Genomic DNA, 72,089 nt, shown 5'->3' with positions numbered 1-72,089 from the left:
CAAATATGCAATGTTATTTTACATTTGATCAATTTCTGTACCTGAAAACTCTGAAAAGCACATTTTATTTTATTTATTTTATTTTATTAGTAGGCCTATCTTTGCTCTATAATATTTATTTGTGCTGCTGCTTGTATTTAAATTATTTGTTCTGATTATTTTCTTTATTTTTATTTGACAGTAGTCCTTTTTGCCCTGAACATAGCAAATACTGAACCGTACCAAAACCGTGAACCTAAAACCGTGATACAAAACGAACCGTGAGCAAACTGTACCGTTACACCCCTAGCGTAACGTATGCGAGGGGGTGCCACAAAATGGAGAACATTTTCAAAGGGTGCCATGACTGAAAAAAGGTTGGGAAACACTGCTCTAGATGGCGCAGGCTGATGGGTCCTTAATGTAAGCTGATGATAATTACAACGTTAACTACTCACAACTGATTGGTCCATGTTCCATCTGCAGCCAATGAGCTTGCTGCTCAACATTTATATGACAGGTTACCATTCTCTATTAGTCGGGGAGCCAAAGTCTCAAAAGCTCAATAAAATGGGTTGAACCTGACATGGTCTGCCATACTTTTTATTTGTGTTTTTTTTTCTGTTAACTTTGTCCCTAAGAACCAATAATTGGAGGGTCTGCTCTGCCGGAAATATCGCGGAAAATAATTGTGGCCATTTTCATATATGCACCCTTTATTTTTTATCAGAAAAATTTGAAAAGTATTTTTTTTCCCTCAAATCCTCAGTGGGTTGGGTAGGCTGTTAATAAATGTATTCCAGATACACAGAACACATGTGCTGACAACATCCACTGAAAAAATAACCCTTAAAACACATTTCTACATGATTTTGCATCAATTTAATGCAAAAAATAGGCGTTTTCTCACTTTTTTTCCAATATTTCAATCTTTACTTCATTGGCAATCAACTATTTCCCCAAGTTATGACATCAGTCAATATGCCATCCTTTTCACAAAATGGTATACTCATTCCACAGAAAAAAAATTATAAAAATCCAATCAAAATCAATGGATCTGTGATGATTTCACTACTAGTTGCCAATCAACAAGCTCAGAACCTCAATAGAATTTGAAGCTACTCTCAAAATTATGAAAAACATATTGGATATTTAGCATCATGGCACACTTATGATCTTAGTAATTTGAATGAGTTTGGAACAACCAACAAACGGTAACCAACGGTTACTAACAGACTTCGAAGCTGCTCATCATTGTCTGTGGTATGTGACAGGTCTGCCCCAGCATTTTGGGAAAAGAACGGTAGGCCTAATATGGATATTGTAATGGTAATTAAGTGAAAGGACCACGCCAGTCTTCAAACAAGTATCTTTCTGTTGATTCCTCATCCCAAACATATCCCTGTAGCAGCAGCAGAATTCATTCTCTTCTAGTTTACTTAGCTAGCTTTAGCCGTTTTAGCTAATTTCGGTGGTTTCTTTAAACAGCCATAACTTCTCAAAGGAATGTTTTTTTTTTTTTAAGTACGTCTACGACTGCTCCCTGCCGGTCAGCCGCTTCAGGGGGTCGGGAACGAGGCTCGGTTGACACCCGAGGCCAACCTCGAGAGCTGTTTCCCTTAGCAGATTATCTCGGTGCATGGTTATGCCTTACGAATATATCTGCTTGGGCCCTGCGACTGTAGAAAAGGGATACAGACTGCAGTTCGGTTACCCTCCCCTGAAGTTCAACAGGTTGGTCTGGACTGCAGTGGTCCCAGAGCAGGTTCGGGTAAGGGAACAGGAAGTTCACTCTCTGTTGGTAAAGGAGGCCATAGAACGTGTTCCTCCGCCAGACAGGGAGTCCGGGTTCTACAGCCGGTACTTCATAGTTCCCAAGAAGGATGGGGGGTTGCATCCAATTTTAGATCTGAGGTACTTGAATCGTTCTCTGAGGAGATTCAGATTCGAGATGCTCACAATTCCAATCATCGTGAGTCAGATCCAGTTTGAGGACTGGTTTGTCACGATACTTCCATGTATCCATCCTTCAGGAACTTCCTGAAGTTTGTTTTCAGGGACGTTTGGCCTGGCTTTTCCCCCTCGCATGTTCACCAAGTGTATGGATGCAGCTCTGGCTCCAACTGAGTCTCAGAGGCATCCGTGTACTTAACTACATCAACGACTGGCTCATATTGGCCCAGTCGCGAGTAGTGGCAGTTCGGCATTGAGATGCCGTCCTTGGCCTTCTTGGCACATAAATTGCCTTAAAATGCTGGCGGTCTACAAAGCTCTGAGGAGCTTTTTCCCGGACCTCCGCAGCCACCATGTCCTGATATGTCAGTAGTCTCGTATCTAATTCATCAAGGGGGTCTGAGGTCGCAGTGGTCAGCCCTCTATGCAGACTGGCACACCAAATCCACCTGTGGTCCCAAGGGAGACTGTCGAGCGATATATGTCCCCGGGGACCAAAATCAGGGAGCAGACGTCCTGTCAAGGCAAGGGCTGAGGCCTGGGGAGTAGCGACTTTACCCAGAGGTGGTGAAAGCCATGTGCGAGAGGTTCGGCCCAGTGGAAGTGGATCTGTTCGCGTCTCGAGAGACATCCCACTGCCCTCTGGGGTTTTCTCTCAAGTGCAGACGTGGCTGCTGCGTCTATGCATTTCCCCGGTTCACTCTGCTGGAGCGGGTCCGCCAAGAAGTGATCAGCCTACTTTTAATAGCACCCTGCTGGCCGACCCAGGTATGGTTCTCGAACATCGTAGCACTGGCCTCCCGTCTCAGGCAGGGGGCACAATATTTCACCCCCAGCCAGAGCTGTGGAACCTTTGGGTCTGGCCCCTGAGGGGGCCTGGTACCTAGAGGCGGGCCTATCGGCAGGTGTAGTTGAGACCTTACTCAGCTCCAGGGCTCCTTCCACGAGGAGATTGTACTGCATGAAGTGGAATGTGTTTTCCACTTGGTGTAGAGAGCGTTAGGTGGACCCAGTCAACTGCCCAGTGGCTTCAGTGCTGGAGTTCGTCCAAGATGGTTTCTCCGCCGGTCTTACCCCATCCACACTTAAGGTGTACGTGGCTTCCATTGCAGCTTTCCACTCGCCTGTAGGTGATGGGCCTCTGGGTAAGCACCATTTGGTTGTACGTTTCCTCCATGGAACTCGGAGGATGAGGACTGCGACTCGGTCCAGAGTCCCAACTTGGGATCTGGCAGTGGTTCTGGAAGGGTTGTCTGCGGCTCTCTTCGAACCGAGTCGGCTGAGGCAAAGAACCTGACCTTTAAGGTGGCCTTTCTTCTTGCTATCACTTACCGAGGAGGGTGGGGGACCGGGGTCGGTTACGCCAACTTGCCTGGAGTTTGCCCCTGGCGGAGTTAAGGCCATCTTACTTCCAAGGCCGGGTTATGTGCCCAAGGTGCCATCGAGTGTGGCACGGTCAGTGGTTCTTTAGGCCTTCCATCCTCCACCTCACGTGATGGCGGAAGAAAGGAAACTTCACCTGCTCTGCCCGGTCAGAGCAGAGTTCTAGAAAAAAGAGTTTGTCTGGAGAAGTCTTCACAGTGGAGGAAGTCAGACCAGTTGTTGGTGTGCTTTGGCTCACCCAAGAAAGGGCTGCCTGCGTCAAAACAGACAATCAGTAAGTGGATTGTCCAGGCTATAGCCACGATTTATCAGGTGTAGGGTTGGGAACCGAGAACCGGTTCTTATGCAGAACCGAAACTGATTTTTGAAAAATACCAGAACCGCGCGAAATTCCTAAGTTTCGGTTCCGAAAACGGTTCTGGTGCAATGTGTGTGCGAAGCGCTGGAAGCGTATCCTTTCATAGCGAGTGACAGCCAGTGTTGCCAAGTCCGTGGTTTTCCCGCTTTCCCGCTTTCTACTGTTGCCGCGGGCTGTGTTTCATGTCCGCGGGTTGAAGCGATTGTGCAATTGTGTTTTTTTTTTTGTAAAAACCTGGCAACCCTGACTCACCTCATCATGAATATTAATTACGTTGCCTGCCGCTTCCAGGAGTGTAACGCAGTTCAGCCTGAAAGCCCTCGCGCTACACATTTACGGTTTTGCGTCAGGTATTTTCTCGTTAACCACCAGCACGGCGAAGAGAAAGTCACAAGTATGGATTCATTTCCAAAGAATGAATGATAATGAAGCAAAATGTAACACATGTGAAAAGTTAATAACATGCAAAGGAGGCTGCACTAGCAATTTGACAAAACATTTGCTACAGCATAGAGTGCCTCAGGGCTTATACCAGATTTATAGTGAAAGGCCTCTATATATATATATATATATATATATATTTGTCAACCATTGAGTCACCATGGTTTAAGTAAGCGTTTAGGCACAATTACCTTTGTAATGCTGAATTGCAATGTATTATTTACAAGTTCACTGAATAACTGAATTACTATTAAATTAATATACAACTTAATTAATAAATATAACTAATAAATATAATTTATAACTCGGTTTTATTCAGAGACAGAGAGATAAAATGTAATAAGACAATTTCAGAGGTGTTCATTTGAAAAAAATGTGTTGCAAGAATGGCTTAATTAATACTGTAATAAATGTACAGTACAGGACTTTTTTGACATTGCCAACCTGTAAATTAATTTTAGAGCAAGTATAAACACAAAATGGATTGTTTGAGTTGCGTATTGTGCCTTTTTCCTTTACCACTATTTGTTTAATAATTTTAATGGAACCGGAATCGGAACCGGAATCGTTAGGCGGAACCGGAACCGGAACCGGAAAATTTCTCACGATTCCCAACCCTAATCAGGTGCGTAATTTTCCTTCACTTATAGCCGTGAGGGCTCATTCCAGAGACATGGCATCCTCTGTGGCCCTCCTTTCTGGAATCTCGCTTCAGGAGGATCTGCGAGGCACCCGGGTGGGCCACCCCGCACGCCTTCATAAGATTCTACAATCTGCAAATCCCTGCGACGCCTGGCGCAAGGGTGCTCGCGTCCTAAGTGTGCCTGGGTTCCAGCTTCACACTAGGGTGGGCGTGATTCCCGTGGGGCCTAGTGGGTATTCGTTCTCCAAAGTGTCGTTAGATGCAGTGCGAGTTCCCTCGAAAGGGAACGTCTCGGGTTACAACTGTAACCCTTGTTCCCTGAGAAGGGAACGAGACGGATGGAGTGTCTGCTTGATCGCTATGCTTAGGGAGCGTCCCCAAAGTGTCGTTAGATGCAGTGTCTCGTTCCCTTTTCAGGGAACAAGGGTTACAGTCGTAACCCGAGATTATTTCTTTCACCTGAATGCACAATATTTCCCATTTGCAGATTTGGTTCTGAAGCATGGAGGAGAGGAAGAGAGGGTAGAGGAGTGAACAGGAGAGAACAGGAGAGGAGTGATGTGAATTGGAGAAGAATGAAGGATGAAGCCTGAGTTCTCAACCAAACAGCTGAAGAGAAAGCTGCTCAGTCCCAACTATACTGCTTGCATAATATGTCAGAAAACAGACAGTGACGCTGATCCTCTTCAGAAACTGACAAATCAAGGCTACCCTTCCCTCCTATATGCTATAACCAACAGAAAGGATGATGTCTCATACAGACTTGACAACGGGCTGAAACCTCAATGTGACTTTCTGGGGAGGAATACTTTGTGGCACACACAATGTTGTGCGAAGTACACAGATCGTAAAACTGTTGACCAGAAGAGGAAATAAGTTGAAAAGCCAGAAGTCAAGCTCTTTCATCCAGCTCATTTCAATTATTCCATGGTGACAATGCGGGCAGATCAGTAGAGCATGCGCGAACAGGGGGAATAGATCCCTCATTTTGATCGCCACTTATGACAGACAGAATGCAGTTTGGGAAAAAGCAAACAAACTTGAAGATGAAGAGATACTACACAAGATTTGTGGTCCTGATGGAAACAAGTGTACTGATATGATTGCTGAGGTCTTCCGGTACCACAAGGAATACATGACCAACTACCTGACAAAGCATCTTTGTTCACAGGAAAGGACTAGTACTGCCACCACTCCAAGGACTAGTACTGCCAATGTGATGCTGCACTGAACAAACTCATATCTCGGATAGATGAGCCCTTTTTCAAAGAGCCATATTCTTAGTTACAGCTTTGAGGGATGAATTCTGTAAATACTTGGAAAGCCATGGAGTTCAGAATGTTAACTCATACAGATGTCAGACCTTGATTGCCCACCTTAGAAGGCACAATGAAGTAGGTGGCAATTGTAAAATAATGGTTGTTCCACAGAAAGTATGTTCCAGCCTGAATGTTCCAGCAGAAATGAATGTTGGCTGCATGCACTCAAATTTGAAGGAACTTTAAGGGTTACTTCAGTGATTTAGCATTAAGCTTTGTATCAGTAGAAACCCGGTAGTATATTCAAATGATGGTACTTTCCCCCCTCATATCCCCTGAGATGAGAGAATTATGCATTTTATTTCTGGAAAAAATCCTCAGATGATGCAAATATCTGAGTTGACACCAGATGACATCATAGTCTCTTCCTCTTCCCACACTTACTGCAAAGAGAATATGGAAGGACCTCCAGAACCAACGTAAGAAGATCCTGAAGGAAGCAAGAGAAGCCAGAACAGCTCAAGCCAGTGGAAGTCAGCAGATGCCTGGAAGTATGACTGTAGACCAAGTTCTCAACCTTGCCCAGGATGTCTGCCAAGCAGTTGCCAAGATCGCAACACTCTTCCATTGGGAGAACAGGGTTATGTTGAAATTAAAAAGATGCCTAGGCCATGATGTTTAATAATGTGGATATTAACAACCATGTTAAATATCCAGTATGTCTTTCGGAATTTTGAGAGTAGCCTAAAATGCCATTGAGGTTCTGAGCTTGTTGATCGCCAACTAGTATTGAAATCATCACAGATCCATTGATTTTGTTTGAATTTTTATAATTTTTTTCTGTGGAATGAGTATACTATTTGGTGAAAAGAATGGCATATTGACAGATGTCATAACTTGGGAATAGTTGATTGCCAATGAAGTACAGATGAAAATACTGGGAAAAAAGTGAGAAAACGCCTATTTTTTGCATTAAATTGATGCAAAATCATCTAGAAATGTGTTTTAAAAGTTATTTTTTCAGTGGATGTTGTCAGCACATGTGTTCTGTGTATCTGGAATACATTTATTAACAGCCTACCCAACCCACTGAGGATTTGAGGGGAAAAAAAATTCAAATTTTTCTGATAAAAAATAAAGGATGCATGCACTAAAATGGCCACAATTTTTTTTCGCCATATTTCCGGCAGAGCAGACCCTCCAATTATTGTTTTTTAGGGTCAACGTTAACAGAAAAAACACAAATAAAAAGTATGGCAGACCATGTCAGGTTCAACCCATTTTTGAGACTTTGGCTCCTCGACTATATAGTTTGCAGTGCTTTCAGAGTTTGTCTCAATCCCTAATGTAAGACCGCATGAATTCGCTCCAAGGATCGGTAGCGAACCGCGGTGAAGGCCGCACGCGTTCAGTGTTTCAGCTGGAAGAATGGATTTGATTATAATATTCTTTATCTGACTCCATTTATCATAGTTGTCTCATTTAGAAGAGAATCCCAACCGAATGTTTGGTCATCTATATTTGATAGTTAATCATACATTTAATCATTCCGTTTTAACCCTTTGTTGCAATTATACCGTTCCACATTGGAGATAGTTAATAATTACAGATTAATTCAGAAAAGATCAAAATGTAACAATTTATTAACAATCAAGTAAATGTAAAATGTCAATTACATAATAGACATAAATCTCTTCTAAAAGGAAACACAAATTCTGGTTATGGTTACACTTAAAATAGTTTCAAATAAATGTAAAACATAAACCCTTAATTATGCTCTGTAGGCCTCTGCCTAGAATGTTACCTGTGTGATAGAGAGAGAGAAAGAGAGAGAGAGAGAGAGAGAGAGAGAGAGAAAGAGAGAGAAAGAGGGAGAGAGCTAAAGAACAGCTCTCTCCAGAGGAAGCCAGAGAATCCAAAGAGGCCCTCCCAAGAGGAAGGCAGAGAATTAAAAGAGGGCGAGCTACAGTTGAAATTCTCTTTTATCCTCTTTCCTGATGTCACCAAATTCAAACCTGACTCTTGTAAAACTGACCAATCAGACCAAACCGTGAGACATTTGAAAATAACCAATCAGACAAAACTTCCCCCATTGTATCAAAGGTGCGAAAACCTCATTCCTTTGTCCTTCTAACTTCACCTGGCCCTTCTGATGGCGTTAAGGGGGAGGGGGTTGAGTCAATTTCAATATCTTGATCACGACGATGGCAGTTAACAGCAAAGCAGATGATTTTGTTCCATTTCAAATATCTTTGATTATTTTCCACCTTACACTAATAATCTAATAAAAATCAGCAGCAGCAGTGTAGCAGATCTATTCCGCCAAGACCAAATACATTAACATTGTCATATACATTACCATGCTAAAAATCTTCCAGAGAGTTGTCATGCTTGAATTACATTTATATTTTTCTCTCCGTTTTGGCCTTCCGTCCACACTGAGACGGCAGTTTAAGCCAACAAAAACTTAGCTTTTTGAAAACGCTCTCCATAGCGTAAAACGCAGTCTTCGCGTTGTAGTCTGGACTGTGAAAATGGAGGTATTTGAAAAAAATGATGCATGTTTAGTCATGTGATGTATATTGTGCCAATAGGTATTCGTGTTGATACCGCTAGTGTGCCTATTATGTGCTATGTATAAAATATGTTACTTCACGCACTCTTAATATCACAGTCCTGCAAAGTGAGGTACTTTGCTTAGTAAAATGATCCTGCCAGAAGAATTGTGTGATAACCTGATGCTGCGTTCACACCGAACGCGAATAGAGCGTCAGGAATGAGTGATTTCCAAGTTAAGTCAATGTAAACACGCATTGATGTGCGTCTGGAGGTCCTGCGGCATGACACATGATTTTGCCTCATTTGTGCGAAAGACACGATTCAGCGTCGTGCATGATACGCGCAAGTGATTTTACTTGGTGCTTTTTGTGCATTCACGCGTTTGAAGTGAATTTGCGTCTGACGCCCTAGTTGAAAAATTGGAACTTCGCGCCGCTTTAACCGATAAACGGCGACAGACCTGCCTACACGATCCTCACTCAGATGCGGGACACCAGGTCATGAAACTCGCCTAAATAGGTACGCATCCGGAGGGTCTGGTATACCCAAGTACTGCGACGTTGAGTTTACGCCACTGTTCTGCTCTCCAGAGCAAATACAGAGCGGTGACTCTCTCGATGAATGCTCAATCAACATCAGCCATCTTGCAAACAGACAGCCGCCTAGCACTTGCCCCTTTCGCCTCGAACACGCGTCTATTTACCTTCAAATGTTTAATTTATATGTGCAGTGCGTCCAATTTGCTGTGGACGCGCGAGTTGATTCAAATTGCTCAAGCGTCCAACTAGACGCAAATTTAACGCTCTATTTACATTCAGGGTGAACGCAATATGATGATTTCTTGTTCTGTCTGTCATCTTGGTGAGCTTTGATGAGGTTTAACGCACAGTAAGGTGACACTGACGTTTCAGTGTGGACAATAAACTTTTGGGAAACGCTTGATAACATTAGTGTGAACGGACAGCGTTTTCAAATTATTTAGTCTATTTGGACTATATGCCCTGTGTTTTTACCATTTGCCTTTGATTTATGGATTATGATTGTGGATTACTCTAATAAATCTGCGTTTGAATCCCGTGTCTCTTAGCATTTCGTGACACTAAACATGACGTGACAGTAATAATAAGATGTAAACAACAAAATAATAATAATAATATTTTTTCTCCCTCTCTCTTCTTCAGCTGAAAAGGAGCGTCAGAAAAGGAGTACAAACTGTTTAAGGATTGTACTTGTTGGGAAAACTGGAAGTGGGAAAAGTGCAACAGGAAACACTATTCTCAAAAAAGAAGTCTTTAAATCAGGTTGCAGTCTGAAATCAGTGACATCCTCGTGTCAGAAGGAAGAGGGGTTTGTTAATGGATCTCCAGTAACTGTTGTTGATACCCCAGGCCTGTTCGACAAACATGTCCCAAATGAAGTAGTGAAGGAAGAGATTCTGAAGTGCATCAGCCTCCTCTCTCCAGGACCTCATGTGTTCCTGCTGGTGATTCGAATCGGAAGATACACAGAGGAAGAAACAAAAACTCTAAATATGATAAAGGAAACCTTTGGAAAAAATGCTGGGATGTTCAGCATTATAATATTCACCAATGGTGATATGCTAAAAGATCTGACATTTGAAAGTTACCTGAAAGATGCTGATTCTGATATGAAGATGTTACTCAGAGATTGTGGAGAAAGATGTCATGTGATTGACAATACAAATCAAGGTGATTCTGAACAAGTCATTGACTTACTGGAAAAAATCAACAGAATGGTTGAAAAGAATGGAGGAGGATGTTACACAAATGATATGTTCAAAGAAGCAGAAGCTGCCATAAAACAGGAAACAGAAAGAATATTAAAAGACAAAGAGAAGGAAATGGAGAGAGAGAGAAAACTTTTGCATGAAAAGTACACACAGGAGATTGCTGAAATAGAGAGGAAAATGGACAAACAGAGAGAACTCATGGAGAGAGAGAGGAAGATAAGAGAGGAAGAACTCAGAATCAAGGAAGAGTTCTTGCAAAATGAACTTAAGAGAAGAGATGAACAAGAAGAGAAGGAGAAGAAAGAAAGACAAGAAGCTGAAAAGCAAAGAAGATTTGAGGAGAAGAGGAAACAGGAGCAATGGGAAAGAGATCAGCAAGAAATAGAAGCAAAACGGAAAAAGTTAGAGAGTGAGCAACAAAAGAGAGACCAGGAATATAGAGAGAAGTATGAGAAAGAGAGGAGTGAAATGGAGAAAATGCACAAAGAGAGACTGAAGAGAGAAAATGAGGAAGAATACCATAAAAGACTTAAAGAGGAGAGGAGTGAATGGGAGCTGAAAGAAAAGAAAATGATTGAAGAATTTGAAGATGAAAAAAGAAAAAGAGAAGAAAAGGAGAATGAGAGGGTTGAGAAGGAGCTTAAAGAAAGAGAGAAAATAGAGAAAGAGTATGAGAACAGCAAACTAGAGATGAAAAATCAAAAAGAAGAATGGGAAAAAACATGGAAGGAGGAGTGGGATAAAAGAGTGAAAGAGGAGAAGAAGAGAAGGGAAGAAGAGAGAGAGAAACTGAAAAAGCTTGAAGAGGCATTTGAACGAGAGCGTAAAGAGGAGGAGGAGAGGAGAAAGAGAGAAGATAAAGCCAAACGAGAACATGAGGAGAAAGAACGAAAAGAGATGGAGGAACAGTATGAACGGAAATTAAAAGAAATGAAAAGAAAGTACGAAGATGAGGCAAGAAAACAAGCAGAAGAATTCAATGAATTCAGAGACAAATATATGAAAGACTTTTTTGCTCTCCTTTCAAAGCATGATCTAGAGATGCAGGCGCTGAAGTCACGGCACGAAAAAGAGTACAGTTTACTAAGTGAACTCTCAAATCAAAAAGAGAAAAATCTGAAAGAAAACATTAAAGAATTGGAAGAGAAACACCAAAAAGAGATTGATGAGCTGAAAAAGAAGTATGAGGATAAATGTGTTTTAATGTAGGGCAGTGGCTCTCAACACGGGGGGAGATCTGAAGGGGGCGCACATTGCTTTCAAGAAAAGCAGGACAGGGCATCACTTTGGTACTCTGTGTATTTTATTGCTTTTCAAGTAGAATGTACGCCTACATTAATAAATTTAAAAAATGTTTAATTTGAAGAAACAGTAATATTGTATGTTGATCAGAGACACAATTGCTACTTCAGGTTTGACTTAATTTGGAAATGAGACAGAGCGTATTTAGGCCATGCCCACACGAGGGGGGGGGGGGGGGTTCCAACCTGTCTCCATTGACTTTGTATTGCGTGAAGCGCCTCCTTGTCATTTTTTACTTATAACAAAAAACAGAACAATGTCTAAAAGCTGATATGTGACAGGGTGTACAGCAAACAAGCTAAAAAACACAGAACTAACTTTTTATAGATCTCAGTGTCACGCTCAATTGCCTGTATCCACTTTTGTGTCCTTAAACACTAGTTTTTTTGGGTCAACAGCTTAGTCCAAAACTTAGTTCTGATTTTTTTAGCTGGTTCGCTGTACACTTTGTCACATTTCAGCTTTTAGACATTGTTCTGTTTTTTGTTATAAGTCAGAAATGACAAGGAGGCGCTTCACGCAATACAAAGTCAATGGAGATGGTTTGAAAGTGATGATTTGTGGGTCACATGCTCATGCTGCTTCTACTGATTAAGTGATTTTATTTTTTTTATTAAAAAGAGTAGTGAAAAAAATGTATTACATTTTAAGTTGCAGTTCATTTGTAAAGTTGTTTATTACATTTCTTTAATAAAATGACTAGATAGATCTCTAAATGACTAGAAGGTTTTATATAACATTTTATTTTCTTCTAAAGTAAAAATGATCTTTTATCTGTTATACAGAATTTGCAGTGTTTAACCGTAAACAGTCTGTTTAAGTTCAAGTTTACTCTAATGATTATCTGAATATTTTCACCGTGTCATGGTAATTATGTTGCTACAGGTATAACTATCTAAATAAATAAAATATTCCCTTTCCTTGGAATACTTTGTGTGCATGTGTTTTGTCCTGTCTAGTTTTCGTCCATTGCATAGACTGCCATGGTAAAAGTTGTTAATCTGTTTATGGCCGTTGATTCTGGACTCTTAACTAGAGGCCGTAAAAACAGCTACTGATCTTGCTTATTTCTCAACACTCTTGGAAGAAAACAAACACAACCCTAGGTATTTATTCGATACAGTGGCTAAATTAACCAAAAATAAAGCTTAAACTTCTGATGTTTGTAAACAGCACAGCAGTAATGACTTTATGAACTTCTTTACAGGTAAGATTGATAATATTAGGAAGAAAATTTTAACCATGCAGCCGTCTACCACAGTATCACAATTATATCTGTGAGGATTTCCGGTCAGGATTTAGACCGTATCATAGTACTGAGACTGCTCTCATCAGAGTTACAAATGATTTACTCTTATCATCCGATCGTGGCTGTATCTCTCTATTAGTGTTACTCGATCTTAGCGCTACATTATCGACCACAACATTCTTTTGAATAGACTCGAAAATTATGTAGGTATTAGTGGAATTGCCTTGTCATGGTTTAAATCATACCTATGTGACCGTTATCAGTTTGTAGCAGTAAATGAAGAGATGTCACACCGATCACAAGTTCAGTATGGAATACCACAGGGTTCAGTGCAAGGACCGCTACTCTTCACCCTGTACATGCTACCACTGGGAGATATTATTAGGAAGCATGGCGTTAGTTTTCATTGTAATGCTGACGATACTAAGCTCTATATTTCTTCACACCCAGATGAAACTTACCAAGATTAACGGAATGCATAGCTGATATAAAAAATTGAATGACTAGTAATTTCCTGCAACTTAATTCAGAAAAAAAACGAATTTTTAATTATTGGACAAAAAAGCTCCACAAGTAGTAACCTAGAATACTGTCTAACACTTGATGGCTGCTCTGTCAAGTCCTCGTCGTCAGTGAGGAACCTGGGTGTGCTCTTTGATACCAATCTTTTGATTGAAAGCCACGTTTCTAGCATCTGTAAAACTGCATTCTACCATCTTAAAAAAATATCTAAATTATGGCACATGCTCTCAATGCAAAATGCTGAACAGTTAGTTCATGCGTTCATGACCTCAAGGCTAGATTATTGTAATGCTCTACTGGGTGGTTGCCCTGCTCGCTTAATAAACAAACTCCAGCTGGTCCAAAACTCAGCAGCTCGAGTTCTTACTAGAACCAGGAAGTGTGACCATATTAGCCCAGTTCTGTCAACACTGCACTGCCTCCCTATTAAACATCGCATACATTTTAAAATCTTGCTTATTACTTACAAAGCGCTAAATGGTTTAGCTCCCCATCAGAAGAATGGCATCTACTCTGATGTTAGTCTCTCTGTTTATCCCGACGTTTCCTGCAGTCAGCCGGATCCGGGCCGTATCCAGATCAGATGGTGGACCTGCGCCCAAACATGACCAACGCATGACCCTGAAGTGTCTGCAGAGACCGTGTAAATTAGACTCCCCCTGAAATTGCCTCACAGACACGGCATCCTCAATAAACCCATCTCCGGCGTGATGACTCCGATCTTTTGAATATTTCAATCTAATATGACTGATGAATCTAATATGAATCGATCAATCGATCATCCGATCTAATATGACCTGACCTGTAAAGTTGCCAGAATAATAATCATACGCTGTTTGTTAATTGGCCAGAGGAGAACTGTCTTCCCGACTGAGCCTGGTTCCTCCCAAGGTTTATTTTTCTCCATTAGATCACCAAATGGGGTTTTGGTTTCCTTGCCACTGTCACCTTTGGCTTGGCGTGCTCAGTTGGGGACACTAAATTTTCAACTAAATATCCAAATAAACCTAATTAAATAAACTAAATTAACCATATAAACTAAATTACTGATCTGCCCACATTTTCACTGTATGATAATTGAAATGAGCTGATGACATCACCATTTTCTCTGGTGCCGCTGTACGGCCGAATAAAATTCTGTTGCATTATTTTCCTGTTTATCACTGTGAAGCTGCTTTGAAACAATCTGCATTGTAAAAAGCGCTTTATAAATAAAGTTGACTTGACTTAACTATACTTATCTTGCTAGATGTAAGTGCTGCCTTTGATAGTATTTCCCAGAGCCCGTTCCAGTCCTAGAGTCAACTCCTGCAATGTTGACCTTAACGGCTCCAGCCCCTGAGCAGACTCCAGCCCCTGAGCAGAGTCCAGTGACGACTCCAGCCCCTGACCAGAGTCCAGTGACGGCTTCAGCCCCTGAGCAGAGTCCAGTGACGACTCCAGCCCCTGACCAGAGTCCAGTGACGGCTTCAGCTCCTGAGCAGAGTCCAGTGACGACTCCAGCCCCTGACAATAGTCCAGTGAAGACTCCAGCCCCTGACCAGAGTCCAGTGACGACTCCAGCCCCTGAGCAGAGTCCAGTGACGACTCCAGCCCCTGAGCAGAGTCCAGCCCCTGAGCAGCGTCCAGTGATGATTCCAGCCCCTGAGCAGATTCCAGCCCCTGAGCAGAGTCCAGTGAAGACTCCAGCCCCTGACCAGAGTCCAGTGAAGACTCCAGCCCCTGAGCAGAGTTCAGTGACAGCTCCAGCCCCTGAGCAGAGTCCAGTGACGGCTCCAGCCCCTGAGCAGAGTCCAGTGACGGCTCCAGCCCCTGAGCAGAGTCCAGTGACGACTCCAGCCCCTGAGCAGACTCCAGCCCCTGAGCAGAGTCCAGTGACGACTCCAGCCCCTGACCAGAGTCCAGTGAAGACTCCAGCCCCTGACCAGAGTCCAGTGACAGCTCCAGCCCCTGAGCAGAGTCCAGTGAAGACTCCAGCCCCTGAGCAGAGTCCAGTGACGGCTCCAGCCCCTGACTAGAGTCCAGTGACGACTACAGCCCCTGACCAGAGTCCAGTGAAGACTCCAGCCCCTGACCAGAGTTCAGTGACGGCTCCAGCCCCTGAGCAGAGTCCTGTGACAGCTCCAGCCCCTGAGAAGAGTCCAGTGACGACTCCAGCCCCTGACCAGAGTCCAGTGAAAACTCCAGCCCCTGAGCAGAGTCCAGTGACGACTCCAGCCCCTGACCAACTCCTGCAATGTTGAACTTAACGGCTCCAGCCCCTGAGCAGAGTCCAGTGACGGCTCCAGCCCCTGAGCAGAGTTCAGTGACGACTCCAGCCCCTGAGCACACTCCAGCCCCTGAGCAGAGTCCAGTGACGACTCCAGCCGCTGACCAGAGTCCAGTGACACGCTCCAGCACCTGACCAGAGTCCAGTGATGGCTCCAGCCCCTGAGCAGAGTCCAGTGACGACTCCAGTCCCTGACCAGAGTCCAGTGACGGCTTCAACCCCTGAGCAGAGTCCAGTGACGACTCCAGCCCCTGACCAGAGTCCAGTGACGGCTTCAGCTCCTGAGCAGAGTCCAGTGATGACTCCAGCCCCTGACAATAGTCCAGTGAAGACTCCAGCCCCTGACCAGAGTCCAGTGACGACTCCAGCCCCTGAGCAGGGTCCAGTGACGACTCCAGCCCCTGAGCAGAGTCCAGTGATGATTCCAGCCCCTGAGCAGACTCCAGCCCCTGAGCAGAGTCCAGTGAAGACTCCAGCCCCTGACCAGAGTCCAGTGAAGACTCCAGCCCATGAGCAGAGTTCAGTGACAGCTCCAGCCCCTGACTAGAGTCCAGTGACGGCTCCAGCCCCTGAGCAGAGTCCAGTGACGACTCCAGCCCCTGACCAGAGTCCAGTGAAGACTCCAGCCCCAGACCAGAGTCCAGTGACAGCTCCAGCCCCTGAGCAAAGTCCAGTGACGACTCCAGCCCCTGAGCAGAGTCCAGTGAAGACTCCAGCCCCTGAGCAGAGTCCAGTGACGGCTCCAGCCCCTGACTAGAGTCCAGTGACGACTACAGCCCCTGACCAGAGTCCAGTGAAGACTCCAGCCCCTGACCAGAGTTCAGTGATGGCTCCAGCCCCTGAGCAGAGTCCAGTGACAGCTCCAGCCCCTGAGAAGAGTCCAGTGACGACTCCAGCCCCTGACCAGAGTCCAGTGAAGACTCCAGCCCCTGAGCAGAGTCCAGTGATGACTCCAGCCCCTGACTAGAGTCCAGTGACACGCTCCAGCTCCTAGGCAGAGTCCAGTGACGGCTCCAGCCCCTGAGCAGAGTCCAGGGACAGCTTCAGCCCCTGAGCAGAGTCCAATGACGGCTCCAGCCCCTGACCAGAGTCCAATGACGGCTCCAGCCCCTGACCAGAGTCGTGACGACTCCAGCCCCTGACCAGAGTCCAGTGAAGACTCCAGCCCCTGACCAGAGTCCAGTGACGGCTCCAGCCCCTGAGTAGAGTCCAGTGATGACTCCAGCCCCTGACCAGAGTCCAGTGAAGACTCCAGCCCCTGAGCAGAGTCCAGTGATGACTCCAGCCCCTGACCAGAGTCCAGTGACAGCTTCAGCCCCTGAGCAGAGTCCAGTGACGGCTCCAGCCCCTGACCAGAGTCCAGTGACGACTCCAGCGCCTGACCAGAGTTCAGTGACAGCTCCAGCCCCTGAGCAGAGTTCAGTGACGACTCCAGCCCCTGAGCACACTCCAGCCCCTGAGCAGAGTCCAGTGACGACTCCAGCCGCTGACCAGAGTCCAGTGACACGCTCCAGCACCTGACCAGAGTCCAGTGATGGCTCCAGCCCCTGAGCAGAGTCCAGTGACGACTCCAGTCCCTGACCAGAGTCCAGTGACGGCTTCAACCCCTGAGCAGAGTCCAGTGACGACTCCAGCCCCTGACCAGAGTCCAGTGACGGCTTCAGCTCCTGAGCAGAGTCCAGTGATGACTCCAGCCCCTGACAATAGTCCAGTGAAGACTCCAGCCCCTGACCAGAGTCCAGTGACGACTCCAGCCCCTGAGCAGGGTCCAGTGACGACTCCAGCCCCTGAGCAGAGTCCAGTGATGATTCCAGCCCCTGAGCAGACTCCAGCCCCTGAGCAGAGTCCAGTGAAGACTCCAGCCCCTGACCAGAGTCCAGTGAAGACTCCAGCCCATGAGCAGAGTTCAGTGACAGCTCCAGCCCCTGACTAGAGTCCAGTGACGGCTCCAGCCCCTGAGCAGAGTCCAGTGACGACTCCAGCCCCTGAGCAGACTCCAGCCCCTGAGCAGAGTCCAGTGACGACTCCAGCCCCTGACCAGAGTCCAGTGAAGACTCCAGCCCCAGACCAGAGTCCAGTGACAGCTCCAGCCCCTGAGCAAAGTCCAGTGACGACTCCAGCCCCTGAGCAGAGTCCAGTGAAGACTCCAGCCCCTGAGCAGAGTCCAGTGACGGCTCCAGCCCCTGACTAGAGTCCAGTGACGACTACAGCCCCTGACCAGAGTCCAGTGAAGACTCCAGCCCCTGACCAGAGTTCAGTGATGGCTCCAGCCCCTGAGCAGAGTCCAGTGACAGCTCCAGCCCCTGAGAAGAGTCCAGTGACGACTCCAGCCCCTGACCAGAGTCCAGTGAAGACTCCAGCCCCTGAGCAGAGTCCAGTGATGACTCCAGCCCCTGACTAGAGTCCAGTGACGGCTCCAGCCCCTGAGCAGAGTCCAGTGACAGCTTCAGCCCCTGAGCAGAGTCCAATGACGGCTCCAGCCCCTGACCAGAGTCCAATGACGGCTCCAGCCCCTGACCAGAGTCGTGACGACTCCAGCCCCTGACCAGAGTCCAGTGAAGACTCCAGCCCCTGACCAGAGTCCAGTGACGGCTCCAGCCCCTGAGTAGAGTCCAGTGACGACTCCAGCCCCTGACCAGAGTCCAGTGAAGACTCCAGCCCCTGAGCAGAGTCCAGTGATGACTCCAGCCCCTGACCAGAGTCCAGTGACAGCTTCAGCCCCTGAGCAGAGTCCAGTGACGGCTCCAGCCCCTGACCAGAGTCCAGTGACGACTCCAGCGCCTGACCAGAGTTCAGTGACAGCTCCAGCCCCTGAGAAGAGTCCAGTGATGACTCCAGCCCCTAGGCAGAGTCCAAAAGTGGACCAAAGTTATGTTCTCTGATGAAAGTAAATTTTGCATTTCCTTTGTAAATCAGGGTCCCAGAGTCTGGAGGAAGAGAGGAGAGGCACACAATCCACGTTGCTTGAGGTCCAGTGTAAAGTTTCCACAGTCAGTGATGGTTTGGGGTGCCATGTCATCTGCTGGTGTTGGTCCACTGTGTTTTCTGAGGTCCAAGGTCAACACAGCCGTATACCAGGAAGTTTTATAGCACTTCATGCTTTCTGCTGCTGACCAACTTTATGGAGATGCAGATTCCATTTTCCAACAGGACTTGGCACCTGCACACAGTGCCAAAGCAACCAGTACCTGGTTTAAGGACCATGGTATCCCTGTTCTTAATTGGCCAGCAAACTCGCCTGACCTTAACTCCATAGAAAATCTATGGGGTATTGTGAAGAGGAAGATGCGATATGCCAGACCCAACAATGCAGAAGAGCTGAAGGCCACTATCAGAGCAACCTGGGCTCTCATAACACCTGAGCAGTGCCACAGACTGATCGACTCGATGCCACGCCGTATTGCTGCAGTAATTCAGGCAAAAGGAGCCCCAATTAAGTATTGAGTGCCGTACATGCTCATACTTTTCATGTTCATACTTTTCAGTTGGCCAAGATTTCTAAAAATCCTTTCTTTGTATTGGTCTTAAGTAATATTCTAATTTTCTGAGATCCTGAATTTGGGATTTTCTTTAGTTGTCAGTTATAATCATCAAAATTAAATTAAAAGAAATAAACATTTGAAATATATCAGTCTGTGTGTAATGAATGAATATAATATACAAGTTTCACTTTTTGAATGGAATTAGTGAAATGAATCAACTTTTTGATGATATTCTAATTATATGACCAGCACCTGTATATTCAGGCATGTGAACGTTGACAGTTCCACTCTGCCCCCTAGAGGTGAAACAGAAAATGTATCCAGCCTGCAATTCATTTTTTCATTTCTACATGATGTATTTTATATGACAATGTAATTGGCAATGGCCGGGTTTAATGCTTTTCATTAGCTACACAGTGTACATTTTAAGAGTAACATTAAAGGTCCCGTTCTTCGTGTTTTTTTGAAGCTTTGATTGTGTTTACAGTGTGCAATATAACATGTGTTCATGTTTCGCGTGTAAAAAAACAGAGTATTTTTCACACAATGTACTTATCTGTGTACCGCTGTTTTCACTGTCCTAAAAACGGCTGGTGATTTCCTCTTTCTATGAAGTCCCTCCTTCAGAAACACGTAACGAGTTCTGATTGTGCCAGCGCTTACCGTGTTGTAATTCGACCGCAGCTTTAGCGCACGTGCCAGCAGTTCCTGTGTTGTGATTCGACAGCAGCTTAGCGCATGTTGGAAAGGTCACGCCTCTTAACGGAGAGATGTATGCGTTCAATAATCTCTACAGCGTCCCTGGGAAAGCCAAACAAAGGTGATTTGACTCCTGGATGAAAATAACAGCGTCTCGATGACATGGCGATAAACACACTCAACGCAACAGTTCCTTTTCTCCACGCGACACGTCCGCTTCTCCACGTGGGACAGCAACAAGACTGCGCCCCCTTTTTCGCGTTTCTTTGTGGGCGGAGGTTAGTCTGTTCTACTGCTCTACTGACGTAATTAAAGAAGGAAGTACCAGGATGTAGTCCAAGCCAGCCGTTCGCTGTAGGCTTTGAAAGGGAACTTCTGTTAAATAAAATATCTCGCTTGGCATTGAACTTTGAGCTTTATAATTTTACAGGTATTATTTATGCTCTAACAGCAACATTACACACTAACTAAAGTTTGAACAATGGGATCATGCGGAATGGGACCTTTAATTGAATACGTTTTTAGGTTTTATATTATATTTTTATATGCGTATAATATATAAATATATATTCTGTAACGCTGTTGTTGTTGTTGTTGTTGTTGTTGTTGTTGTTGTTGTTGTTATGATCAGGTGTAATTGTGTGATGTCTTAAACCTGCGAAATGCAACCTTTAAATATTCATGCAATTATAAGTATTATTATTAATAAACAAAGCATTGCTATACAGTACATTTTAAAAATGTTAATCCAGTCTTAACCTGCCTACACATTCCAGTAGTAGTTTAAAGGTGCATGTTCTTTACAATGTTTTAAAATGTTCTATAAAGTAATACCAATGTTTTATGTTTAATAAACATATAATAATATTAATAATAATAATTGCATGAATATTTCAATGTTGCATTTCACAGGTAGACTAATTTAGATTAATAAAAAATATACTGTAACAGAATACTAATAATTTTTATGTTTTAAAAGCTATTACAATAATGAAAATATGACATGTTTTTGGTGAGTTTACAATATAATAATTTTACTCATAATGTAAAAATTGTTATTACAATATGAGCTCAAGATTTAATTACATTTGGGGGGGGGGGGGGGGGGGACATTGCATTATGAACATTTTATTATAAAAACAATGTAGTAGTTATTACATTATTCAGCTGCTAGTGTGTCCTTCACCAGGTGGCGCTGTAACACTGACAGCAGAAAACGCCACACACACACAACAGCCCGAGATCGTGTGTGTGTGTGTGTGTGTGTGTGTGTGTGTGTGTGTGTGTGTGTGTGTGTGTGTGTGTGTGTGTGTGTGTGTGTGTGTGTGTGTGTGTGTGTGCGTGTGTGTGTGCGTGTGTGTGTGTGTGTGTGTGTGTGTGTGTGTTCTGAGCAGGTTTACACCGGCCGCGTTCTCCGTGGCTTAACGGTTTCAAGCTTGAATGTGTATATTAGGTGGTGGCATAAAAATCGATACCTGTTATAATATTGTTCTATGGCATTATTATATACGCACATATTAAACTCCCCTGCTTGTTCGGTTACTGCATCTTTAAAAACAGGCGGTGTCAGGACCAAAATAACTTTAACTTTTATAGGCAAACCTGGAGCTATGAAATGGCGGCTCAACATTGTGAGTATGATCCAACATGTTTTAAATAGGCATTTAAGACAATTTTACTACATTGTAACTTGTAACTTTATTGCATGTCTGTTATTGCATGCATGTCTTTATTTACATGTAGACAAGGCTCACATTTGGTCCCCCCCCTCCCACGTCTCCTATAAACATTTGTTTTGTGGTTCCAGTGTATGCATTTTTTGTTATTTAGCCATTAGAAAGGAAATTAAATTTTACAAATCGAGGCATAGCCTATTATAACATGACCATAGCAGCTTTAAAATAATTTTATTAGATTTATAAATATAATTAGGTTTATTTTTTCGACTTAAAAAGAAAAACAAGGAGCAAATCCCTAAATGTCACCAGTTTTTATTTTATTTTCATATTTAGTTGATTTCTCTAAACATTTAAATTAGTTAACATGAGCAACACCTCTGTTCAGCATTAGTTAACGTTAGTTAATATAAATCCAGCTGTTCATGGTTTGTTCATGTTAGTGCATTAATGTTAACGAGATTTTAATGATGCTTTAGTAAATGTTGAAATTAACACAAATATAAATAAATGCGTTATAAGTGCAGTTCATTATTAGGTCATGTTAACTAATGTAGTTAACTAATGTTAACTAATGAACCTTATTGTTCAGTGTTACCAAAAATATATTTAAAACACAGTATCCTGAAAAACGAACTGAGTTTATGGACTCATGCACAATAATACATATATAGCCGAACTAAACACTCAACGTGACAAATTGATGAGCAGGTAAGAACATGCACACTTCTTCTGTCTGGAAATATGTGGATCTGCATGGAACAGTATTTTATGTTCAGTGAGGACATGACTCTCCTGAACTAAGTTTGCCAGTTAATCTCAGAGCAAAATTTGACGTTTGCTATGGTTAAGTTATCTTCCAATGTTGTTTTTATTTTGGAATTAGAAATGGCAATGTGTAAAAATAAAATAAAAAAAATCATAGCCTATAGGACCAGATTTACTAGCACGAGAGCGCAATCCCATAAAAGTGCTGATGGGAGTGGAAAGTTCAGCATGTGATCCACTGACGACGCGCTAATTAAAGAACACAGATGCAAACTTTCTGGATCATTTCCAAGTTAGCGTCTGGTTTAAGACTTGCTTTTTTGGACGTTAAATAATGGCGCAAATACCAGTAAATTGACGAGCAAGTAAATCCCTGAGTTTTGCATCTGAAAGGGAAACTCCTACAATAAGATCAGCCGCAAAAATAACCCTAGCACTCATGTATCACTGCGTGTCTTTAGTAAATCCTGACAGTAGAACAAAAGAGGGTTTGCACTGGCGCAAGCTGTTAGTAAATCTGGCCCATATCATGTGGAAACCTTCATATCGTGTGCTACAATATTAATAAAAAAAAACTTCAGCAAGTTATCAAATAAACTTATTTCAACAGGGTCTTTCAACTCAGTCCTGGAGCCTCACCAGTGCTGCACATATTGGGTGTTTCGCTTATTGGACAAATCAGGTCATGGTGTGCTCTACCAATCAGCTGATGAGTTAATTCATCTCACATCCAAAATGTGCAATTCTGGGAAGGTTCAAAACGTTGATATTTTTTAAGTCCATAAAATGCCTTCTTATAAAACCTTCTTACCATTATGTCTGTTGTTTTGACTCTCTGTCATGATCAGTGTTGGGGGTAACGCATTACAAGTAACTAAATTACGTAATCAGATTACTTTTTCAAGTAACACAGTACTTTTACATTTACAACAAAATATCTGAGTTACTAAATAAGTAATAAGTAATGCAAGTTACTTTGTTTTCTCATGTATTGACTAATGCTACATTCCCACCGAATGTGAATTGAGCGTCAAATTCACGTCTAGTTGGACGCTTGAGCATTTTGAATCCATAGCGGATTGGACGTGCGTATAAATCGAGCGCTTGAAGCGAAATAGTGGCGTTCGAGGCGAAAGGGGCAAGTGGGAGGGGCAAGTGCTAGGCTGTTGTCTGTTTGCAAGATGGCTGATGTTGATGGAGCATTCATCGAGAGAGTCGCCGCTCTGTATTTGCTCTGGACAGTGGCGTAGGGGTCAGTGTCGCCGTACTTGGGTCCAGACCCTCCGGAGGCGAACCCAGTTTGGCGAGTTTCACCAGTTGCTCCAGGAGCTACGCCTGATGATGGCCACTTTCAGCGTTACTTCCACCTGTCCCACACCCAGTTTGATGACCTGTGTCCCACGTCGGTGCGAGTATTGAGCAGACAGACGCGAACAGATGCCAAAGTTCAGATTTTACAACTCGGACGTCAGACGCAAATTCGCTTCAAACGCATGAATGCATACAAAGCACCAAATAAAATCACTTGCGCGTAACGCGCAAGACACTCAATTCACTTCTTTCGCGCAAAATTGGCTTGACGTGTCTATCGCACCGCAGGACCTCCAGACACGCGTCAACGCGTCTTTACATTGACAACATGGAAATCACGCGCTCCAGACGCTCTATTCGCGTTCGGTGTGAACTAGTGATGGGAAGTTCGGTTCTTTTCCGCGAACCGGTTCTTTCGCACAGTTCGTTTCAATGAACCGGATCAAAAAAACGGTTCACCGTAATGACGTCATTTCGCGATGACGTAATTACGTCGTCTATTGCGGGCTGGATAAACACACTTTACACATTAAAATATATAAAGTCAGTAATCATAAGTCAGATAAAATATCATCATAATCTGATAGTTTATTACAAAATTTTACATCTAAAGCATCCAAACACATGCAGTGATGCAAACGATCTTTACAGTTATAAATCAATAAATCAGTCTTCATCAGTGCAGAAACCATGATCCACTTACTATGTTTTTATAATTAAATAAATACGGTTCGCCAGATTTTCCCCTCATTCATGTCAGAGTCGTTTCACAGACACGCTCATATCAGCTGTTGTTCATTCGGTTCAGAGAGACTCGCCGTGCAGTCAGTCAGTCGCTCGACGCATGCTCAGTATCATCAGCTCATCGGTTCTCAATCGGACATGTCCGAAATAAACAGTTCTCGGTTCAGTGTACTGCTGATCCGAAAACCGCTGCAACCGATTCTTGACTCGAGAACGAGAACAGCATCAGGCTTATTCGTTTCACTTTTGGTGTGAAAGGGCCTTTACATTTGCCAAAAATAAATCTTTTTTTTGCTGTTATTAAAAAACAAACAAGCCCAGCCCAAGTGAGGAAAAGTAACGCAAAAGTAACGTACCGCATTGCTTTCCATAAAAAGGAACCAAGTAATGCAATTAGTTAATGCATTACTTTTAACCCTCAGGTCTTTAGTGACCCGAGACAACCCCCCTATTTTGGACTATGCTAATGTCCTGGGGGCTCGCGAGGCAGGGTATGGGACGATGCCTCGGGTGGAGGACGCTTTAGCGAGCTATCTTTCACTCGAGGCCGCATCGTCCCTCAAAGCCCCGGTATTGCCCACCAAGCCCTGTAGGGACACCTCATCCTTGGTGGGCAAGGCCTATATGGCGGCTGGTCGGGCTGGTAGTACCCTGCACACTCTCTCTATCCTGCAGGCCTACCAGGCCGATCTCCTTAAGGAGCTCGACGAGGGCGAGGGACCCTCTCCGGAGGATATTTTAGAACTCCGGAAGGCTGCGGATTTGTCTCTCCGCGTCACCAAGGAGACAGCTTGGGCTGTCGGCCGGTCAATGGCCTCCTTGGTGACTGTGGAGAGGCACCTTTGGCTGAACTTGTCGGGGATGAAGGAGAAGGACAAGTCCTTTCTCTTGGACTCCCTGATTTCGCCTTCCGGATTGTTTGGGGACGTGGTTGAGGCCGTGGTCGCCAAGCACCGGGAGGCGAAAAGTCAGTCAGCGGCCTTCCGACAGTTCGTCCCTTGTCGCTCGGAGCCGGGGAGGGCGGCCCATAGCGGGCAGCCCCAGCCGTTAACCAGCTCCTCGCACCGTCAGCTGCAGAGGGAGAGCGTCGCCTCTAGAGCCCCTCCACCTGGAGCCTGGCAACAGAGGCGGCGCTCGCTCCAGCAGACTCACCAGCAGCCTTCCGCTCCCAGAGGCGATTTAAGAAACGTACTCAGGGCACGGAAGGCTGCTGGGAAGAAGCCCTAGCTGCGGCAGGGCTTCTAAGAGCGGTCCCCCCCGCAGAAGGGCAATCGAGGTTGCTTCTTCTGGGGCGCTCTGGGGAAATCGATGTGGAACTACTTCCTGCCGGTCATCCGCTTCAGGGGGTTGGGAACGAGGCTCGTGTAACACCCGACGCCAGCCTCGAGAGGCTGTTTCCCTTAGTAGATTATCTCGGCGCATGGAAATGCCTTCCGAATATTTCTACATGGGTCCTGCGTACTGGATTCAGTCTGAGGACTGGATCGTCGCGTCCCCACGCACGTTCACGAAGTGCATGGATGCAGCTCTGGCTCCATTAAGACTCCGGGGCATCCGTGTACTGAATTATATCGACGATTGGCTCATTTTGGCTCAGTCGTACGATAGGGCAGTTCGGCATCGAGGTGTCGTTTTGGCCCATATAAAATGCGTGGGGTTGAGACTCAACGCAGCAAAAGATGTGTTGACGCCGTCCGATGGACTACGTTCCTAGGGATTGTATGGGATTCGACAACGATGCGGGCACAACTGTCTCCCGCGCGAGTCGACACCATACTGGCGATGGTCTCGGGAATAAAGCAGCATCACTATAGCCGCGTTTCCACCGCAGGAACTTTACCCCGGAACCAGGAACTTTGGGGGGGAACTCGGTGTGTTTCGACCGCAGGAACCAGGGTCTAAATGAAGTTCCGGGTAAATATTTCCCCCTCCAAACAGCCCTGCTTGCGAGGTGGGACTTTCAAAAGTTTGTGAACTTTCGGGGGTGGGACTTGGGCGCTGAACATGCTGATTGGTTGAGCTCTCGCAGCTATTTTTTTTTCCACCGCCATATTTACAAGTCTTTTGAGAGGTGGGTTCCGTGGGTTTTGCGTTCAGTAAATATTTTTTTTGCAACAATGGAGTTCAACAAAAAATTTGACCGATGGACCGACGACGAGGTTCAGGCTTTATTGAGCATATATGCGGAGGAGGACATCCAGCGGGAACTGGAAACTGTGACCCGTAATGAAAAGGTATACCTGAAGATATCGACTCGGTTCCAGTCACACTGGAAAACAGTGCAGAGAGAAGTTGAAGAAATTAAGACAAGATTACAAGAAATGAAAGGATCATAACAACCGGAGCGGTTCCGACCGGCGTATCAACAAGTGATATGACCGCCTGGACGCGTTGTTGGAACACAGACCGTTCTTTTCTGGTGCAGCGGTAACGAAAGACTCGGCTAGTGCGTTGTTGGAAACCATCCAGGAATCCGAGTGGGTTGAAGGTAAATATCTCATCTTGGTATCATCTATTAAACTCGTTGCAGTGTTTAAACACGTTGCAGTAACTTTTCAACGTGCTTTTCCAGATGTAACGAGTGGCCCTGATGAATCGCAGGCAACGGAGACCAGCGTGTTTTCCCCCGCGGTCACCAGTACGTTATAAAGCTGACAAAAATGTGTATATATTTAAAAACTGATGTGTAATCCTTAATGGTTTTGTTGTTTTTAATTGTAAACTTAAATTGCCCATGATAAAAATTGCACACTGGGCATTGTTCAAGCTGGCCAAACAATTGTTCATTATTTGTAGTGAAAACACTTTAAATAATTAATTGATGGTTTCTATTGTTTCATGGTTGCCTTGTGTATTAATTTCCATGTGTTTCTGTGCAAGTTTTCTACTCAGAGAAAAGGAAAAGGGACTGTGACTTTTTTGATGCACTGAGGGACATGGAGGATGCTAACCGGGCCGTCCTGCAGCATGGACAAGAACTGACCAATATATGCAGCTGTTACTGGAGAGCCAGGCCGAGGAGAGATGAGGAGGCAAGAGCTGGCATTCCACCAGTCAGAAGCGGAAGAAAGCTGACGGCAGCAGAGGGACTTTCAGACCGGGTTTCTGTCTGTTCTTGGACAGTTTGTCCAGTCGTTCAAGAAGTAGCCACAATGAACAGCCGCTTGAATGAAGCATTTGCTCTACTACATTTGTACTTTATATATTGTACGTGTTGGCACAGCTCTTGGAAAGGTTACTGAAAAATACACTTTTTTTTATATTGTTGTTTTCACATTTTATATTTTCATTTGATTGTTCTAGTAATTTATTTGTCTTTGCACACTTTTATTTTAATTTTGTAAGAACTAATCTGTCTAAAATAAAGTAAAATGTGTAAAATGTCACTGTGTCTTTAATTTCCACATTCTAACTATATAACCACATTCTAATTGTATTCATATAGTGTAGGAAGCAAATAAAAGGGCTGCTGCTCGCAAGTCTTTCTGAATATGCACATAAACATATCTAGAAAACCCAAATATTATATTTTTAAATGTATAACTATGTGAATGTAGTATAATAACTTATAACCACAACTTAAGTGAAGCCATAAGTGTGGTCCTGCTTCATTTCAAATTTGAGGAAGAAGTCTCTAAAATTATGCATTTAATGAAGCATATTGTCATACTAGTCATGTGAATTTTTTTTTTTGTGAATGTTAAGAGATGTTATTGTGATAAAAAATAAAATACTTGCAGTCTAGTACCTAATCTTTCAACTGCTTAATTCAGTCTATTGTTTTCATTCAATTAACTTTTCACACAACTGTCATGACTGAAACCTCATTATCCTTTTATAGAAAATGTTTTGTTTTGGAATTGAGCTATTACAACACATTCAGATTTTGGATTGCCCATCATCCCATTTTGCATTAAAATGGTCAAACCAGGTGAAAGTGCACGTTTAAATAAGCAGTGTTGGTAATGTGTGTACATAATCAGCAAAAGCAGCGCTGATTGCATCACCTACACTTGTTATTGTTGCAGACAGTATCGCGCAAAAGTGATTACTGTCCGTCGGTAACTGGGAGAAGCAGTCGCGCGCATTCCCACGTCACCGGACTAATTTGCCTAATCTCCCCGGTACTTTAGACCGCGGTGGAAACGCAGATTGTAGCAGGTCTGGGGGAGAAAAAGTTCCTGGGAAAAAAGTTCCTGGTACAAATAGTTCCGGGTAATTTCAGTGGAAACGCGGCTTATGAAGCACTTTCAGAGAGTGCTGGGGCACATGGCAGCAGCGTCCAACGTGATACTTTTTGGCCTGCTGCACATGAGACCCCTACAGTGGTGACGGGGAACCAAGGGGTTTTTTTTCCCCAGAGGGAATCCTTTCCGTATGATTAGGGTAACGCGCAGATGCTTTCGTTCCCTAGTCGTATGGAAGAAACCTTGGTTTCTGTCCCAGGGGCCAGTGTTGGGAGCGTCCTGTTGCCGGGAAACCGTTTCAACAGACGTCTCTCTCATTGGCTGGGGCGCGGAAACCGCTAGGGTTCTCCAGTCCTAGTTGTGCCCGGTCTCCGGCTTCACACTAGGGCAGGCACTACCCTCGGTAAAGGTCCCAAGGGCCAGTGTTGGGAGCGTCCTGTTGCCGGGAAACCGTTTCAACAGATGTCTCTCTCATTGGCTGGGGCGCGGAAACCGCTGGGGTTCTCTAGTCCTAGTTGTGCCCGGTCTCCGGCTTCACACTAGGGCAGGTACTACCCTCGGTAAAGTCCCAAGGGCCAGTGTTGGGAGCGTCCTGTTGCCGGGAAACCGTTTCAACAGACGCCTCTCTCACTGGTTGGGGCGCGGTCATGGACGGCCGCTTTTTGGCGACGCCAGCCTCGAGAGGCTGGTTCCCTCAGTAGATTATTTCGGCGCATGAAATGCCTTCCGAATATTTCTACATGGGTCCTGCGTACTGTAGAGAAGAGTGCTGGGGCACATAGTAGCAGCGTCCAACGTGATACCTTTTGGCCTGCTGCACATGAGACCCCTATAGGGGAGCAGACATCCTGTCGAGGCAGGGGCTGAGGCCCGAGGAGTGGCGTCTCCACCCAGAGGTGGTGGAGGCCATGTGTGAGAGGTTCGGCCCAGTGGAAGTGGACTTATTCGCGTCTCGAGAGACGTCCCACTGTCCACTGTGGTGTTCCCTCACGCATCCAGCCCCGCTGGGGTTGGATGCCATGGTTCAGACGTGGCCGAGGCTGCGTCTGTACGCATTTCCCCCGATTGCTCTGCTCCCGGGAGTCCTGGAAAGAGTACGCCAACAGGGGGTCAGCCTACTTTTTGTAGCACCCCGTTGGCCGACGCGAGTTTGGTTCTCGGATATCATAGCTTTGCTGACAGGTCCTCCATGGCAGATCCCTCTGAGGAGGGATCTCCTATCTCAGGCAAGGGGCACTATATTTCACCCCCGGCCGGAGGTTTGGAACCTTTGGGTCAGGCCCTTGAGGGGGTCAGACACCTAGGGAGAGGCTGGCCTGTCGGCAAGAGTGATAGAGACCTTACTCAGTTCCAGGGCTCCATCTTTGAGGAGACTGTACAGCCCCAAGTGGTGAGCCACTCGGTGCAGGGAGTGTGAGGTGGTCCCAGTTAACTGGCCAGTGGCTTCAGTGCTGGAGTTCCTCCGAGATCACTTCTCTGCGGGTCTAACCCCGTCCACACTCAGGGTGTCCGTGGCTGCCATAAGGCTTTCCACACTCCTTTGGGTGATGGTCTTGGGTAGACACCAGCTGGTTGTACAGTTCCCCTGTGGGGCTCGGTGGATGCGGCCTGTGGCTCGTTCTCCCAACTCCCAACCTGGGATCTGGCAGTGGTTTTCGAAGGCTGGCTGAGGCCCCCTTCGGACCATTGGAGTCGGATGGACCAAGGGACTTAGGATTGGTCAGTTCCTTGGTTCTTCAGGCATTACATCCCCCGCCTCACGTGACGGCGGAGTAAGAAACCTCCACTGTGAAGCACTTTTGAGTGCTGGGGCTCAGTGCAGCAGCGTCCAAGGCGAGACCTTTTGACCTACTGTACATGAGACCTTTGACAGTGGGGGTTGGAAACCAAGGGGTTTCCCCCAGAGGGAATCTCTTTCGTATGATCAGGGTAACGCGCAGATGCCTTCGTTCCCTAGTTATATGGAAGAAACCTTGGTTTCTGTCCCGGGGGTCAGTGTTGTGAGCGTCCTGTTGCCGGGAAACCGCTTCAACGGACGTCTCCCTCATTGGCTGGGGCGTAGAAGGCGCTTGGGTTTCCCTAGTCCTAGTTGTGCCCGGCCTCCGGCTTCACACTAGGGCAGGCACTACCCTCGGTTGGGCCCCAAGGGTCAGTGTTGGGAGCGTCTTGTTGCCGGGAAACCGTTTCAACAGACGCTTCCCTCATTGGCTGGGGCGCCGAAGGCGCTTGGGTTTCCCTAGTCCTAGTTGTGCCCGGTCTCCGGTTTCACACTAGGGCAGGCACTACCCTCGGTAAAGGTCCCAAGGGCCAGTGTTGGGAGCATCCTGTTGCCGGGAAACCGTCTCAACAGATGTCTCTCTCATTGGCTGGGGCGCGGAAACCGCTAGGGTTCTCCAGTCCTAGTTGTGCCCGGTCTCCGGCTTCACACTAGGGCAGGCACTACCCTCGGTAAGGTCCCAAGGGCCAGTGTTGGGAGCGTCTTGTTGCCGGGAAACCGTTTCAACAGACGCCTCCCTTCATCGGCTGGGGCACGGAAGGAAAGGAGTGGAGAAGTTCTCCCTACGGTGCTGGCGCTAGGGTACTCAAGTCCTAGTTGTGCCCGGTGTCCGGTTTCACACTAGGGCAGGCGCTACCCTCGGTGTGGGCTAGTGGGTACTCGTTCCCCAAAGTGTCGTTCCGACGCAGTGAGAGTTCCCTCAAAAGGGAACGGCTCGGGTTACGTCTGTAACCCTTGTTCCCTGAGAAGGGAACGAGCACTGCGTCGCGTCACCACACCTCGGCATGCCTGGAGCGCATGCTTCAGAGCAATAGCTGCCGTTTCAATGCGCCGGCTCGCCCTTTATACTTCCGGGTACGCCGTCACGATGACGTCATCACGCACGACCAATCAGATTGGGCTAGTTTCTATACGGACTTCAGATTCGCTAGTGCTTAGGGAGTATCCCCAAAGTGTCGTTCCGACGCAGTGCTCGTTCCCTTCTCAGGGAACAAGGGTTACAGACGTAACCCGAGCCGTTCTCTCAGTAGTGATGGGAAGTTCGGTTCTTTTCCGCGAACCGGTTCTTTCGGGCGGTTCGTTTCAATGATTAAAAACCGTTTCACCAGTTCTTTTACGTCATCACGTAATGACGTCACATTCATATAAAGTAATTTGTAATCATAACTTAGTATAATAATAATAATATTAAAATCATCGTCATCATCATCTTGGATAAGTACATTTACGTTTTGCAAAAGCACTCAATACAGCCACTGTGGTGCAAACGTGGATGTTTACAGGGATTAAATAAACTTACATTGACATAACATAAACTTACATAAAAGTCCTCGGTTCACCCGTGCTCATATTATCAGCACAGCATCAGCTGTCCGAGAGAAACAGTTCAGTTCAGACGGTGCTGTCACGCATGCCCACTTTGCTCAGTCTCTCAGCTCATCGGTTTCTTTCGGACACGTTCGATAAGAACCGATGAGCTGAGCATGCGTGTACAACCGGATCATCAGTACAGAATCGAGAACCGTTTCTTTCGGACATGTTCGATGAGATGAGCTGATAATGCGTGTCATTTGTTCAGAGGAATGAAATGCAGGTTTCAAGTGTATAAAATTAATAATGTGTGAAACATGTTCATCACATAATTGTTGTCTTATCATTATTTTAAAGTTTGGAAAAACAATGCATTGTAAAATGGTCAAACTAAACATGTATTTGTTTTATCAATAATGATATTTTCAGGAACAGCTTATTTGATTTCTAAATAAGTTGATATAAATCTTAAAATGTATTAATCAAAACAGTAGTTTTGATATTGACTATTCAGCAGCAGTTCTCAGCTTAGCACACTTATACACTGATAAAGCAGTTCTCGAGTCAGGATCAGGAACGGGTTTCAGCGGTTCTCGGATCATCAGGACAGAATCGAGAACCGTTTCTTTCGGACATGTTCGGTACTGAGAACGGTTCGTTCAGATTTGAGAACTGTTAACTGGAGAACCGCTGTACGTGCGGTAGTACACGCGCATGCTCAGTATCAGCTGCTCGTGAGTTCACATCAGTTCTCTCAGCACAACATGTCTCAGTTCAGTGAACTGTTGGAGTTACTAGAGTAACAAATACTACAGGATATTAGTTTATTTCTAGTCGGAGGAACTGTCACTCATGTCAGAAAGTTAGTAACTTATGGATCAGCGCTGACTAGAGACGCGAACCATTTAGAACGATTCAGTCCGATGTGGTGAACTGGTTCGACCGGTTCACTAAAAAGATCCGGTTCAAAAGAACGATTCATTCGCAAACCAGACATCACTATCTCTCAGGAGTTTTATATATTATCGCGACAGTTAGAGATCTATCCATGTTAGATATAGATCCGGGTCGCTAAGGACCCGAATATGTATGAATGTTTGGCAAAACAGTCGTGCATTTAAGGGTTAAAAATAACTTATTTCGGCAACCCTGAACACTGATATTAACATATCAATACTTCTGTCAGTTTGGATGGTTTGGTTTTGGGCAAGAACTGTCTTCCCATTCATGCAACTTAGCATGGATAAAAGCTGTGAGCGCAGTGTTAACAGAACAGAACCGATATAAATGTATTGCGGGTATCATCAATGTTCTTAATGACAACAATTTAATGTAACAACATAATTCAAGATACTGTAAATGAGTCTGAATTGAGGAGGAATATCAGAAAGCCAAGTCCCAACTGTGGATGAGAGGAGGAGCTGGGGATGGAGGAGGGGAATTAGCTCCTGAGCAATGCAATAAAGCAGATGAATAATACTAAATGCACCATATGGATGCTGCGATAGGCATGGATCAGCTGATCTGAGCTTGACTGACATGACCTGCCAGAACTAACACTTTGCTTGATTTCTTTATTTCTAGTGTCTGAACTAAGAATTTGGATTTTGGGAGAGAACTGGGCAGAAAAAAGCTCAATTGGAAATTTTCTGTTGGAAAGAACAGCATTTGACAGCGAAGTTCCTCCTTGCCTTCAGCAGTGTCCTGAGAGAGCCAGAGGATGCTTTGAGACTCAACGCATATCAGTCATCATCACACCAAATCTCTTTGACAGACAGGCTCCTGAACCCCAGGCACTGAAATGTTGTGAGGAAATGTCCGCTCCAGGTCCAAATGTGCTTCTGCCGATTCTGCATCCAGATCACACTGAGAAGAACAGAGATATCATGAAGTTTATGAAAAACTTGTCAGACGATACTATGAAACATACCATAGTAGTGTTGATGAGTCAGATGAAATACAGTGCTAAGGAGGATGAAGCTGTTCAGAGCTTACTCAAAGGATGGAAGTACTACACATTTAAACATGGGTGTTCTCGTTTCGAGTTATTTGAGAAAATCAAGTCCTTGAATACAAAGAATGAGGGAAGGCATTTCACCCCGGAAATTTACGAGTCACCACCAGATATGCCATCAATATCATTTGAACAGCCACATGAGAGTAAAAAGATGGAAACAGTGGAACAAAGAGGAAAAAGTCATATGTCAAGTTCCTCAAATAAGTTAAATGTGATCGGTAGGTGTTGTGGCAATGTATTAAATAAAGCTTCATGTTAAATATACATATAAAGGCAATATAAACAAAGCTCAAATTCTTGATTTTGATATCATAAACATTCTCCTCCAGATAAGCTCAAACAAAAAGTCATTGAGTCATTAACATTGAGGAAACCCGCACATCAGAGCGCAACTGAAGACTGTAAGTAATCACTGTCATGCTACCAATCCTTGAATCTCAACACAATATTCATACTATACTAGAGGACTTTGTATTAAACAATTGTTTTGTCTTCACAGCAAAAACCCCAGTGTTAAATGAACTCTCCTCAGAGTTTATTTGACTCCACGCTCAAGAGTGTTAACAAAGTTAATGAGATAAATAAAAGTTTAATTAATTAATGAGTGAGCATTAGTGAAGACACCTGATGATAATGAGCAGAATCATTGAAGGAAATAGTTTGTTTGCTTTATTTGGGCTCTTGACCCTTGACTTTTTAACATTTTTTTTTCTTTTCTGGCTGCTTTAACTGTGTGTTTAGAAAACACATTTCTTTGTGGCAAAGAAAGCACAGAGTCTGTTCAGGAGTTGATTAAGTTTTGATTAACATTAACATAATCATCATTTAGTGACCTGATAAACTAAAATAACAGTTTGAGCTTTCCTGTAGATGTAAGTCGCTTTTGATAAAATGTCTGCCAAATGCATAAATATCATTCTGAGACTAATCTCTAATTATATGGGTGATGTGTTGATTTTACATTGATTACAACAGCTCTGTGATGTTACAGCATGAGATTCTGAAAAAACAAGTTTGCAACTACATTATTATCACACACACACACACACACACACACACACACACACACACACACACACACACACACACACTCACAGAATGCATGGCAAAAAGCTTTTTGATGGTCACCATTGTTGAGATTCATACACTAATTATTGATGTCTCTGTGTGTCAAACCTCTTTTGAACAGAATATCTTTTAAATCTCCCTCTGATTATACTGAAACACCAGATCTGATGCTGTAGAATCACAGGGCTCCTGTAACCTATAAAGTAAACCTAACTCAAATATTAGGCTCTAAATGACATCAGTGATTCAGCTCATGATGATTATGCCCAAACACAACCAACAACACCTGATCACATTTTCTCTGGACTTGTCTGTGTGCTATTAATCAGTTACAGTAGACCGACAAAAACCAATGTTATAAAGTCAAGAGCCCAACTAAATCAAACACTGATCACCATAATGGTAACTGTATGACTCTGTCCTTCAGTGATTCTGCTTGTTATCATCAGGTGTCTTCACCAATGGTCAATCATCACTTAATTATCTCATTATCTTTACTCTGAGGAGTGTTCATTTAACACTGGAGTTTTGCTGTGTTTCTGCTACACAGGATTTATTCAGTTAATACATGAGATGAAAAGTGTTTAATTTGGATTATGATTTATCTTATAAAATATAATGCTAGAAATGTTTGTTCTACAAATACTGCAATTTGTAACAAAAACAAAAACAAAGTAAGCCCAATAAACAATAAAACAATATCATAAAACAACAATGTAAAAAATGACTGTGATTTTAACGGTTAAAGGCTGTAAAAATGCGACGGTAAAAACACGTCAATTTGTTTCCGTTCTACAGTGATTAGCTGTAATAAATCCAACCTGACATTTAGTGTAAATTTACAAAAAAATACCATTACATTTTTTGTTTTTTTTTAAAGTGAAAAAGAACAAGTCACTGCATAATTTACAGCAGGGGTCTCCAATCTCAGTCCTGGAGGGCCAATGTCCTGCAGAGTTTAGCTCCAACCCCATTTAAACACACCTGAACCAGCTAATCAGTGTCTCACAATGCCCTAGTAAGACCCTGACTAGCTCTGATTAGCGGGTTCAGGTGTGTTTCATTGGGGTTGGAGCTAAACTCTGCAGGACAGTGGCCCTCCAGGACCGAGATTGGAGACCCCTGATTTACAGTGGGAAAAAAACTTAAAAAGTAGGAAAGAAATGGGGGGTTGAAACTAAAGAAATCTGAATTGATAAAATACCTATTGTTTTTCAACTATAGCAACACAAGTTTTACTTGTTTGTTTCAGTGCAAAGCAAATTTTTTCAAAATCTCAATCTGGTGATGTTTGGAAGGAGCAGCGCTGAAAAGACTTTTACAGCAAATACAATACTGACAGGAGTGAATACATCTGAAACCATCCGTGAATGTGTGAAGAGACAGGGTGTATGCTTCACACCTTCATCTGAATATCAGGTCACCCTGGTTGAAATGCCGGAGCTGTACAATACATCTCTGTCTCAGAAGGATGTGCTGCGTGTGGCACACTGTGCTCTGTTTCTCTGTTCATTTAACATAGACACATTTCTCCTGGTCCTTCCTGTCAGTCCTCTCACCGATGATGATAAAGGAGAAATTGATGTAGTCAGTGGCATATTTGACACAGCTGATGGGAAGTTCTGGGATCATCTAATGATCTTGTTCATATGGGAGGGTAACAGAGAGGACAAAATCGTTACTGATTTTATACATGGAAACAGAGATATTCAACAAATTGTTCAAAGATGCGGGAACAAATACTACACACTTAGTGCACACACTGAGCAAAGACTTGAACATGAGCAGCTCTCAGAACTGCTCAATGTGATTACTAGCAGGAATACTCGCTACTCATCTGCTACATATCGTGAAGCACAGTTGAAGACGAGGATTCGACTGGAGGAAGAAAACATTGAGTTAAAAATGATCAAACAAACAGGTAAGACAAACTTTAATATGTAAATTGTTTATTATTATTAAACATACTATATTTTCTATTTAGTATTTCTATCAATACTCACAAATGATCTTACATCATGTTGTTTTGTGGTGCTGTAAGTTATTTCATGTCTGGTTCACAGACTGATTTATAAAGACTTGATTTTCTCTCTATATTTCTCTAACCAACATATTTTCAAAATGTTATATTTAAATGAATGTTAACTATGTTTATGTACTTTTTTAAGGGTTAGTTATAGAAAGTTAGAAAATGTTAAACATTTTATGACACATTTTATGGAAATGCCTAGTTCTGGCATGAAACTCTAGATGGTGCCGGCTGATGGGTCTGAAATGTAAGCTGATGATAATTACAATGTTAACTCTTCATCACAACCGATTGGTCCATGTTCCATCTGCAGCCAATGAGCTTGCTGCACAACATTTGTATGGCAGGTTACCATTCTCTATAGTTTGTAGTGCTTTCAGAGTTTGTCTCAATCCCTAATAATCTAATAATAATCAGCAGCAGTGTAGCAGATCTATTCCGCCAAGACCAAATACATTAACATTGTCATATACATTACCATGCTAAAAATCTTCCAGAGAGTTATCATGCTTGAATTACATTTATATTTTTCTCTCCGTTTTGGCCTTCCGTCCACACTGAGACGGCAGTTTAAGCCAACAAAAACGTCGCTTTTTGAAAACGCTCTCCATAGTGGAAAACGCCGTCTTCATGTTGTAGTGTGGACTGTGAAAATAGAGGAATTTTAAAACAATGACGCATGTTTAGTCATGTGATGCATATTGTGCCAATAGGTATTCATGTTGATACCACTAGTGTGCCTGTTATGTGCTGTACAAAATATGTTACTTCACGCACTCTTTATATCACAGTCCTGCAAAGTGAGATATTTTGCTTAGTAAAATGATCCTGCCAGAAGAATTGTGTGATAACCTGATGCTGCGTTCACACCGAACGTGAATAGAGCATCAGGAATGAGTGATTTCCAAGTTAAGTCAATGTAAACACCCGGGACAACTGGTCATGAAACTCGCCTAACTAGGTACGCCTCCGGAGGGTCTGGTGTACCCAAGTACTGTGGCGCTGCCCCCTCGGGGGAGACCAGGCAGCACCTGCTGACCACAGCAGGCTCTCAGGGAGGCCAAACAGGGCCTATCCCCTGAGCGAAGGTAACCCAAACCGGGAGCCTATCCCTGCAGGACCTACCCCCAAATAGGAGGTCTGCAGATTCAAAGGACCCTGCCGTGACTTTAAGAAGGCTGGCTGCTGCGCCTGGGCTGACGGCAGCTGTCTACTGCTGACGAAGGCCTGGAAATCCAGTTAGCACCTGGGGACTCGTCCCCAGGGCCAAATGACGAGGTCACTGCTGACGTCGACACCAGTGGAGAAGATCCTCCGAGGCACACTCGTGGGCCATGGTGTCGGGACTTTCCTGCAAGGAGGCCGGTTAACGCCTACTACCTGTCTCGAAGTCCTGCTGCCCAGACCGCCCAAGCTGGCTACTAACAACCAGCTGGCTCCTACGCCCGCACCTGGGGCTGGCTCCATCCCAGAGGCAGCTAGGGACAACTTCTTCACCGTGTCCTAGGGCCCCCAGGACGGCGCAGTCTCTCGGGCAGTGCCTACAAACATGAACCTAATCACATTGCCAATAGCAGTGTACTCAGCGGAAGTGCTAAACAAAGACCCTCTAAAGTGAGGGGAGTACAACTTACGTCACCTGCATCGGGGCGGCTGTCTAACTTTCCATGCAGCGGCCAACCGTAAGTGCGAGGGCATCAGCCATTGGCAATGCTCGGGCCTCAGGGGAGCATCCGACCAGAACCGCATTAACAGAAGGTTTATCCGATGTTCAGCTCGACCCGGGCCCTAAAGAAGGTGAAGCAGAGACATAAAGCAAGGGAAAATATCACATTAATATGAAATCCACCGGCCGTACCGTCCTCCAGGAAGGGGCCGGGGGCCGCCAACAGATGGCGGCCACCAAGCTCCGAAAGGCGGACACAGCAGATAAAGTCGGTAACACTTTATTTTAGGGTTCAGTTATTAACTATTAACTAGTTGCTTATTAGCATGCATATAACTAGGATATTGGCAATTTATTAGTACTTATAAAGCACATATTATTGCCTTATTCTTCATGACCTTATTCTACATCCCTTAATCCTACCCAATACCTAAACTTAAATGCTACAAAAACTACCTTACTAACTATTAATAAGCAGTAAATTAGGAGTTTATTGAGGCAAAAGTCGTAGTTAATAGTGAATATGTGTTCCCCATACTAAAGTGTTACCATAAAGTCTAATCGCAAACCGGCGAAAGACGCTTAATTCCACCCCACAACCACTGGCAAAGTCGCTGTCTCCTGCAACACCTCGTCTGCATTACTTGTGACCCCAGAACACAGAGAAGGGGGCGGGCCTTGGCCGGACGACTCTGTAACAAGAAGAGGCTGAAACAAGGATGCATAAACAAAGCCCTGTTCTTATTTTTTATCAGAAGACAGACCAGGGGCGAACGTCCTTCATTAAAAGGGAATGCCCCCATCCTTGACAAAGCCTAGGCCAAATGGTGCGACATAAGTCCGCACTAGATCTACTCAGGGCCCGGGAAAGAAATATGATCACCTCTAATATTACACAATGAGGCCCCGAAAACCCTTTTCCCAAAGCCCCGCAGAGCTGGGCGCAGATCTCACTACAGCTTTTGCATTAGCGCGTACCCGGTCTTCAGCTACTTCCCATTTTTACGCTAGGAAAAACACAGCTCGCCCCCTACACTACAAGCCCTCGGGCAAGAGCGCGCTTCAGTTACCCACATAGTGGGGAAAAACATAACACGGAGAGGCAGCAAACTCTATTAGCAAAAAGTGAGGCATTCACACACAACCACATAATGTTGCAAAGAAGATCGTTCTTAGCTTACTCACGGGGAGCTGCAGGCCCTGCGAAATCCAGCGACGATCCAAATTTCCCCAGGAAACCTCTCAGGTGAGCGAAGGTATGGAAGTCCTGAAAAACATAGTTTTGAAAATGTTTCACCCTCGCAGAGGGGGACTCACCAATCGCTCCTCGCGGTGCTTCAAGTCAGCCGTAGGGCTAGTATCCGCCCTCCATCCTGAGGGGGGCGCTATCACAAACAAGCCAGGCGGGCCGCCAGAACCTTACATTTTCTGCTCATCATGGGCCCACCGGCCTGATGTAAAGCGCCCGGGGAAAACCAGAGGAAGGGAAAAGAGGCAGCGTTCACCTGCGTCCCCTCGGGGACGGAGTCCGCTGCCTACGCTGGTCCCGGTTGCCAGCCCCGGCTTCCTTCCTCCTCCTGAAGCGGGTGTCCCGCCTCTTCTGCGCCCGGTCCTCCGCGGCGGGGGTGCTCGAGTGGCGACGCTGGCTCTCTGTCCCCGTCTCCAGCCCTCACACTGGGACGGGCCGGGGACACCCGACTGCCTGGGCGCGGTCCCGGACCTCAGCGGGATGCATGTCTTAAATGCCGCCGAGCGCGCCCTCACCTCTCTGAACTTACCCACCACTGCCTCTACGGAGGTGCCGAAAAGTTCAGAGGGCGAGACCGGGGTATCGAGGAGAAAGGATCTCTCTTTCCCCGCGATGTCCGCCAGGTTCAACCACAGATGCCTCTCCGTGGCCACCATCGCCGCCATCGAGCGACCGATGGCGAAGGCAGTTTGCTTGGTGGCCCGGAGAGACAGATCTGTGGTGCGGCGCAGCTCCGCCACCGTATCAGGGGTTAGTCCCTCCCCCTGATCGAGGTCCCTCAGCAGGTCTGCCTGGTAGGCTTGTAACACTCCCATCGTGTGTAAAGCCGCCCCGGCATGACCCGCAGACATGTATGCCCTGCCGTTCAGACACGATGTCGTCCTAAGAGGTTCTGTCGGCAGGGTGGGACCCCTCAGTGTCGATGGCCGCCCGGAAGCGAGGTAGTTCGCAAACGTCTCGTCTACGGGCGGCAGTGACACATATCCAGCCTCAGGCAATCCCTCGACGTCAGCGAAATTAGCCCGCTGACGTCGATGGATCCGGGCTGAATAGTGCTTCTTCCATCCTCTCAAGATCTCTTGGTGAAGATCTGGAAAAAATGGAAGACTCCCGGGAGCTGGTTGGTCATGAGCGGAGAGATAGCGGTCATCCAACCTCCCCGGACGAACGTCATCTCTCCTAGCGCGCTGCCAGGGCAGCTGCAGTCTACCTGCAGCACGCTCCATGACCTCCAGCAGCTCCCCATACATGGGACAGGGTGGTTGAGAAGTCTCAGCATCAAGCGCTTCACTCGGCTCCTCAACCATCCTTTGCTCAAACGGAAGAGCAGCAGACGAGGTGGAGGAGCTCAGATCCTGCTCCTCCCCCGAGGTCTGCCCCTCGCGATCTGGCTCGTTGTCTGCGAGCACCACCCTGGTCTCCAGACGACGAGCCAGATCCAGCTGGGAGCCCCAGGACTGTAGACACAGCTCGGCCTCAGCGCGAGTGGGGCCGCTCCCAGCTGCTGAACTCTCTCCCCTCGAGAAGAGAGCCAAACGAGAGCGGAGCGTTCTTATGGGAAAACGCTCGCAGTTCGCACAGGAGGCTCCCTCGAGAACCTCCCGCGCGTGCTCTTCCCCCAGACAGTACACGCAGAGTGTGTGTGTGTCATCAGGTGTAAGGTACCTGGTACACGGCTCTGCGCACCTGCGGAAGTGGCGCAGCTTCTTCGCACACTTCATGTTGACACAGGTTATGTTGACGCTTCGGCGATAACAGCCAAAACAGTCACTGAAGACAAAGAGATGCTGTCATGTTGGCAAGGCGCCCTTTTATACTTCCTGGTTGCACCTTGATGACGTCAGAGGCTGTCGCCGGTCAATAGGATTGACGCTTTTTGATTGTGATTTCAGGCACCTGTCACGCCGGAGGCGTTCCCCATAGCGTCGAGCTGACGCAGCGCAAGTTCCCTTTCGAAAGGGAACTAATGTTATAAAGTCAAGAGCCCAACTAAATCAAACACTGATCACCATAATGGTAACTGTATGACTCTGTCCTTCAGTGATTCTGCTTGTTATCATCAGGTGTCTTCACCAATGGTCAATCATCACTTAATTATCTCATTATCTTTACTCTGAGGAGTGTTCATTTAACACTGGAGTTTTGCTGTGTTTCTGCTACACAGGATTTATTCAGTTAATACATGAGATGAAAAGTGTTTAATTTGGATTATGATTTATCTTATAAAATATAATGCTAGAAATGTTTGTTCTACAAATATTGCAATTTGTAACAAAAACAAAAACAAAGTAAGCCCAATAAACAATAAAACAATATCATAAAACAACTATGTAAAAAATGACTGTGATTTTAATGGTTAAAGGCTGTAAAAATGCTACGGTAAAACGTCAATTTATTTCCTTTCTACATGTATTAGCTGTAATAAATCCAACCTGACATTTTACAAAATTAGTGTAATTTTACAAAAAAAATACCATTACATTTTTTTTTTTTTGAAAGTGAAAAAGAACAAGTCACTGTATAATTTACAGCAGGGGTCTCCAATCTCAGTCCTGGAGGGCCAATGTCCTGCAGAGTTTAGCTCCAACCCCATTTAAACACACCTGAACCAGCTAATCAGTGTCTCACAAGGCCCTAGTAAGACCCTGACTAGCTCTGATTAGCGGGTTCAGGTGTGTTTCATTGGGGTTGGAGCTAAACTCTGCAGGACAGTGGCCCTCCAGGACCGAGATTGGAGACCCCTGATTTACAGTGGGAAAAAAACTTAAAAAGTAGGAAAGAAATAGGGGGTTCAAACTAAAGAAATCTGAATTGATAAAATACTTATTGTTTTTCAACTATAGCAACACACGTTTTACTTGTTTGTTTCAGTGCAAAGCAAATTTTTTCAAAATCTCAATCTGGTGATGTTTGGAAGGAGCAGCGCTGAAAAGACTTTTACAGCAAATACAATACTGCCAGGAGTGAATACATCTGAAACCATCCGTGAATGCATGAAGAGAGAGGGTGTATGCTTCACACCTTCATATGGATATCAGGTCACCCTGGTTGAAATGCCGGAGCTGTACAAAACATCTCTGTCTCAGAAGGATGTGCTGCGTGTGGCACACTGTGCTCTGTCTCTATGTTCATTTAACATAGACACATTTCTCCTGGTCCTTCCTGTCAGTCCTCTCACTGATGATGATAAAGGAGAAATTGATGTAGTCAGTGGCATTTTTGACACAGCTGATGGGAAGTTCTGGGATCATCTAATGATCTTGTTCATATGGGAGGGTAACAGAGAGGACAAAATCGTTACTGATTTTGTACATGGAAACAGAGCTATTCAACAAATTGTTCAAATATGCGGGAACAAATACTACACACTTAGTGCACACACTGAGCAAAGACTTGAAAGTGAGCAGCTCTCAGAACTGCTCAATGTGATTACTAGCAGGAATACTCGCTACTCATCTGCTACATATCACGAAGCACAGATGGAGAAGAGGATTCAACTGGAGGAAGAAAACATTGAGTTAAAAAAGATCAAACAAACAGGTAAGACAAACTTTAATATGTAAATATCTAAACATATATTATTAATTGTTTATTATTATTAAACATACTATATTTTCTATTTAGTATTTCTATCAATACTCACAAATGATCTTACATCATGTTGTTTTGTGGTGCTGTAAGTTTTTTCATGTCTGGTTCACAGACTGATTTATAAAGACTTGATTTTCTCTCCATATTTCTCTATAACCAACATATTTTCAAAATGTTATATTTAAATGAATGTTAACTATGTTTATGTACTTTTTTAAGGGTTAGTTATAGAAAGTTAGAAAATGTTAAACATTTTATGACACATTTTATTGAAATGCCTAGTTCTGTCATGAAACTCTAGATGGTGCCAGCTGATGGGTCTGAAACGGAGGGGTTTGTTGAAGTATATGGAAATTAACTTAGAGGGGTGCGAAATCCATCTCTTGGATCTCCGCCACTTGTGTTCCTACGAACACCTTGAACCGACACAAGCTGGATGTAAGCCATGTAAGCACAGTGGTGGAGTCTGACCAGAGCGTGGTGGAGTGGATAGGAATTGTAAGCTCAGTAGTCAGGAGCTGGGAGAGCTGTGCTCCACAGAGAGCGGCACACAGCTCTAAGCGGGGTATAGACTGTTGCTTGCGGGGAGCAACGCGGGATCTGGCAGCCACAAAGGTGACTTCTACTTGACCTTCTTTGTCTTCTGTCCGCAGATAGGCCACTGACCCGTACGCCTGCTCTGATGCGTCACAGAAGACGTGGATTTCATATCGACAGGACGGGTGATCCATCTGGGAGCTGGTGTAGCACCGGGGTATAGATATCTTCTCCAATACACTCAACTCCTTCTCCCACTCGGACCACAAAGTAAGGAGTTCCTCAGGCAACTGTGGATCATCCCAGTCGTGCTTCTTGTCCCACAATCGCTGTACCAATATCTTTGCCCTGGTGGTGTAAGGGATGATATACCCAAGGGGGTCATATTGGCTGGCCAATACACGGTAGATATTGCACATTGTCACAGTGGAGCAGCGGCTAGCTCCGTGCTTGTTGCGTAGGGTGTCAGACTGACAGTGCCAGTGAAGTCCGAGCGTAGGCTCAGAGGGTAGGTGAGCAATCACTGACGGACAATTGCTGGCCCATTGTCGAAGCTCAAAGCCTCCAGAGGCTAGGACTGAACAGAGTTGATCAACTAAGTCTCGGGCGTCTTGGGGGGAGTGAAGACTATGCAGACAATTATCCACATAGAAGGATCTTTCAATGACCTCTGTGACTAGGTCTCCAGGCTGGCTGTGATCTATGACGTGCCTCTGCAAGGCGTATGTGGCACAGCAGGGACTGCACGTGGTGCCAAAGGGGAGCACCTGCCATTGGTACACGTCGGGGGGTCGCTCAGGCTTCAGGTCTCGCCATAGGAATCGGAGCAATAGCATGTCATCAGGTAGCAGCCTCACCTGGTGAAACATACCTCGAATATCACTGCTAATGGCAACCAGGTGCTCTCGGAAGCGGAGCAGAACTGCTAGCAGTGATGGGCCTAGCGTGGGTCCTGGTAGAAGGAACTCATTCAGGCTGTGGCCTTCATATTGAAAGGAGCAATTAAAAACGACCCAATTCTTCTGGTTATTTTGCACCATATGGTGTGGAATGTACCATGATGTGGAGCTCTCGACCTCGCTTGGCTCCAGCTTGGTGACATAACCTGTTTCCTTCAGTCTGGTGATCTCGGCCTGGTAAGCAGAAGCCTGATCAAGGTTCTTAAGTAGTCTCCTCTCAACACTCCTAAGCTGAGGGAGAACAGCTCCTTTGGGCATATCCAGCTGTGGCATGCTCTGCATCCCAAGTAGCGGAGTAGCATACCTCATTGTGCCTTCTAACTCCAATCGCTCAGTTTTCTCCTGCAGGGGCCTGATGGCTTCTTGGTCTAGCTTGGATCTCGTAACTACCTTGTCGCTGTGGTAGGGAATCACATCCATCTGCCATAATCTCTCAACATGAGCAAACAGGTCTGCATTGGGGAGGATAGATGTGAAGAAACACTGATGTGTGTTGATCCCGCAACAAATCTCATGTGTGGGACCTTGAAGGGTCCATCCTAGACGGGTCTTGACCGCTGCAGGTCCACCTGGGGGGCCTAACCGGACGGGTTCAACGGGCGTGATGAGGTGTGGGCAATCAGACCCGATCAGCAACATCGGCTGCACCTTATCCATCTGCTGCAACGGGATGCCCGTTAGGTGTTTGTAACTCTTCTTCAAGGAAGCCACCGGGTAGGTGTGTTCAGCAAGGCCTAGTCTCTCAGCCGTGAATGCATGTTGGATAAGGTAATTCTTGTGAGGATGAGACACAGACGATACTGTGAAGGAGACGGCTGCGCCATGGAGCACCTGCTGATCCTGTCTCACTATTCTCAGTATCAGATCCTCTGGTCGTCCTCTGAGGTTCAGCTGCTGCGCGGCTGCTTGGAGGAGAATAGTCTTCTCAGACCCGTCATCGAGCACTGCATACGTCTCTAACGATGCATCTCTGTTTGTGATGATCACCTTACTCAATTTAAGCAGGACTCTACGGCTACTGGCAGAACGGTCAACGTATATAGTAGCAGATTCCTACTGTAATTCTGTGCGGCCCTATACAGACTATGCAGGCTCTTATGAAGATGTATGGTCAACCCCACAAGCTTGTTCTGCGGAATATCTCTGAAGTACTAGAAGGCCCCAACCTCAAGTCAGGTGACGTTAGAGCTTTCAAGTTCTTCGCCCTTCGCGTACGCTCATTAGTGAGTATGTTGGAGCAGTTGGGGCAGGAAGGAGCAGCTGAATTAGAATGTGGTTCACATGTGTCCAGACTCCAAGGCAAGCTTCCCCACGAGCTTCAGATCAGCTTTAAGAGATATGTTCACCCATCTAGGATCACAGTCCCCACCCTTCTCGATTTTGCAGACTGGCTAGAGTACGAGCTCCAGGTCCAAGATGACACCGCCAAGTCCGTGTCGTATGCTCCACCCGTACCTACTAAGAAGAGAGATGGTCGTTATGTCCCCAAGCCACCAGAGAGATCGACGAGCATCCTGCTGGGCGCAGAGAAGCCTGCTGCAGATATCGAACAGAGAGTGTCAGTTCCAGAGTCCAGGCCCAGTTCTACTAGGTACAGAGATAAGTCGCACGCCTACTGTCCTTATTGCGACAATGCGAGTCAATTCCTTAATGGATGCCTCAACTTCAAAGAGCTGACTAAAGAACAGAAAGAAGCCTGGATTCATAAGAATAACCGATGCTGGAGATCCGGCCGCAATCATCATGCTTCCAGATGTACCCTGAAAGCCTTGTGCAAGACCTGCAATAGGAAACCTCTCCTTATATTGCATGATCTGAACGAGAGAACGGGGAATGCCAGTACAGCACCCAAGCCCCCTGAGAACTCCTGCCTTATTAGTACCACAAAAAACCTCCTATAGTAGGGCCTCTTCTAGCTCTAGATGATCAGTCAAGATCTGATATTTGAAGCGCTTGCTCGCATCTGCTGGCAGAAGGTTCTCTAGCGCCATCCGTAGACTCGAAAACTGTCTGGGGTCAGCTGCTGTCAGGTTGGGTATGGTAGGCTTGGGGCCTCTGTATATCTGCTCTTGGGTATACAGCATCTCCGCTCTAGGCACCATTTCTGGTCGTGGGGGCAGACAGAAGTCTCTTTCGCTTTGGAAACGACTGTGTCTGGGACTAAGTGTCTCATCATTGTACTGTCCAGCTGCTACAGTATGGGCTGAATAATTGTAGGACCTCGGAGGGGGAGCGTGGCGTTTCTCATCAACATCTGGGTGCTCTGACCTGAATGAAAACTTGAAGTCTCCCATCTGCTTCGTCAGCTGCTCATACTGGACGGATCGATCTGGAGGAACTGCATCAGCATACACTGCAGAATCTCTGTGGCTACGGACAGGCGGTGGTACATGAGTGTGAGGGGCTGGAACTGGTGTCATTGGTTGACGAGGAGTCTCTTTACCTGTGGCTATCTGCTGGATCTCCTGCTTTAATGTAGTGTTCTCCGCCTGGAGCCCTCGCAGTGTGGACAGAATCTCAGGTAGAATGTGGCTGCGAAGCTCGTCGCTATCTCTCTTCATCTCAGTCCAATAGATTTAATATCAGACAACTGGTGGACTTGTAGGCGGACCTCATCATACTCTTGAGACCCGTTTCCAGCGGGCTCTGGCCATAGATCTTGGTGTACTAAATCATCTGCACATGGGGACTGACTCTCTGGAGAAGATGATCGTGATACACTCACAGACGTGGGCAGAACTGGACGTGATGCTCTCTTCACTTGGCCTGAATCAGGAACTTGATAATCTGCAAGATGCGCGGGCGGCCTTGTCTGACGTCTAGGTCGTACGACAGGTGTATCTGAATCAGGATGGGACATCATCTCTCTGCTGCGATTCGCCGCTCCGGCTCGAAGGACCACTTGAAATGGAGGGGTTCGTTGAAGTATATGGAAGTTAACTTAGAGCCTCCAGAGGGTCTGGTGTACCCAAGTACTGTGACGCTGACCCCTATGCCACTGTTCTGCTCTCCAGAGCAAATACATTCTCCATCAACATCAGCCATCTTGCAAACAGACAACCTCCTAGCACTTGCCCCTCCCACTTGCCCCTTTCGCCTCGAACAAGCGTCTATTTCGCGTCAAATGTTTAATTTATATGTGAAGTGCGTTCAATTTGCTGTGGATGCACGAGTGGATTCAAATTGCTCAAGCGTCCAACTAGACACAAATTTAATGCTCTATTTACGTTCAGTGTGAAAGCAACATGATGTCTTGTTCTTTTCTATCTTTTCTTTCCTTTCTTGAACTTTTTTGTTGGAATATTGTTCAATTCAGTTTGTGAGGGTAGGGCAGTTTTAACGTAGCCTGAGCATCTGCTCCCGGTTTTGTATCGGGAGCATGGCTGCCCCAGGTAGCGGGAGTTTTGATTTCTTGACGCGGCGCCATGGTGTTAAAATAGACTCTGCTGTGAGTGTGGAAGAATGCAGTCTGGCAATAGGTGAAGTAATTGGTGCTGAAAACATTGTGTCTGCATCCCGCATGAACAACGCTATTGTAGTGTTTGTAAAGACAGTTGATTTAGCAAACCAGATAGTTGAAAGTGGAATAGTGGTCAATGGTATTTTCACCCAAGTGCTTCCCCTTTCTACTCCCTCAAAGAGAGTGACTTTGTCCAATGTGCCACCTTTTATCTCAAATGAGGTTTTGACTGGAATGCTCTCTCGCTATGGCAAACTTGTTTCTCCGATAAAGATGATTCCAATCGGGTGCAAGTCCCCTTTATTGAAGCATGTCGTTTCTTTTAGACGTTATGTCTATATGATTTTGCAGGGTAATGTGGACGATTTGGATTTGGCTTTAAATTTTCGTCAGGATGAATTTAACTATGTTATTTTTGTCACAACAAACAGCATAAAATGTTTTGCTTATGGGGAAACGGGTCATTTGATCCGCACTTGTCCGGGAAGATTAAATCAGCCTGACGAAAACCGTTTACCGGCTGATGGAGAAAGGAATGTTGCGCGTGGTGATAAGACGCAGAATGTTATTGTTGCGGCTGCAACTGTTGATGCGCCTAGCACAAGTCTGCCTCAGAAGTCAGCGTCTAAGGCAGTAGTTGACATAATTACAGACGTAATGCCGATTGAAACGGTTGATGAAGAGAAGGAGACTGCTGCGGGAAAAGATGCGTCTCCCCCGGTAGATGAGCAGGCAGCACAGGTTTTGGTGAATGAGTCGCGAGATAGCGATGAACCTGTTACAGCTGAGGAGCAAACCTCTCTCAATATAGAGCAAGATCAGATTTCTAACATGGATTTAGACAATGATATTGCTTTTAAGACGCCTCAGAAGAGACATTTAAAGCAACAGAATGCCGGTAAACACACTAAAAAAACAAGTAGGGGTATTAGTGACGTGAGTCAATCAGATACAGAAAGCGAAAGTGAGCTTTCTGAATGTAGCATTTCATGCAGTTTACCTCAAAGCGGATTCTCTAGCCGAGCGTACACTGTAGAGGATATAAAATCCTTTCTCAAGGTGACCAAAAATGCCAGAAAAGTACGAGTTGAAGAATATTTTCCTGATGTTCTGCAATTTATTGAAAAGGCAAAGGTTTTTAGGAGTGATGGAGGTTTTACTAACCAGGAAGTGTATCGGCTAAAGCAAATTCTGGCCAAACTTAATGCCCAACCAAGGCTTAATGCTAGCAATGAGAGCACATAAATATTTTCTTCTTTTTTGTTTTTTTTTTGGTTGTGCTCATTTTGTTTTTTTCTTTTCTTATTTATGGGGGACATTTTTGTGGCTTCTCTGAATGTGAATGGAGCTAGAGACATTGAGAAGAGATTTAAATTATATGAGATAATTAAACAAAAGAAAATTGATGTCTTATTTACTCAAGAAACACATAGTGATATTTTAAATAGTGCTGACTGGGCTAAAGAATTTGATGGGCTATCTGTTTTAAGCCATTTGACTTCAGCCAGTGGTGGGGTGGCCATTCTATTCTCCAAGAATTTTATTCCTCTTTCTTATCAGGTAGAGGAGGTTATAAAAGGCAGGCTTTTGAAGGTTGTTGCCCAGTTTGAAAATTCTTCTTTTATTTTTATTTGTGTGTATGTCCCAGTCAATGCTTTGGAAAGAATGATTTTTCTAGATACTCTGGGTAAAGTATTATGTAATTGTAATTCAGAGAATTTTTTAATTCTAGGGGGGGATTTCAATTGCACTGAGAGCATTCTTGATAGAAATCATGTTGAACCACACATGCCATCACAAAAACGACTTATTCAATTATTAAAAACTCATGAGATTGTTGATGTTTGGAGAAATTTCCACGGTATTCAAAAGCAATATACTTGGGCTCATGCTTATGATAATTTGTTCTCACTGGCAAGGTTGGATAGATTTTACTGTTTTAAACACCAGCTTAATCTTTTTAGAAGCTCTTCAATTTGTCCAGTGGGTTTGTCTGATCATAGTCTGTTACAGTGTGTTGTATCTTGTAGTTCCATCAAGCCAAAAAGTGCTTATTGGCACTTTAATAGTAACTTGTTATGTGACAAACATTTTAAAGATATTTTTAAGGAGTTTTGGAATAATTTTAGAGCTACGAAGACTTCTTTTCAATGTTTGCAGCAGTGGTGGGATATTGCAAAAGTGCAAATCAAACAGTTATGTCAACAATATACTCTCAATGTTACGAGGGACATAACCCGTTCAATGAAAACAATTGAGAAAGAATTAGTAGAGTTTCAAGCGCTTGCTGAAAGTACAGGTAATTTGGCTCATTTGGATTCTGTTAATAAGAAGAAAAAGGTTTTAGCAAAATTATTAGACACAGTTACACAAGGAGCTCTGGTCAGATCACGCTTTCAGAGTATAGAATTGATGGATGCACCTTCCAAATTTTTCTTTAATTTGGAAAAAAAAAATGGGCAAAAAAGATTTATACATGCCTTAAGATCTGATGGTGGATCTTTTGTTGTCAGACCCCTCTGACATTCGAAAAAGAGCAGTTCGTTTTTATGAGGAGTTGTACAAGAGTGAACTTTTGCATGAACAAACTGCTGGTAATGTCTTCCTTGAGAACTTGCCTCAGTTATCTGAGGAGGCTAATGCTGAGCTCAGCAAAGCTTTAACTCTGGAGGAGTTGGAAAATGCTCTTCAAGGCATGGAATGTGGAAAAGCACCTGGAGTTGACGGGTTGTCAGTTGACTTCTATAAGTCTTTCTGGCCAGAGGTGGGCCCGGATCTGTTAGAGGTGCTGAAGGAAAGCCTGGCCAATGGCCGGCTACCCACAAGTTGCCGTAGGGCGATTCTCACCTTGTTGCCAAAAAAGGGAGACTTGAATGACATTAAAAACTGGAGACCAGTCAGTTTGTTGTGCAATGACTATAAATTGCTTTCTAAAGCTCTGGCCAATAGATTAAGAGAAGTTTTGGAGCAGGTGATCCATCCTGACCAGACCTATTGTGTACCTGGTAGACAAATATTTGATAATATATCTTTTATTAGGGATGGTTTGGATCTTGGTAAAACCCTTAATTTGGATATTGGTTTTTTGTCACTTGACTTAGAAAAAGCTTTTGATCGTGTTTAGCATAATTATTTATGGGATGTTTTAGGGGCGTTTGGCTTCAGTTCTAGTTTTATTTCAATGATTAGGGTTCTGTACAGTAACGTTGAGAGTATTTTGAAAGTTAATGGTGACTTATGTGCTCCTTTTAAGGTTTTTAGAGGTGTAAGGCAAGGGTGTGCTCTTTCAGGCATGCTTTATGCTTTAGCAATTGAGCCTTTTTTAAATAAGTTAAGAATGGATTTGTGTGGATTACAGATTCCAAATTGTCCAAATGTGTTTAAATTATCAGCATATGCTGACGATGTTGTTATTTTAATTAGCTGTCAGAATGATGTTGACTTGTTGTTAAAATTGTTAAAAGATTTCAGAGTGTTCTCTTCTACTAAAGTAAATTGGTCTAAAAGTGAAGCTTTTTTGGTGGGGAGATGGTTAAATGGAGAGGTAAACCTTCCAGATGGTTTATCTTGGACTAGGGTTGTACAAAAAAACTTTGAAGGAGCTGTTGAAAAAATAAAGGGTCGTCTTGATAAATGGAAATTCTTGCTTCCAAAGATGTCTTATAGGGGGCGTATTTTAATTATCAATAACTTGCTAGCATCCTCGCTCTGGCATCGGTTAATGTGTGTTGATCCTCCACCAAATTTCTTATTCAAAGCTCAGTCAATTTTGATTGATTTCTTTTGGGACAAATTACATTGGGTTCCAAAAGCTGTTTTGTATTTGCCCAAGGAAGAGGGTGGTCATGGTCTTTTGCATTTGCAGAGCAGAACAGCAGCTTTTCGGCTTCAATTTGTACAGAGACTTTTGACTGGGCCAGTGGACTCAAACTGGAGATCAATAGCTTTTATGGTTTTGCAGTCTTTTGGAGGCTTAGACATGGACAAATCTCTGTTTTGGTTGAATCCTAAAAAGATGGATTTATCCAAGCTTCCGATATTTTATCGTAATATTTTTAAGGTTTGGACTTTGTTTACTGTGCAAAGACCTTACGGCATAAGTTCCTTATACTGGTTGTTACAAGAACCTTCAGTCTGTGGTTCACGCTTGGACTTATCTCTTAAGGGCCCCTTCCATGCACTCAATGGGATTCTTCTCTCGTCTAAAGTAACAACTCTTGGGTGCCTATTACAATCAGCTGGAAAGGACTTTAAAAATGTTGATTTAGTTGCTGGACATTTGGGCCTTCACTCAAAACGTACAGTTGCTAAACTTCTTGAGCAATGGAGAGCTGCTCTTACAGCAGAAGAACTCAAGATGCTGGAGGACTATCATGAGGGGCTAACTGTTCCAAACTGTGATGATCCTTTTCCTGTTTTGTCATTATCTCCAAATTTAGAAGATTGTAAAGGTGTTTTTTTGTATTGTAAAGATGTGACCCTAATCGGCCTAGATCCAGCTTCTGGAAAAGAAATGTATAAAATGTGTGTGAAATCTTTGAACAAAATGTTTTTAAATAATCGAGTGGATACTCCCTGGCGTAATGTTTTACAGCTGGGAGAGGGTGAGTTTCCTGAATGGAGTACGTTGTACAAGTCACCATTAGCTAAAAAACTTGGGGATCTTCAGTGGAGAATTTTGCATGGGGCAGTTGCAGTCAATGCTTTTATCTCAGTTTTAAATCCTGATGTTGGTCATGATTGCCCTTTCTGTCTGCAAAGAGAAACAGTTGTTCATACATTTATGCACTGTTCTAGACTTGAGACCCTGTTCACTGTTTTACAACATTTATTTTTGTGTTTTGGTGAGACCTTTTCTATGAAGACTTTTATTTGTGGGTTTAAATATGCACAGAGAAAACGGTTTAAATGTCAACTTTTGAACTTTTTATTAGGTCAAGCTAAAATGGCTGTCTATGGTACTAGGAAAAACAAAATTGAACGGAACATGAGTTACAATTTGTTGGCATTTTTTTTCAATTCGGTCAAATCCAGAATCTTTATTGATTTTCGTTATTTAAAAGCTATGGATGATCTTCTTTCTTTTGACTTGATTTGGTGTTACAGTGGGGCTTTGTGTGAGGTTATTGAAAATAACTTGGTCTTTGCGCCCATCTTGGAATAATTTTTATTTTAATTTTTTTTTATTTTAACCGTTACTTTTTTTTTTTTTTTTTTTTTTTTTTTTTTAAGAAGTATGTTTTTGACTTGATTGTCTAAACTGTGTGTTAATATTTGTAATAAAGTTTTTTGAAATCTCTCTCTCTCTCTCTCTCTCTCTCTCTCTCTCTCTCTCTCTCTCTCTCTCTCTCTCTCTCTCTCTCTCTCTCTCTCTCTCTCTTGTTCTCTGTTTGCCTGTGTTTTCTGCCCTGTTGTCTATTTGGACTATATGCCCTGTGTTTTGACCATTTGCCTTTGATTTATGGATTACGATTGGGGATTACTCTAATAAATCTGCGTTTGTATCCCGTATCCCTAAGCTTTTTGTAACACTAAACATGACCGTAAGAGTAATAATAAGCTATAAACAACAAAATAATAATAATAATCTTTTTTCTTCCTCTCTCTTCTGCAGCTGAAAAGGAGCGTCAGAAAAGGTGTACAAACTGTGTAAGGATTGTACTTGTTGGGAAAACTGGAAGTGGGAAAAGTGCTACGGGAAACACTATTCTCAAAAAAGAAGTCTTTAAATCAGGTTGCAGTCTGAAATCAGTGACATCCTCGTGTCAGAAGGAAGAGGGGTTTGTTAATGGATCTCCAGTAACTGTTGTTGATACCCCAGGCCTGTTCGACAAACATGTCTTAAATGAAGTAGTGAAGGAAGAGATTCTGAAGTGCATCAGCCTCCTCTCTCCAGGACCTCATGTGTTCCTGCTGGTGATTAGTATCGGAAGATACACAGAGGAAGAAACAAAAACTCTAAATATGATCAAGGAAACCTTTGGAAAAAATGCTGGGATGTTCAGCATTATAATATTCACCTATGGTGATATGCTAAAAGATCTGACATTTGAGAGTTACCTGGGAGATGCTGATTCCGATATGAAGATGTTAATCAGAGATTGCGGAGAAAGATGTCATGTGATTGACAATACAAAACAAGGTGATTCTGAACAAGTCATTGACTTACTAGAAAAAATCAACAGAATGGTTGAAAAGAATGGAGGAGGATGTTACACCAATGATATGTTCAAAGAAGCAGAAGCTGCCATAAAACAGGAAACAGAAAGAATATTAAAAGACAAAGAGAAGGAAATGGAGAGAGAGAGAAAACTTTTGCATGAAAAGTACACACAGGAGATTGCTGAAATAGAGAGGAAAATGGACAAACAGAGAGAACTCATGGAGAGAGAGAGGAAGATAAGAGAGGAAGAACTCAGAATCAAGGAAGAGTTCTTGCAAAATGAACTTAAGAGAAGAGATGAACAAGAAGAGAAGGAGAAGAAAGAAAGACAAGAAGCTGAAGAGCAAAGAAGATTCGAGGAGAAGAGGAAACAGGAGCAATGGGAAAGAGCTCAACAAGAAATAGAAGCAAAACGGAAAAAGTTAGAGAGTGAGCAACAAAAGAGAGACCAGGAATATAGAGAGAAGTATGAGAAAGAGAGGAGTGAAATGGAGAAAATGCACAAAGAGAGACTGAAGAGAGAAAATGAGGAAGAATACCAGAAAAGACTTAAAGAGGAGAGGAGTGAATGGGAGCTGAAAGAAAAGAAAATGATTGAAGAATTTGAAGATGAAAAAAGAAAAAGAGAAGAAAAGGAGAATGAGAGGATTGAGAAGGAGCTTAAAGAAAGAGAGAGAATAGAGAAAGAGTATGAGAACAGCAAACTAGAGATGAAAAATCAAAAAAAAGAATGGGAAAAAACATGGAAGGAGGAGTGGGATAAAAGAGTGAAAGAGGAGAAGAAGAGAAGGGAAGAAGAGAGAGAGAAACTGAAAAAGCTTGAAGAGGCATTTGAACGAGAGCGTAAAGAGGAGGAGGAGAGGAGAAAGAGAGAAGATAAAGCCAAACGAGAACAGGAGGAGAAAGAACGAAAAGAGATGGAGGATGAGTATGAACGGAAATTAAAAGAAATTAAAAGAAAGTACGAAGATGAGGCAAGAAAACAAGCAGAAGAATTCAATGAATTCAGAGAGAAATATAAGAAAGACTTTTGTGCTCTCGTGTCAAAGCATGATCTAGAGATGCAGGCGCTGAAGTTTCGGCATGAAAAAGAGTGTGTTGAGAATAAAAAAGAGTACAGTTTACTAAGTGAACTCTCAAATCAAAAAGAGAAAAATCTGAAAGAAAAAATGAAAGAAATGGAAGAGAAACCCCAAAAAGAGATTGATGAGCTGAAAAAGAAGTATGAGCATAAATGTGTTTTAATGTAGGGCAGTGGCTCTCAACACGGAAAGCACATTGCTTTCAAGAAAAACAGGACAGGGCATCCCTTTGGTACTCTGTGTATTTATTGCTTTTAAAGTAGAATGTACGCCTACATTAATAAATAAAAAAAATGATTAATTCGAAGAAACAGTAATATTGTATGTTGTTCAGAGACACAATTGCTACTTCGGTTTTGACTTCATTTGGAAATGAGCCCACACCGGGGGGCGGGGGGAACAATCCAACGCTCTACATTGACTTTTTTCATTGCGTGAAGCGCCTCCTTGTCATTTTTGACTTATAACAAAAAACAGAACAATGTCTAAAAGCTGAAATGTGACAAAGTGTACAGCAAACAAGCTAAAAAACACAGAACTAACTTTTTATAGATCTCAGTGTCACGCTCAATTGCCTGTATCAACTTTTGTGTCCTTAAATGCTATTTTTTTTGGGTCAACAGCTTAGTCCAAAACTTAGTTCTGATTTTTTTAGCTGGTTCGCTGTACACTTTGTCACATTTCAGCTTTTAGACATTGTTATGTTTTTGGTTAAAAGTCAGAAATGACAAGGAGGCGCTTCACGCAATACAAAGTCAATGGAGATGGTTTGAAAGTGATGATTTGTGGGTTACATGCTCATGCTGCTTCTACTGATTAAGTGATTTTATTTTTTTATTAAAAAGAATAGTGAAAAAAAATATTACATTTTAAGTTGCAGTTCATTTGTAAAGTTGTTTATTACATTTCTTTAATAAAATGACTAGATAGATCTCTCAATGACTAGAAGGTTATATATAACATTTAGTTTTCTTCTAAAGTAAACATTATCTTTTATCTGTTATACAGAATTTGCCGTGTTTAACCTTAAACAGTCTGTTTAAGTTCAAGTTTACTCTAATGATTATCTGAATATTTTCACCGTGTCATGGTAATTATGTTGCTTCAGGTATAACTATCTGAATAAATATTCCCTTTCCTTGAAATACTTTGTGTGCATGTGTTTTGTCCTTTCTGGTTTTCGTCCATTGCATAGACTGCCATGGTAAAAGTTGTTAATCTGTTTATGGCCGCTGATTCTGGACTCTTAACTAGAGGCCATAAAACAGCTAGATCTGCTTATTTCTCAACTCTCTTGGAAGAAAACAAACACAACCCTAGGTATTTATTCGATACAGTGGCTAAATTAACCAAAAATAAAGCTTCAACTTCTGATGTTTGTAAACAGCACAGCAGTAATTACTTTATGAACTTCTTCACATGTAAGATTGATAATATTAGGAAGAAAATTTTAACCATGCAGCCGTCTACTACAGTATCACATCAGACAGAGCATTGTAGTGTCACTTTGTAGGAAAAATTACACTCATTCACTGCTATAGGAGAAGAAGAATTGACTAAACTCGTTAAATCATCAAAATCAACAACATGTATGCTTAACCCTGTACCGACTAGGCTATTAAAAGAGATGCTTCCAGAGGTCATAGATCCTCTTCTTAATATCATTCATTCATCTTTGTCATTAGGATATGTACAGAAAACTTTTAAGTTGGCTATTATTAAACCACTTATTAAAAAACTGCAACTTGATCCTACAGAATTAGTCAATTACAGGCCAATCTCAAATCTACCCTTTCTGTCAAAAATACTAGAAAAGGCAGTGTCTGCACAATTATGCTCCTTTTTTTATAAAGAAATTATATCTGTGAGGATTTCCAGTCAGGATTTAGACCGTATCATAGTACTGAGACTGCTCTCATCAGAGTTACAAATGATTTACTCTTATCATCCGATCGTGGCTGTATCTCTCTATTAGTGTTATTTGATCTTAGCGCTGCATTCAATACTATCGACCACAACATTCTTTTGAATAGACTCGAAAATCATGTAGCTATTAGTGGAATTGCATTGGCATGGTTTAATTCATACTTAGGTGACCGTTATCAGTTTGTAGCAGTAAATGAAGAGATGTCACATCGATCACAAGTTCAGTATGGAGTACCGCAAGGCTCAGTGCTAGGACCGCTGCTCTTCACCCTGTACATGCTACCACTGGGAGATATCATTAGGACGCATGGCGTTAGTTTTCATTGTTATGCTGACGATACTCAGCTCTATATTTCTTCACGCCCTGAAGAAATTTACCAATTCACAAGATTAATGGAATGCATAGCTGATTTAAAAAATTGGATGACCAGTAATTTCCTTAAACTTAATTCAGAAAAAATGGAATTTTTAATTATTGGCCAGAAAAGCTCCACAAGTAGTAACCTAGAATACTGTCTAACACTTGATGGCTGCTCTGTCAAGTCCTTGTCGTCAGTGAGGAACCTGGGTGTGCTCTTTGATACCAATCTTTCGTTTGAAAGCAACGTTTCTAGCATCTGTAAAACTGCATTCTACCATCTAAAAAATATATCTAAATTACAGCACATGTTCTCAATGCAAAATGCTGAACAGTTAGTTCATGCGTTCATGACCTCAAGGCTAGATTATTGTAATGCTCTACTGGGTGGTTGCCCTGCTCGCTTAATAAACAAACTCCAGCTGGTCCAAAACGCAGCAGCTCGAGTTCTTACTAGAACCAGGAAGTGTGACCATATTAGCCCAGTTCTGTCAACACTGCACTGGCTGCCTATTAAACATTGCATACATTTTAAAATCTGGCTTATTACTTACAAAGCACTAAATGGTTTAGCTCCCCATCAGAAGAATGGCATCTACTCTAATGTTAGTCTCGCCTTTATCCCGATGTTTACTGCAGTCAGCCAGATCCGGGCCGAATCCAGATCATGGTGGACCTGCGTACAGACATGGCCATCGCATGACCGTGAAGTGTCTGCAGAGACCGTGTAAATTAGACTCCCCTGAAATTGCCTCACAGACACGGCATCCTCAATAAACCCGTCTCCGGCGTGATGACTCCGATCTTTTGAATATTTCGATCTAATATGACCGATGAATCTAATATGAATCGATCAAACGATCATCCAATCTAATATGACCTGACCTGTAAAGTTGCCAGAATAATAATCATTCGCTGTTTGTTAATTGGCCAGAGGAAAACTGGCACCCCGACTGAGCCTGGTTTCTCCCAAGGTTTATTTCCCTTTCGAAAGGGAACTCGCGCTGTGTCAGCTGACACTACTGGGGAACGCTTCCAGCGTGACAGGTGCCTGAAACCACAATCAAAAAACGTCAATCCTATTGACCGGCGACAGCCTATGATGTCATCATAGTGCGACCAGGAAGTATATAAGGGCGCCTTGCCAACATGACAGCATCTTTTCGTCTTCAGGGACTGTTTTGCCTGTCTTCACGTAAAGCGTCTACAAGAAGGATAACGTTGAAGAGTGCTGAGAAGCAACTCCACTTCCGCAGGTGTGTTGACCCGTGTACCAGGGATCTTATGCCTGAGGATACACACACACTGTAGTAAAGGTTGTTCATACGGGAAGAAGGAGGCGGGAACCGGCGAACATTCAACAAAACTTTAATAAATAAACATAAAACAAAATGGTGGCGACAGCCCCTCGCGGTCGACTGCCACCTACACAAACACAAAATGAAAATAAAAAGCTGCAGCCCCTCGCGGACAACTGCAGTGTGAACATAAAACATAAATAAAACTCAACATAAAATCCAGGCCTGGTCCTCTCTCGTCCCTCACTGTCGTCGCTCCTTCTTTATACTCCCTCACTCCTCCGCAAGGGCCGAGATCGCTGCGGCTCGCAGCTGGCGCTCATCCTCCCTGATGAGCGCCGCCTCGGCCTCGCTGCTCGCCACATACCCCCAACGCCCTTCGCAGGCCGGGGGGTACTCCCGAGCCTGCGCTCTACTCCCCCCCCCTCCCCGTGGGGGCCGATCACGGCGGCCGCGGGACCTGGGGGTAAGAACAGCGAGGTGAGAGAACGGAGCGGGGAGCATGAGGAGCGACAGAGACGAGAGAGTGGAGAGAGGAGAAAAGAAAAAAAAAATTCTGGTCCGGTTCCCAGACACACTGCCGCTCGGTCCTCAGCCAGCAGAGAGGCTCTTCTTCGCGGTGCCATGCGGTGGCACTGGACGCTCGATGGACGCTCGGCAATGGTTCTTGCGGAGGACGATCCAGATCGCGAGAGGCGGACTTCGGAGGAGGAGCGGGATTTATGTTCCTCCTCCTCGTCTGCTGCTCTTCCACTCGTGCAGAGGATGGAGGAAGAGGCTGGTGAGTCAGTTGAGGCTGAAGCCTCTCAACCATCCTGTCCCATGTACGGGGAGTTGCTGGAGGTGATGGAACGCGCTGCGGGTAGACTGCAGCTGCCTTGGCGATGCGTGAGGAGAGAGGCTGAGCGTCCAAACAGATTGGACGATCGGTTTCTCTCCGCCCATGACCTCCCAACTCCTGGGAGTCTTCCATTCCTTCCGGACCACGGATTTCGCTCTCCAGGCCACCAAACAAATAACGTTCTCCATCGGTTGTTCGATGGTGGCGATGGTGGCCACGGAGAGGCATCTGTGGTTAAAACTTGCGGACATCGGGGAGAAAGAGAAGTCCTTTCTCCTTGATGCCTCGGTTTCGCTATCTGAACTTTTCGGCACCTCCATCGAGGCGGTGGTGGGAAAGTTCAGAGAGGCGAAGGCGCGCTCGGCAGCATTTAGAACATGCATTCCGCTGAGCCCGTCACGGTCTGAGGGCTGGAGGCGGGACCAGCGAACCAGCGTCGCCTCTCGAGCGCCCCCTCCGCTGAGGACTGGTGCGCAGAGGAGGCGGGACACCCACAACAAGAAGAGGAAGGAAGCCGGAGCTGGAAACCAGAACCAACGGAGGCAGCGCGATAGGACTCCGCCCCCTAGGGCGCGCAGATGAGCTCTGCTTTTCCCTTCCTCTTGCCTCTTTGCCCGGGGCGCTTTGCATCAGGCCGGTGGGCCTATGATAAGCAGATATGTAAGATCTGACAGCCCGCCTGGCTTGTTTGGTGAGAGCGCCCCCCTCGGGATGGTGGTCGAACACTGGCCTGATGGCTGGTTTTCAAGGTTTGAAGCACCAGAGGAGCGACCGGTGAGTCCCCCTCGAGTAGGGTGAAACATTATTTTTTATGTTTTCCAGGACCCTCTTTCGCTCTCCTGAGAGGGTTTGGGGGATTATGGAACATTGTTGGACATCGCAGGGCCTGCAGCTCCCCGTGAGTAGCTAAAAACGATCTTCTTTGCAACTTTATATGTTTGTGGATATATGCTATACTTTGACTAGTAGAGTTTTACCGCCTCTCCGTGCTATCTCTCTCACTAATGTGAGTGGTTGTATTTGCCGCTCTTGCTCGTGGGCTTGTGGCGTGCGGGGGCGAGTTTGTTTCCTAGCTTTAAGTATAAAGTAGCCACGACCGGGTAAGCACTAATGCATGAGCTGTAGTGTGATCTGCGCCCAGCCTTGTTGGGCTTTTGAATGGGTTTTTCGGGGCCTCGTTGTGTTTATATAAGGGGTGATAATATTTATTTCCCGAGCCCTTAGTAGATCGAGTGCAGGCTCACCGTTTTCTCCGGAGCCGCTGTACGGCTGAATAAAATTCTGTTGCATTATTTTCCTGTGAAGCTGCTTTGAAACAATCTGAATTGTAAAAAGTGCTTTATAAATAAACTTGACTTGACTTGACTTGACTTGACTTGACTTAACTATACTTATCCTGCTTGATGTAAGTGCTGCCTTTGATAGTATTTCCCAGAGCCCGTTCCAGTCCTAGAGTCAACTCCTGAGAATACAATGTTGACCTTAACGGCTCCAGCCCCTGAGCAGAGTCCAGTGACGACTCCAGCCCCTGAGCAGAGTCTTTATAATTTCTGAGCAGAAATTATATTATTTTATAATATTCTGTAGTACAGTGATAGATTCGCGGTGTAGAGACGTGTACAGTACTTTTTACTTTCCCAGTAAGTACATAAGATAAAATAAGACAAAAATGAAGACATTACAGTCACATTTTTTTATCATAATTTAATATTTTATTATAAAACCTTAGACCTTTCTAATGATTTATGTTTTCTGTAAAATATGCATGGTAACAGACGTTTTATACATGTGCTACAATTCTGTGGGCTGTGCTACAAAACGTTCAACCTCTGTAGCACCAGTGCTATGTGCAAAAAAAGTTTACGTACAGCCCTGCCTTATAGTACATTTTTAAATCTAAAGCAGTCTTAAACTACCAGCGAAATGCAACATTTAGATATCCATGCAATTATTATTATTATTATTAATAAACAAAGCATTGGTATAGTAATTTTTAAAATGTTAATCCAGTCTTAACCTGCCTACACAATCCAGTAGTAGTAGTTTAAAGGTGCAAATGTTCTTTAAAATGTTTTAAAATGTTCTGTAAAGTAATACCAATGCTTTATGTTTAATAAACATATAATATTAATTGCATGACATTTTTTAATGTTGCATTTCACAGGTAGAAGGGTATAGATTATTAAACAATATACTCTAACAGAATACTAATATATTTTTTTAAAAGCTATTATAATAATGAAAATATGACATGTTTTGGTGAATTTATAATGTAATAATTTTTTCATAATGTAAAAATTATTACATTATGAGCTCAAGATTTTAGAAAATTTTAGAAAATCATTGCAGTATGAACATTATTATAATAACAATGTAATACTTATTATGTGCAATTATTACATTATGAGCTGCTGCTCCGTGTGACCTTCACCATGTGGCGCTGTAACACTGACAGCAGAAAACGCCTCTCACACACACAACAGCCCGAGATCTTGTGTGTGTGTGTGTGTGATTCACAAAGAGTGGACTGCAGCTGGAGTCAGTGCTTCAAGAACCACTACGCACCACCATTTTCTCTAGCACATTAGAAATTGTTGCACCAATTAGATTAAAAAAGGTTAGAGAGAAACCTAAAGCACCATGGTACAACAGTGCTACACATGTTATCAAGAGAGAAACTCGTAACTTAGAGCGTAAATGGAAACAAATTTAGAGGTCTTTAGAATCGCGTGGAAAGATAGTATGTCGCGTTATAAAAAGGCCCTAAAAGCAGCCAGGGCTGAGCATCTCCGCAAACTAATAGAAAATAATCAAAATAACCAAAGGTTTTTATTTAACACCGTGGCTAGACTAACAAATAAACAAGCATCGCCTGAGCAAAATATTCCGTTACAGTTTAGTAGTAATGATTTTATGAATTTCTTCACTGAGAAAATAGAATGCATCAGAAACAAAATTGTAAATATACAATCTTTAATGATGTCTTATGATTCAACCGCAACTATCGCCCCTCAAGAACTACTACACCACTTTACAAGTATAGGACAGGAAGAGCTAAATAAACTTATCATTGCATCTAAACCAACAACATGTTTATTAGATCCAATACCCACTAAACTACTGAAAGAGTTGTTACCTGTAGTGGAAGAGCTTATTAACTCGTCTTTATCTTTAGGTCATGTTCCAAGAATATTCAAGTTGGCAGTTATAAAACCTCTCATTAAGAAGCCACAATTAGATCATAATAACCTAGCAAATTACAGACCAATTTCAAATCTTCCATTTATGTCTAAAATACTAGAAAAAGTTGTGTCCGCTCTATTGTGCTCTTTCTTGCAAGAAAATGATATCGATGAAAAATTTCAATCAGGATTCAGGCCCCATCATAGCACAGAAACTGCACTCGTTAAAATCACAAATGATTTACTTCTAGCTTCTGACCAAGGCTGTATCTCAATACTAGTTCTACTCGATCTTAGTGCTGCGTTCGATACTATAGATCATAAAATACTATTAGATCGACTTCAAAATTACACTGGTGTTCAGGGACAGGCATTAAACTGGTTTAGATCGTACTTATCAGACCGCTACCATTTTGTCTGTCTAAATGGGGATAAATCAAAGATGACGTCAGTAGACTATGGGGTGCCGCAAGGATCCGTGTTAGGCCCTCTGCTATTCTCAATATATATGCTGCCACTTGGTAATATTATAAGAAAACATGGAATTAATTTCCACTGTTATGCTGATGACACTCAATTATATATTTTATCACGACCGGATGCTAAATTATCTAAACTGACAGCGTGTGTTGAAGATATTAAATACTGGATGACGTGTAATTTTCTGCTATTAAATTCAGATAAAACGGAGGTATTACTTATTGGTCAAAAAAACTGCCCACAAAACCTCTCACAATACAATTTTACCTTGGAAGGATGTCCTGTCACTTTATCCACTACAGTAAAAGACCTGGGTGTTATATTAGACCGCAACCTGACATTCGAAAATCATATTTCATATGTTACAAGAACGGCATTTTTCCACCTTAGAAACATTGCTAAGCTACGTAACATGCTATCTATTTCCGATGCAGAAAAGTTAGTTCATGCATTCATGACCTCGAGATTAGATTACTGTAATGCTTTATTAGCTGGTTGCCCTGCATCCTCAATAAAAAAAATACAGTTAGTCCAAAACCCAGCTGCTAGAGTTCTTACTAGGTCAAGAAAATATGATCATATAACACCAATTTTATCATCTCTACACTGGTTACCTATTAAGTTCCGTATCAATTACAAAGTATTGCTACTGACCTATAAAGCCCTAAATGGTTTAGCTCCAGTGTATCTAACGGATCTTCTATCGCCCTACAATTTATTAATTTGTTACATTTATATAGCGCTTTTCTAGGCACTCAAAGCGCTTTACATATAGAAGGGGGAATCTCCTCAACCACCACCAATGTGCAGCATCCACCTGGATGATGCGACGGCAGCCATATTGCGCCAGAACACCCACCACACACCAGCTGATTGGTGGAGAGGAGACAGAGTGATGAAGCCAATCTGTATATGGGGATGATTAGGAGGCCATGATGGAGAGGGCCAATGGGCAAATTTAGCCAGGATGCCGGGGTTACACCCCTACTCTTTATCGAAGGACATCCTGGGATTTTTAATGACCACAGAGAGTCAGGACCTCGATTTAACGTCTAATCAGAAGGACGGTGCTTGTTACAGTATAGTGTCCCCATCACTATACTGGGGCGTTAGGACCCACACAGACCACAGGGTGAGCACCCCCTGCTGGCCTCACTAACACCTCTACCAGCAGCTACCTGGTTTTCCCAGTTGGTCTCCCATCCAGGTACTAACCAGGCTCAGCCCTGCTTAGCTTCAGTGGGAAACCAGTCTTGGGCTGCAAGGTGATATGGCTGCTGGTCCATCCATCGCGCTCTTTAAGATCACTAAACTCTAGGCTTCTGGTCATTCCTAGGATATCTAAGTCCACTAAAGGAGGGAGGGCATTTTCACATTTAGCTCCTAAACTCTGGAATAGTCTTCCTGATATTGTTCGAGGTTCAGACTCGCTGTCCCAGTTTAAAACTAGATGAAAGACGCATCTCTTTAGCCAAGCATTCACATTATAATTACCTTTTATACTACACTTAAATCGGATCAAAAGCATTAATATAATATTCTGAACAGCAGCTACGCTAATCATTTCCCATCTGCTTTTCTGTTGTTATCTCGGGACACTAGTCCCGAGGTAAATAGTTCGTCAGCTCCAGTTTGTACCCAGCCTCTCATGGAGACTTCGGATGCCCCAACACCTGTGATGAGACGACTCCACGCCTGTGAAGAGACGACTCAACGCCAGCGTTGTTATGGCCTAAATTAATACACGATTGATTAACTTTTTCGAACATTATTCTTTAACATTGTCTTTCTAACATTTTTACTGTACATCTATGAAATGCACTTTCTGTAAAGCTGCTTTGAAACAATGTGCATTGTGAAAAGCGCTATACAAATAAATTTGAATTTAATTTAATTGAACAGACGTGTGCAAGACATGGGGGTTTCAGCTGTCGCATTCCTTGTGTCAAGCCACTCTTGAACAAGAAGCGTCAGAAGCGTCTCGCCTAGGCTAAAGACAAAAAGGACTGGACTAAGTGGTCCAAAGTTATGTTCTCTGATGAAAGTAAATTTAGCATTTCCTTTGGAAATCAGGGTCCCAGAGTCTGGAGGAAGAGAGGAGAGGCACACAATCCACGTTGCTTGAGGTCCAGTGTAAAGTTTCCACAGTCAGTGATGGTTTGGGGTGCCATGTCATCTGCTGGTGTTGGTCCACTGTGTTTTCTGAGGTCCAAGGTCAACACAGCCGTATACCAGGAAGTTTTAGAGCCCTTCATGCTTCCTGCTGCTGACCAACTTTATGGAGATGCAGATTTCATTTTCCAACAGGACTTGGCACCTGCACACAATGCCAAAGCAACCAGTACCTGGTTTAAGGACCATGGTATCCCTGTTCTTAATTGGCCAGCAAACTCACCTGACCTTAACTCCATAGAAAATCTATGGAGTATTGTGAAGAGGAAGATGTGATATGCCAGACCCAACAATGCAGAAGAGTTATAATCATCAAAATTAAAAGAAATAAACACTTGAAATATATCAGTCTGTGTGTGTAATGAATGAATATAATATACAAGTTTCACTTTTTGAATGGAATTAGTGAAATAAATCAACTTTTTGATGATATTCTAATTATATGACCAGCACCTGTATATTCAGGTATGTGAACGTTGACAGTTCCACTCTGCCCCCTAGAGGTGAAACAGAAACAATGTATCCAGCCTGCAATTCATTTGTTCATTTCTACATGATGTATTTTATATGACAATGTAATTGGCAATGGCCGGGTTTAATGCTTTTCATTAGCTACTCTTCAAGCACACAGTGTACATTTCAAGAGTAACATTAATTGAATACGTTTTTAGGTTTTATACTATATTTTTATATGCGTATAATATATAAATATATATTCTGTAACGCTGTTGTTGTTGTTGTTATGATCAGGTGTCATTGTGTGATATCTTAAACCTGCGAAATGCAATCTTTAAATATTCATGCAATTATAATTATTATTATTGTTATTAAACAAAGCATTGCTATACAGTACATTTTAAAAATGTTAATCCAGTCTTAACCTGCCTACACATTCCAGTAAAGGTGCAAATGTTCTTTAAAATGTTTTAAAATGTTCTGTAAAGTAATACCAATGTTTTATGTTTAATAAACATATAATAATATTAATAATAATAATTGCATGAATATTTCAATGTTGCATTTCACAGGTAGACTAATTTAGATTAATAAAAATATACTGTAACAGAATACTAATAACTTCTGTTTTAAAAGCTATTACAATAATGAAATATGACATGTTTTTGGTGAGTTTACAATATAATAATTTTACTCATAATGTAAAAATTGTTATTACAATATGAGCTCAAGATTTAATTACATTTTGGGGGGAAAAAACATTGCATTATGAACATTTTATTATAAAAACAATGTAGTAGTTATTACATTATTCAGCTGCTAGTGTGTCCGTCACCAGGTGGCGCTGTAACACTGGCAGCAGAAAACCCCTCACACACACAACAGCCCGAGATCGTGTGTGTGTGAGTGTGTGTGTGTGTGTGTGTGTGTGTGTGTGTGTGTGTGTGTGTGTGTGTGTGTGTGTGTGTGTGTGTGTGTGTGTGTGTGTGTGTGTGTGTGTGTGTGTGTGTGTGTGTGTGTGTGTGTGTGTGTGTGTGTGTGTTCTGAGCAGGTTTACACCGGCCGCGTTCTCCCGTGGCTTAACGGTTATGGTAATGTTATAATCTTAATATTGTTCTATGGCATTATTATATATGCACATATTAAACTCCCCTGCTTGTTCGGTTACTGCATCTTTAAAAAAAGGCGGTGTCAGGACCGAAATAACTTTTAACTTTTATAGGCAAACCTGGAGCTATGAAATGGCGGCTCAACATTGTGAGTATGATCCAACATGTTTTAAATAAGCATTTAAGACAATTTTACTACATTGTAACTTTATTGCATGTGTGTTACATGTAGACAAGGCTCACATTTGGTATTCCAAACAGTTCCACTTCCTTCGCATTGTGCTCCTGCGTTGTGGTCCCCAAATTTTACAAATCGAGGCATATTATTTATGACCATAGCAGCTTTCAAATAATTTTATTAGATTTAGGTTTATTTTTTCGGCTTAAAAAGAAAAAAGCAAATCCCTAAATGTCACCAGTTTTTATTTTATTTTCAGATTTAGTTGATTTCTAAACATTTAAATTAGTTAACATGAGCAACACCTCTGTTCAGCATTAGTTAACGTTAGTTCATTAAAATCCAGCTGTTCATGGTTTGTTCATGTTAGTGCATTAATGTTAACGAGATTTTAATGATGCTTTAGTAAATGTTGAAATTAACACAAATATAAATAAATGCGTTATAAGTGCAGTTCATTATTAGTTCATGTTAACTAATGTAGTTTTCTAATGTTACTAATTAACCTTATTGTACAGTGATATGGACTCATGCACAATAATACATATATAGCCGAACTAAACACTCAACGTGACAAATTGATGAGCAGGTAAGAACATGCACACTTCTTCTGTCTGGAAATATGTGGATCTGCATGGAACAGTATTTTATGTTCAGTGAGGACATGACTCTCCTGAACTAAGTTTGCCAGTTAATCTCAGAGCAAAATTTGACGTTTGCTATGGTTAAGTTATCTTCCAATGTTGTTTTTATTTTGGAATTAGAAATGGCAATGTGTAAAAATAAAATAAAAAAAATCATAGCCTATAGGACCAGATTTACTAGCACGAGAGCGCAATCCCATAAAAGTGCTGATGGGAGTGGAAAGTTCAGCATGTGATCCACTGACGACGCGCTAATTAAAGAACACAGATGCAAACTTTCTGGATCATTTCCAAGTTAGCGTCTGGTTTAAGACTTGCTTTTTTGGGCGTTAAATAATGGCGCAAATACCAGTAAATTGACGAGCAAACCTTAGTAAATCCCTGAGTTTTGCATCTGAAAGGGAAACTCCTACAATAAGATCAGCCGCAAAAATAACCCTAGCACTCATGTATCACTGCGTGTCTTTAGTAAATCCTGACAGTAGAACAAAAGAGGGTTTGCACTGGCGCAAGCTGTTAGTAAATCTGGCCCATATCATGTGGAAACCTTCATATCGTGTGCTACAATATTAATAAAAAAAAACTTCAGCAAGTTATCAAATAAACTTATTTCAACAGGGTCTTTATACTCAGTCCTGGAGCCTCACCAGTGCTGCACATATTGGGTGTTTCGCTTATTGGACAAATCAGGTCATGGAGTACCAATCAGCTGATGAGTTCATTCATCTGACATCCAAAATGTGCAATTCTGGGAAGGTTCAAAAGGTTGATATTTTTTCAGCACCAATGTAAGCAGTTTTTGAAACTTATCTTGCAATTAATCAACAGATGCATCGTACAGCAAGAAGAGCGGACCAGGGCGGAGAAGAAACAGCATTGGTGATCCTCCAAACCGTAAGTGCAAAGACAAAGTCCATAAAATGCCTTCTTATAAAACTTTCTTACCATTATGTCTGTTGTTTTGACACTCTGTCATGATCAGTGTTGGGGGTAACGCATTACAAGTAACTAAATTACGTAATCAGATTACTTTTTCAAGTAGCCTAACACGTACTTTTACATTTACAACAAAATATCTGAGTTACTAAATAAGTAATGCAAGTTACTTTGTTTTCTCATGTATTGACTAATGCTACATTCCCACCGAATGTGAATTGAGCGTCAAATTCACGTCTAGTTGGACGCTTGAGCATTTTGAATCCATATTGAAAATCGAGCGATTGAAGCGAAATAGACGCGCGTTCGAGGCGAAAGGGGCAAGTGCTAGGCTGTTGTCTGTTTGCAAGATGGCTGATGTTGATGGAGCATTCATCAAGAGAGTCGCCGCTCTGTATTTGCTCTGGGCTGCGTTTCCCAAAAGCATCGTAAGCCTAAGTTGATCGTAAAAACGATCGTACGAGTGATCGTAATATTAAGGTCTGTTTCCCAAAAGCATCGTAACTTAAGTAGCACTTGAAAATGATCGTAGATCTACGAGTGCTCTGGAGTAATCGTAAAGCTCTAAGTGTATCGTAAGAGGACAGAGTTATGAGGTCACCTACAGGACAACCGGCAGATTACACCTTTAACTTTATTCAAGTGCATTGTGATAATACTATAAGGTTTTGATTGTACTTTATTGTACACTTTTTTTATTTATTTTTTTATTTTAATATTCTCATTATTATCAATGTTGATAAAAAAAATTAAAAAAAACTGTTCTGCTGCTTAATATTTTTGTGGAAACGGACTTTATGATCACTGGATTTTATAAAAAAAAAAATTATGAGGGCAGGTAAAAAACTAAAAAATTATAAATACACATCTGAATTAAATGAGGATATTTATTTCGTCTTTTTGAAATGTATCTTTTCTTGTTTTGTTTTTTTTGTTCAGCCTTTTGTCAGTGCCTCAGCCTGTAGTTGCTTTATATAGCCTAGACGTGTTTTGATTGTTAATCCGCATCAGATGACAATTATTAGGTGAAACGTTCCGAGGAAACGATTCCATAAAAGGTTATATTTCAGCACTTCGCAAATGGACAGCGACTCTTAAGTAGCACTTAGAGCGCGTTCTCGCGCGTTCATGTTAAGTACATTTTTGGGAAACGCACGTGGAATTGCTGCGAGTGATCGTAACTTCGCTCGTATAACACGCTCTTTAGAGCTAAGATACATCGTTATTGGGAAACCCGGCCCTGGACAGTGGCGTAGGGGTCAGTGTCGTCGTACTTGGGTCCAGAACCTCCGGAGGCGAACCCAGTTTGGCGAGTTTCACCAGTTGCTCCAGGAGCTACGCCTGATGATGGCCACTTTCAGCGTTACTTCCACCTGTCCCACGCCCAGTTTGATGACCTGTGTCCCACATCGGTGCGAGTATCGAGCAGACAGGCGCGAACAGATGCCAAAGTTCAGATTTTACAACTCGGACGTCAGACGCAAATTCGCTTCAAACGCATGAATGCACATAAAGCACCAAATAAAATCACTTGCGCGTAACGCGCAAGACACTCAATTCACTTTGTTGGGGATTGCCCCACTGAATGCTGGTGAATATGTTATTGACCGCTACAGAACTCTGGTCAGGGAGTCGGAGTCATCAGATTGAATTTGGCTGTTTATTGTACAAGATGTGACCATATACACATTAGTGTAGTTGAGGTAGTTTCTGAAATAAATCAAATAAAACAAATAAATAAATACAGACTATCTGCATAGTATGGGGCGCCGTTTGTAAAGCGGCTCACGCTGAAAATAACAGCAACATTTTGACACATTTAGCTTCAAACAATGTTTAAAAAACTGGTATGAATTTTTGGCGGTCACTTTTTTAGCACATTTACAACAATATTTGTCAACTTAGAGATATTTTAAATAGTTAAATCTAAATGTTAAATGTTAAATCTAAATGTTAATTGTTAAATCTAAATGTTAAATCTAAATATTAAATCTAAATGTTATATCTAAATGTTAAATCTAAATGTTATATCTAAATGTTAAATCTAAATCTAAATGTTAAATCTAAATGTTAAATCTAAATCTAAATGCTAAATCTAAATCTAAATGTTAAATCTAAATGTTAAATCTAAATCTAAATGTTAAATCTAAATCTAAATGTTAAATCTAAACGTTAAATCTAAATGTTAAAACCGGTTATCTGCATTCTGAATTTGCATATTAGTTAAATATTTAGTTTCACCCGAAACATTTAGATTCAACATTTATATTTAGATTTAACATTTAGATTTAACATTTAGATTTAGATTTAGATTTTGTATTTAGATTTAACATTTAGATTTAACATTTAGATTTTACATTTAGATTTAGATGTAACATTTAGATTTAACGTTTAGATTTAACATTTAGATTTAGCATTTAGATTTAGATTCAACATTTAGATTTAACGTTTAGATTTAACATTTAGATTTAGCATTTAGATTTAGATTCAACATTTAGATTTCGATTTAACATTTAGATTTAGATTTAACATTTAGATTTAGATTTAACATTTAGATTTAACTATTTAAAATATCTCTAAGTTGATAAATATTGTTGTAAATGTGCTAAAAAAGTGACCGCCAAAAATTCATACCAGTTTTTTAAACATTGTTTGAAGCTAAATGTGTCAAAATGTTGCTGTTATTTTCAGCGTGAGTCGCTTTACAAACGGCGCCCCATAGCATACTGTTCAATACAATAACAGGTATGATAAATTGCAGCCTCAATACTAACCCCACATAATGCACTGATGTATAATTATAATCAAGAAATATATATTAGCATGAATCCGCAATAATAACAACTG

General features: G+C 43.1%; 2 protein-coding genes across 2 annotated transcripts in view; both read left to right on the top strand.

Annotated features, from left to right (window-relative positions):
• The first annotated feature begins 21,121 nt into the window (after window positions 1-21,121).
• On the top strand, window positions 21,122-56,798 carry LOC307124674 (uncharacterized protein). Its single transcript, XM_079814055.1, has 6 exons — window positions 21,122-21,479; window positions 33,426-34,076; window positions 34,188-34,259; window positions 36,179-36,847; window positions 42,742-43,410; window positions 54,032-56,798. The coding sequence occupies exons 1-6, from the start codon at window positions 21,464-21,466 to the stop codon at window positions 55,828-55,830; spliced, it is 3,876 nt and encodes a 1,291-aa protein (XP_079670181.1). The 5' UTR covers window positions 21,122-21,463; the 3' UTR covers window positions 55,831-56,798.
• A 10,515-nt stretch (window positions 56,799-67,313) lies between these two features.
• LOC307124679 (GTPase IMAP family member 8-like) overlaps window positions 67,314-72,089 on the top strand; it is a 19,491-nt gene continuing 14,715 nt past the window's right edge. The window contains exons 1-3 of the mRNA XM_079814069.1: window positions 67,314-67,466; window positions 67,598-67,632; window positions 69,135-69,200. Of these exons, the coding sequence (XP_079670195.1) occupies window positions 67,617-67,632; window positions 69,135-69,200 (82 nt within the window). The 5' untranslated portion in view covers window positions 67,314-67,466; window positions 67,598-67,616. The remainder of the gene's footprint in view (window positions 67,467-67,597; window positions 67,633-69,134; window positions 69,201-72,089) is intronic.

Source organism: Gobio gobio (genome assembly GCF_949357685.1).
Source record: "Gobio gobio genome assembly, chromosome: 1".
Lineage (NCBI taxonomy): Eukaryota > Metazoa > Chordata > Actinopteri > Cypriniformes > Gobionidae > Gobio > Gobio gobio.
Note: the sequence above shows the minus strand (reverse complement) of the source record. Positions and strands in the feature narration are given on the sequence as shown.

What these genes read in the sequence shown, in the direction of transcription:
- LOC307124674 (XM_079814055.1), top strand. An exon ending in TCAGAGCGCAACTGAAGACT is followed by an intron (nt 34,260 to 36,178) that starts GTAAGTAATCAC and finishes TGTTTGTTTCAG; the next exon opens with TGCAAAGCAAATTTTTTCAA. An exon ending in AAAAATGATCAAACAAACAG is followed by an intron (nt 36,848 to 42,741) that starts GTAAGACAAACT and finishes TGTTTGTTTCAG; the next exon opens with TGCAAAGCAAATTTTTTCAA.